The 72,089-nt window shown below is 41.4% G+C and overlaps 1 long non-coding RNA gene across 1 annotated transcript; it reads left to right on the forward strand.

Moving 5' to 3' along the window:
- Positions 1 to 5,863: 5,863 nt before the first annotated feature.
- LOC140704146 (uncharacterized) lies at positions 5,864 to 49,965 on the forward strand. Its single transcript, XR_012083272.2, has 2 exons — positions 5,864 to 6,117; positions 40,620 to 49,965. It is a non-coding gene; the product is annotated as an uncharacterized LOC140704146 (long non-coding RNA).
- The last annotated feature ends 22,124 nt before the right edge of the window (positions 49,966 to 72,089 follow it).

A 72,089-nucleotide genomic window follows, 5' to 3' on the forward strand; every position in this document is an offset into this window, starting at 1 on the left:
TTTTGGTATTCATTCAATGTGTTCAGCCACTGAGCTATGGTTTCTCCTATATCTTTCATAAAGAGAGATATTTGTGTGCACTTGCAAAAAGTAGTAACATTTAGAACCAAAATTTCCTCTAATTTATGGTCTTCATCCATTCTTGAACTAGCAGTCTGCCTAAAAACAAACCACTGAGAAATAAATCTAAGGTGAGAGGTACCAAACAGGCCCCATCTGCTTTTAGATTTTGCACAGTGTCCTCTCCTTCCCTCTGCTGCAGCAAGAGACTGATGTAATTAAGGACTGAGGAGAGGGCTTTACATCTGTTTTGCCCTACATCCTTTCCCACAGAAACACTATAAAAGGGCTTTGTGGTTGTTACAAACAATATGAATTCAAGTACTGTTGAGGGTCAATTGTCAAAAGCTGACCTAAAGAAATTTCCAGTCTATAAGAAGGGAGATTGTCCCGAAATTTTCTTTTCCCTTTATGAGAGAACGTGTACAGATTTTTCTATAAAGGAGTCAGAAAAAATGACAATTTTGAGATCATTAATTAGTGGAAGCCTGGCTGAGGTGTACGCTGAAATGCCTATTGAGTTAATAAAGGATTATTCTGAGTATAAAAAGATTGTATTTGCCCGTCATGGCATCAATGCTGAACAGCTTAGGCAAAGATTCAGATCACTCACCAAAAAACCAGATGAAACATTCACGCAGTTAGGAGCAAATTTAGCTAGATATTTGGATAAATGGTTGGCACAGGAGGGAGTGCAGACATTTCAAGAATTGAAAGATATTATAGGGCTAGAGCAGTTTTATTCTCTTCTACAGGGGGAATTAAAATTTCAAGTCAAGGAAAGGCAGCCTAAAAACTTGAAAGAAGCCACAGAGATTGCAGATTTTATAACACAGATCAGAAAACCAATATATTCTGAGGGGAAAAATGTGAGGAAGACAGGGGAAAATTATAATAGATTCTCTCAGGGACACGTTAGGAGCCAGCAGGGTGGAGGTAGCCATTTTGGAGGGAAGCCCTCAGAGCAGAAACAACAGAGAACTCAAAATTTGGAGGGAAAGGGAAAATTTGATGAGAAATACTCTTGGAACAGCAAAAAAATGTTACTACTGCCAAGAAAAAGGAGATTTGGTCTCAAATTGTGAAAAACTAAAACACAGGAAGGAAAATTTACCTCAGAATATGAGTGTAAACAAGCCAAAAGCTGTTTATTGTGTTCAGAAGGAACAGAGAACTCCCCCGCTGGAAGGGACCATTGCCATAGCAACACCAGCACAACTTGATACAACAGCTGAGTGCTGTGATGAAAGTATCCCTCTGGCTGAAATAAAACACTGTCTTCTGGTTAGAACAAATTCTCAACTTTTTGAGGCAGCTGGAGATAATATTGGGATTTTTGATCACAACTATTTAGCCCTAAGGGACACTTGCTCACAGGTGACCTTGTGTCATCCTGATATCATACCCCAGGAGTATATATTACCTCAGGAGAGTCTGACAATCAAAGGAATAGGGGAAGAGTTAATCGTTTTGCCAGTAGCTGAAGTTTTTGTGCGTTATAAAGGATGGCAGGGAAATTGGAGAGTGGGGATTTCTTCGCAACTGCCAGCCGCTGTTCTTGTGGGAACAGACTTGGCTGAACATGTTAAGAGGGTGTTAGTTCTTACACGTTCACAAGACCAAACAGAGACAGCTAAAGAAGTTACTGATGTTCAGGAGGTGAGAGAAAATGAGGGTAGACAAGAAGCAGAAGCAGTTACACTTGAGTGACCTAAAAGCAGTATATTTTCACAAGAACAAAAAGAAGATCTTACTTTAAAAAGTTGTTTTGAAAAAGTGACAGGAGTGCAGTTAACCCCTGAAACTCCAGAGAGGTTCCACATCAAGCAGGGAATATTATATAGAGAGACACTGATGAATATCTCAAAGGGGGAGATGGGATTCGAAGTCAGATAGTGGTGCCTGTAAAATATCGCCAGATGATCTTAGAAAGGGGGCACTCTGACATATTTGCTGCACAGTTAGGAGTAAACAAGACTAAGCAAAGGATCACACAAAACTTTTATTGGCCTGAGATAGGGAAGCAAATTAAAAACTTCTGCCAAAGATGCGATGTTTGCCAGAGACAGGGTAACAACTGTGACAGAACCAAAGCCAAGTTTTGCCCATTACCCGTGATCTCTACTCCATTTAAATGCATAGGTGTGGACATTGTAGGGCCATTGCCAAAGGTCACAAAGAGGGGGAACAGATTTATTCTCACTATTGTGGACCATGCCACTAGATATCCTGAGGCTATTCCCTTAAGTAACATAGAGACCAACACAGTAGCTGATGCCTTAGTAAGTTATATGTCTCGGATGGGCTTTGCTTCAGAAATAATAACAGATTTAGGAGCATCTTTTACTTCTAAGCTCATGAAACGATTATGGCAAATCTGTGGGATTAAACATTTAGAAACCACCGCCTATCATCCTCAGAGCAATGGGTTAACTGAAAAGTTTAATGGGACCCTAATGAGAATGATCAGAGCTTACTTGGCAGAAAATCCAAACAACTGGGATCAGAAATTGCAATCACTATTATTCGCTTATAGATCAGTGCTACAAGCCAGTACAGGTTTTAGCCCATTTGAACTTTTATTTGGGAGGAAAGTGAAGGGACCACTTGAGTTAATTAAACAGAATTGGGAACAGATCACAGAAGATGATCCACAAGATGTAGTTACCTACATAGACGCTAATGAATGACCTGAAAAGGAATTTAGATTTAGCTTCAGAAAATCTACATGCACAGAAAACTAGACAGAAAACCTGGTACGATAAAAAGGCGAGGGAAAGACAGTTTAGCCCTGGAGATGAGGTACTTTGGTTAAAACCTTTCAAAGGGAACAAGCTACAATTAAATTGGGCAGGACCATATATAACTACATTATTGAGGAAGAAGAACACCAAGGCAGGAGGGTAGTTCATGTTAATGCTCTGAAACCTTACTATAGGGAGGAACAGAGAGTTTTATTCGCGATGAAAGCTGCTGATAGGGAGGAACATGACTTGCCTTATTGGGAAGGTAGGGGTGAAGTTAGGTACAACCCAGAGGAGGTGAGAATCAGCCCTGCACTCACCCTAGATCAGCAGAGAAAACTGAAATCGCTAGTTACCAAATATTATAAGGTCTTTTCAAACAAGCCTGGGTTAGCTAAGGGAGTGATGCATAGGATCCATACTGGAGATGCACCCCCGCAGGCAGTAACCCCATACAGAGTAACAGGACCATATAAGGACAAGGTGTGCAAGGAGTTGGATGAAATGCTCAAGGAGAATATCATTGTACCATCTTCTAGCCCTTGGTCTGCTCCGATAATTCTGGTTGATAAGCCAGATGGAAGTGTTAGGTTCTGTGTTGACTATAGGAAACTAAACCTTGTGACCAAACCTGATGTGTACCCTATGCCCAGACTGGACAACCTGTTTGAAACTATAGGGGGTTGTCGATACATCTCTTCATTAGACCTAGTTAAGGGTTTTTGGCAGGTGAGGATTGATCCTAGAGATCAAGAGAAGACCGCTTTTTGTAGCCCTTTCGGTTTATTTGAGTTTCGAGTCCTCAGTTTCGGCCTAAGGAATTCGCCAGCCACGTTCCAAAGGCTGATGGACCAGACTTTACAAGGGCTCAGTGATTTTACAGTAGCCTACATAGATGACATAGGTATCTTCAGTAACACCTGGGAAGATCACCTAAGACACCTAGAAGTAGTACTGCAGAGGTTAAGTGCGGTAGGGCTAACTGTGAAAGCAAGCAAATGCCAGCTGGGTAGCCCAGAAATAAAGTATTTGGGTCATGTTGTAGGGGGAGGAGTAATCAAGCCCCTGGAAGCAAAGGTAGAGGCAGTACGTGATTGGCCTAGACCCAATACCAAGAAAAGAGTAAGATCATTTCTTGGTCTGATAGGCTACTGTAGGAAATTTATTCCTAGGTTCAGCGAGATGGCAGCGCCGCTGACCGAGCTGACGAGGAAGAAGACTGATGACCACATCCCATGGACCAGTGACTGCGAGGAGGCATTCCAGAAGTTGAAGGAGGCGCTAATCCACTATCCAGTGTTGCGTGCCCCAGACTTCGACCGAGAGTTTATCGTGTACACAGATGCATCCAACGCCGGGATAGGAGCTGTCTTGTGTCAAGCTGATGACAACGGAGACCAGCATCCAGTGTCCTACCTTAGTAAAAAGCTTCAGAAAGGAGAGAGACACTTAGCTACCGTGGAGAAAGAGTGTCTTGCCATTGTTTATGCGGTTCAGAAGTTATCGCCATACATCTGGGGGAGACATTTTATCCTTTGTACGGACCACTCCCCACTGAGGTGGTTAAAGACTATGAAAACCCACAATAGTAAACTGATGAGGTGGGCCTTGCTGTTACAGGATTTCGACTTCGAGGTTAAGGTAGTCAAAGGGACGATGAACTGTGTGGCTGACGCCTTATCCCGAAGACCAGAAGAGTGAAGACAACCAGATGGACTTTGTAAATTGGCTAAAGTGGTTTAACTGTTTATGAATATGGGTTTGTTGAAATGTTGTTCTGTATATGTATATGGAAATGAGTTATTGTGTGTAAGTATTTTTTTGATGAGCAGAACAATTTAAGTGTATGTTGAATATTGATGATAAGTATTTGAAATGGAAGAAATGCTGTAATGTGTTGTGATGTTCTAGAGTGAAAAGATGATTAATGTGGTAAGTATTTGGGTAATGTAATTTTATGGAAATGTGTTGACTCTACTCCTAGTTTGCTTCTCAGACATAAGGACACCAGTTTTGCATTGCTCTATTTTGAGCAACAGCAGAGATGTTAAAGAGAGGAAAAAAAATCCTTGTTACTCTTCTCAGTTGGAGATGAGGAATCTTGTGGACCCTCCAGTTTCTTTGTTGAGGCAACATGTAAAGTCAAGACATCCTAGCTTCCTGAGAACAAGAAATTTAGCAAGCATTCTTTACATCTCCAGTGATTACTCCAGGACTCCTGTGGCATGTGGGTGCCTTTACTGAACAGATTTTCTCTCTATTAATTTCCCACCCCACTGTGACGACATGGTTGCTCAGAGAAGGGACTCTGAAGGGGATCTGACTCAGTGGGCAGTTCTTTTTATTAAACATATGTGTTTCTTTGCAGTGAGGATTTGTCTACTTTTAAAACAGTCCTTGCTTTCATGCACTTAAGTCTTATGCTTTTACAGCCTGCTCCCCAGCTTCAATGTCTCTTGAGCACTAATGCCATACCATAGAACCCATTTATGAAGCTTTCAGTCAGAACTTTTAATTGGTTTAAGAAAATGTGACTATATAAATAGGTAGGCTCTAAACCAGATCCTTTTGGTGGCAATCAAAATCTTAACATCAGATTAGAGTGGCAAATCCATAGTGCTCTAAAATCTTATTGTGCTTATTTCTATACCAACACAGTTCAGATTTCTTATTAACTCTGGGGTCGTTATTTGTCCTTGTGATTCTCTTTGTACCATCTATATATTGTAAACTCTCTTTGAACAATAGTAGAAACCTATTCCAGCCTTCTAATAGACTCCAAAAAAAATCTTTGAATAACGCTCCCTACATCCAGACAGTGCTATCTTACACTTTGAGTCTTCCTTTTGGCCACCCTTCCCACCTACATTTTTTCCCCAGGAAAACACAAGAGTGGGGTTGCAGGCACACATCCAAAGCGAGCTGTCTGGACCCAGTACACAAGTATCAAGTAGCTGGGATGAGGGTAAGTTTTCTCTGGATCAGGCCAACACAAATGAAAGAGAGAAATCACTTGATGAGACACAGCTGGAGGAGGCACGTCAATGAGAATAAAAGGGCAGGACTATCTCTGAAGAAGAAGATGCAAGAGATGAGAATACTGGAAACTGTTTATCTTTACTTGGTTTGTTTGTTTGTTTGTTTGTTTGTTTGCTTGCTTGCTTGCTTGCTTGCTTGCTTGCTTGCTTGCTTGCTTGCTTGCTTGCTTGCTTGCTTGCTTGCTTGCTTGCTTGCTTGCAACAGGAGTCAGAGACTCCAGCCATGTGCTTGGACAAGGCTATGTTAACCTGGACACCATTACATCCCTGGAGAGGCAAGTGATAGACAGGACTGGTGGAGATGAGCTGTCAAGCCTGACTTCTTTTGTTCCTCTATACGAGTCTTTCCTAAGAGGGCTACTTCTTGGTTCTCTTCATCTCCAGAACCTGTACTCTCAGGAATTCTAGTGAAGGTAACTGAGTCCACAAGATGACAAGCCCAAGGGTTTAGAAACTGTAATTCTATGGGGAGAAAGGCAGGGTAAAGTGATGTTGTACTACAAGAAAAGAGTTTCTGGGTCAAGAAGCTAACTTGGAACCCATAGAGTTTTTGCTGGGGGACCACGGCCCCACAGGAACTGCAGGGGGGGCTGGTACAGTGCAGTGCAAGAAAAAAGTAAGTAGCAATTGCTAGGAAAAGAACTGAATTCTTGCTCTGTGTATTCCACAACCAGACTTCAAATAGGTTGGCACAGCTCTACTGTTGAACATCAGAGCGAGAAAGAGCTAGAAAAGGAGAACACCTACGAATCACAAATAGGTTTTTGGGTTTTTTATTTTGTTGTTGTTGTTTGAGGGGGTTTTTTGGCCCTTTAAAGAGGAAAAAACAATAAATGCAGATAGCAGTAGTCAGGAGAAGAAATGGGGCACGAACCTCTGTACAAACAGATGTTTGGTGGTTCTCAGCCCCAACTCTTGCACCCACTCCAAGGGAGCACTCAGAAGAGGCAGGGCAGGGAATCTGGGACAGTGTTGCTGAGTGGGCACCTGCTGGAGAAGGTAAGGCTGGGAACCACCTAACACTTGTTCATCCAAAGGACAAACCAGCAAGTAGTTTGTGCCCATCTCTAGTCAAGAGGTAGGCCTGCTTATAATTTTAAATGGCTTAATTTTATTTTGTATTTAGGCTGTAGAAGCACTTCTAAGAAACAGGTTTCCTCCTTAAAACAGGGGCTCTTGTTTACATTCTTCTCCTTTGCTTTTACCATTTGTCTCCTATAAATGATCAAAAATAAATTTGAAAGACACTTTTGTCAAGATCACATTGATTACAGCCAATGTAAATGCCCCCAGATAAAGACAGACAGTGAAGAAGAAATACTCTAAGGTATGGGGTAGCCCATCCTTCTTTCCGTCTTGCTACCCAGCTGGTCATGTAGCCCTTTCAGGAATGTGGACAGCAGAGTCAATTGGCTCTTGCTGTAAAAACATTGTTCATTTGCTACCTGTAAATAGAGAGCTTATGCCAGTACAAAGAGGGGAGAAAGAAGAGGGAAAATGAGACAAAAATATTTATTTACTTATTTATTAAAAATTATTTTATTTAAAATATTTTTATCTAACTTTTCTCCAAGGTGGCAAAGGATCACAAAACTTGTCTCTATCTTTGTTTCTCTTTCTCCTTCCATAACTCTCCCTTTGCAAGCTGTAAGCAGGAACCACTGGCTGATCCATTCCCCCCCCCCCCCCGGAATTATTCGTTTGCAAGGATTCATACTTGTAAAAAAAAAATAGCCCTGACAATTGTTTTATATTTGGGTGAGAAGTGGTTAACTGATGGGGGAAAAAAGGAGTCAGCTTCTGAGACTTTCTTCTGGCTTGGTATCTTTTTTTTTTTTTTTTGCCCTCAAAAAACCCCACACTTTTATAAACTGTAAAGAAGGAAAGGTGCAGTAATGGAGAAATATTTTGACTTTATTTATTTGTTTATTTATTTATCACAGAGAAAAAATGTCTTGGTTAGGGTGAAATGGAAACTAATTCAAATTACACCAGGATTCCCTGCTGTAATTTATCACAGCTGGTTAAATTTTAAAGTAAAAGCAAAACCCACATTATCTGGGAGTCTAACATTTAATTGTGTTTAAGTAAAGTAGATTACTGAATGGAAGCCACATTAAGATCTAATAACATTTGTGGAAAATGGCCTGTCTGGCTCTGCTTTTTATTTATTTATTTTACAAGTACATTGCAGAGAAAATATGCCTACAAGAAGAACATGTGGATGCCTGCAAATGTGACAAATATTTTTGCAGGGGACATTAATCAGATGAAATGTAAAAGGCATTTGCTTCTGGCCTTAAACTCTTTAGTCTGGAATGAATAACATTGGAAATCAGTCAGACTGTAGCCTTGAAGTGATATGGAGTGTGTGGAAATACATATCCTCTCAGCTAAAGGAATTGGTTTCCATGTTTATCATTCAGAACATCTGGATTAATGTGGTTTCTACTGAACTTTCTTGTGGAAACCTACCAATCATTGCAAAGTTGCTTTAAAATAATGAAGAAGATGAAGAACAGATTTCTCCAAATGCTCCTGGGTTTGGAGAACGTTAAGTACTACTCCTAAATGTTTAACAGAAAATCATTAATTTGGTTTTCTGAAATTATAATACTGGATACTTCAGCACATTTGCTTGTATTAAAATTTGATATGAATGGAAGTAATTTGCAATTGAAATTTAAAGAAAGGAATACTTCAGTAAGACAAAATATAATTTAAATAATTTTAAAAGAGATTTGTAAAAGAGATTGCTGCTTTTGCTGTTGTTGTTTTAGCAAAGATTGGCTGTGGGAACAGCTTTTGTCTTTTTTCAGGAGATTGGTGATCAGCATGTTTTTGTTGTTATAAGGGGGGAGATATTATCTGTCACTCTGGTTAATGGGTGTCATTAGCTGGTCTTTTTTGTGCAATGATCCCTGGCCCTTGTGGCTGGGTAGAGTTCATTGACCTTTTGCAGGTTGTATTTTTCAGTGTTGGAAGCCAGGTCTTGTTTAGTTTTAGGCCTTCTTCCTTTTTGTTGAAGTTCTGTTTATGCTTATGAATTACAATGGCTTCACTGTGCAGTCTAACATGCAGATTGTTGGTGTTGTCCAGTACTTCAGTATTCTGAAATAGAATTTCATGTCCAACTTTTTTAGGGCATGTTTAGCTACTGCCAATTTTTCCGGTTATTTTCGTCTGCAGTGTCTCTCATGTTCTTTGATTCTGGTGTGGATGCTGCGTTTTGTGGTTCCAATATATACCTGGCCCCAACTGCAAGGTATCCAGTATACTCCTGAAGTGGTGAGGGGGTCTCTTTTGTCCTTTGCTGACTGTAACATTTGTTGTATTTTTGTGGTGGGTCTGAATACTGTTTGTAGACTTTTTTTTTCAAAAGTTTCCCCATGCAGTCAATGAACTCTTTGATGTATGGTAGAAATAGTTTATTTGTGGGTGGCTGTTTTTCCTCTTCAGCTTGGTGGTGTTTTGTTGGTTTGATAGCTCTTTTGATTTCATTCTTGGAGGTAAGAGGAGGAAAGGCAATTCGAAATTAAACAATTAGAAATAAGGTGGAGCATAAAGTGGTTTTATGTTGCCTCACTCTGAAGAAAGCAGTATTGAGGAATAAGTACAATGTTCCTCTTGGAGCCTCCATTGGTTCTCCACACTATCCTACTTCATTTCTCCAATGAAGATGACAGAGTGTAGGAAACAAAGATGGCAGGCAGCCTCCTAAATTTCTCTTTCCTACGTAGCTTGTTGTTCAGAGGAAAGAGGATGAAGAACTCACATGTACTCTTGTCCTAGGCTTGGCTTTGGTGTGCTTTGAAATCTTTGAGTGACTGAGGCAAGGGACTCAGAATCTATCACTGAATCAGGGCTATGTGGGTTGAAGGCCAGGTTCATAGGTGCAGCCCTTGCTGGCAAGGTGAGATCCCTGGCAGGTGAATCTGAGCTGCTTGTGGATTTAACCTTTGATTTCATGGCAGGCACCAGCCATCCCTTCCTGTGCAACAGTTTCTGCCATTTCCCTGTGCACCAAATCTGTTTGTACAATCATTCCTCCTGATCTTGCAACCTTGATCCCATAGCCATAAAAATATTAGTCCCGTTCCCCTAGAAGTTAGTTAGTTTGTTTATATGCTGCCCATCTGGCATCCAAAGCCACTTTAGGCGGTATACAACAAATAACAAAAATTGTCTTGTCTTTCTCCTATTTGAGAATAGGATATGTATATAGAATATATCTATAGATATAGGATGTGGTGTCACATCTGGATAATTAAAATGGGAGAGAGCAGCTGTTATGAAAACCTAAACTATATCTCTGAAAAACAAACATAAAGCAGCATCTGCTTTAAAGCACAGAAAGGGAAGCCACGAGGCGCAGTGGTTAAACTGCTATACTGCAGCCAAAACTGTGCTCAATCCCAGGTAGCGTCTCAAGGTTGACTCAGCCTTCTATCCTTCCGAGGTCGGTAACATGAGTACCCAGCTTGCTGGGGGGGGGGGCAATGTGTAGTCGGCATAATTAACTTGTAAACCGCCCAGGGAGTGCTTGAAGCACTATGGAGTGGTATCTAAGCAGGACACTTTGCTTTATAAATCACATCCTTATATATGAAGTGGGACCGAAATTCATCTACAGAATAGTCCTTTATATACATACTCAGAGGTAGGTTCCATTGATTTCACTGGGGCTTACTTAAAGTAGGAAAATATTTCACTGCAGCCTTAATCAGGTATTTACCAGAATGAAAGTTTGCTTGTAGTGCCCAGCTACTACAGAATAAAAGGCTAGGAATAGATTTTCTCAGCTCCAGGGTTTTGCTCTGGAGTGGCATCTTAAATTGTTGTTGTTAATTTAAGAAGTTCAATTCCACATTAAAAAGATGTCTGTCTGGGCAGGCAGAGTGATGGCACTTCCATTCTTAAAAATTAAGATTCATGTTTGAAGATCGTCATGAAGCAACTATTCTATGCTGAGTGACACATGGTTTAATGCATTTTAGAGGCATGTGTGTGTGTGTGGAATTCCCTGTGATACTGATGAAGAAAAAGAGAGCTATGTACTGAATTAAAACCAAGGCTTATGACCATCAAGGAAATCCAAATATCCTGAGTGATAATAATCAGCCCAGCTGGTTGGATAGCTCAGTGAACTGAAGTACCTGACTATGAAGTCAGAGGTTGGGGACATGATTCTCCACTGTGCTTCCAGGAGGTGAGACAGCCTTGGACAAGCTATGAAGTCTCCGAGAGCCCCCCAGAGGAAGGCACTTGTAAAGCACTTCTGAGTAGGAAAGCTGGGCAAGCTGAGCTGGCTACAAGTTGGCAACAACTTGATCACATTTAATTAATTAACAGCCATCCTTGTTATTAAGCTGGTATTTCTCAGGTGGCATGGAAAAGGGGTTTAAACCCTTCAAAGTTTACCATAACACCAAGAAAGCTGCACTCAGCTCACCCAATAATTGTTCCATGGTGCTACCGCAACCTTCATAATATATAAAGCAAATTCATTAGACTCTACTGTCGTAAATAATCAGTGACTTTGGAACAGCAGTCAAGCCATCAATAGAGAAGTCAGAATGCTTCACCCATGAATTCAGAGCTCAGGTTTAAATACAGTATGGAACATCTAAGGAGAAAATAATAGTGGCTGGTCTGGTGAGGTACTAATATAAGAGCCAAATGATTAGTCACATCTCATCTTCTAATACTTTATAGAAAATCCTATCACAGAGTTTGTCTTTTGTGGCTTCGCCACCTTCAGTAGCTTTAAAGTTTAACACAATGGGCTCCGAATGAAAATTACAGGGGCCCACATGGTATTAATATTCAATCTGAATTGTGTTCTTTCTTTTAAAAAAATTAGGTGGAGAAGGTTTGTTTAGTTGTTGTTTAGTTGTTAAGACCTGTCTGACTCTTTGTGATGCCATGGACCAGAGCACGCCATCTGCAGTGATCATGGAGCTCAAGAAAGTAAAATCTTTCACTGCCTCCATATTTTCCCCTTCTATTTGCCGGGAAGTGATGGGACCAGTGGCCATGATCTTAGTTTTTTTTTTTATGTTGAGCTTCAGACCATTTTTTGTGCTCTCCCCTTTCACCCTCATTAAGAGTTTAGTTTAGTTTATTCAGTAGAAAGTATCCAACAAATGGAATACGATAAGGCCAAGAGTAATCTTAGGCAGCGTATTATTGAGACAGAAAGGCAGCAGGATCTTGGTATTGTTAGAAATAGGTTTACAGTTGACAACGTATTGCTCCCACTGAAACCGGCAAAATATCTCTACTTACCTCTAACACCTAAACAACGCAAAGCTCTTACTTTGGCCCGCTTCAATGCACTTCCGTCAGCAGTCCAGGAAGGGAAGTATAACAACATCCCTTACACTAAGCGTTTATGCCCCTGCAACTCTGGTGAGATTGAATCTATCTCCCACGTATTACTACATTGTGCTTTTTATTCTGATATTCGAGAAGTCCATGTTAACCCTTACATAAGGGCATTTCCTGGATGAACAGAGGCACACTACATACTGCTTTTGCTGACAGGGCGTTGCCCTGACAGATATACTGGGCTAAATTCAGATATGATGACAAAAGTAGCCAAATTCTGTGCTGCTGCAATTAAAACCCAGGAAGCAAAGGTTCCACCTAGAGCGCAGCTATAGAATCTGTAAATTGGTATATAAATTGGTAATGTTCACACGGGCTCTACGAGCTTCAAAGTAATTTTGGCATTCAATGTAAGCTGTAATAGGACATAGATAAGGCCTATGATAGGGAGTAGGAGATATTCACTAAGATGTTTGAATGTGGTTATATGTATATGGATGTTTTTAGTCCTTTGGTGTTTTAGTATTTTTAATGTTTTTAGATTGTTTTTATGTTCCCAAATTTAATAATGTATCTTAATTTTGCTGGTCAATGACCGTAATAAACATAAAACTAAACTAAAACATTAAGAGGTTCTTTAATTCTTCCTCACTTTCTGCCATCATAGTAATATCATCTGCATATCGGAGGTTGTTGATATTTCTTCCGGCAATCTTAATTCCGGTTTGGGATTCCTCCAGTCCTGCCTTTTGCATGATGTATTCTGCATATAAGTTAAATAAGCAGGGAGACAATATATAGCCTTGTCGTACTCCTTTCCCAGTTTTGAACCAATCAGTTGTTCCAGATCCAGTTCTAACTGTTGTTTCCTGTCCCACATATAGATTTCTCAGGAGGTAGATAAGGTGGTCAGGCACTCCTGTTTCTTTAAGGATTTGCCATAGTCTGCTGTGGTCCACAGTCAAAGGCTTTTGCATAGTCAATGAAGCAGAAGTAGATGTTTTTTTCTGGAATTCTCTGGCTTTCTCCATAATCCAGCACATGTTGGCAATTTGGTCTCTAGTTCCTTTGCCCCTTCAAAATCCAGATTGTATTTCTGGGAGTTCTCGGTCCACATACTGTTGAAGCCTACTGTGACAACCCCAGACCTACTGGAGTATGCCACCCTATAATTAAGCTGCCACCAACCATTCCCTATAAGGAGTCACACAGACCAGGAATGGATTTTAACAAACAAAAGAACAAGGTTTATTGAAAAGACAAACAGGGTAAATAAAAAGATCAGGTAAATAGGATAATGTAACGTGGCATAGTCCCAACCATATACATATAACAGTTTGGTTCACACAGAACACTTTAAAGTAAAGCACAGACCCTGAACCTATCAGTTCTGGCTACCTATATAGAAACCTGAACCTATCAGGTATGTACTAACTGACACACAGTTGTACTCAGTCTGACACACAGACTCCAACTCCTCACTCTCCACATCAGCTCCAAATATATATACAGTACAGCTCCTCCCCCTGATGTCCCGCCTTCCACTCCCCATAGGATGGAACTTTCCCTCCAAACCCATGACAGACAGGTACCATCAGTGCTGTATGTGACACCTCCCCTCTTTATAAGTTGTTTTGCGGGGGAAAAGCTAAAGTGCTTTTCTCCAAAAAAACAACCAGGATCAAAACACATAAACAGTTAAACATTATCACACAATACCATACTTACACTCTAGGTTAAACATAACACTTATGCATTTAAACATTAACATTTACCATACATTAAGTTACCTTTATTAATACAAACCAAGACTGATCAATAAACAGGTACAATTAACTTTTGGTCACCAAAATATACATAGTCCATATTTCTTCGCCGTCTTCACTCTTCGGGTCTTCTTGACAAGGCGTCAGCAACACAGTTCATTGACCCTCTGACCACCTTCACTTCAAAGTCATAATCTTGCAGGTTTAAAGCCCACCTCATAAGTTTACTATTGTGGGTTTTCATTGTCTTTAACCACTGCAGTGGTGAGTGGTCAGTGCACAGAATAAAATGTCTTCCCCAGATATAAGGTTTGGCCTTCTGAATCGCATATACTATGGCCAGGCACTCCTTTTCCACGGTTGCCAAATGTCTCTCACCTTTCTGGAGTTTCCTACTCAGGTAGGACACTGGATGCTGGTCACCATTTTCATCCTCCTGGCAAAGAACTGCTCCTACCCCACTGTTAGACGCATCGGTGTAGATGATGAACTTCCGGTCGAAGTCGGGAGCACGCAGCACTGGATAATTGATGAGCGCCTCCTTCAACCTCCGGAACGCCTCCTCACAGTCGCTGGTCCACGGGATGCGGTCATCAGTCTTCTTCCGCGTCAGATCGGTCAGCGGAGTCGCTATCTCGCTAAACCTCGGGATGAACTTTCTGTAGTAGCCCACCAACCCAAGAAATGATTTGACTTTTTTCTTGGTGTTGGGTCTGGGCCAATCACGAACGGCTTCTATTTTGGCCTCCAGGGGTTTGATCACTCCTCCCCCTACTATGTGACCCAAGTATTTTATTTCTGGGCTACCCAGCTGACACTTGCTTGCCTTTACCATTAGCCCTGCTGCACTTAACCTCTGCAGCACTATCTCCAGGTGTTTCAGGTGATCTTCCCAGGTATTACTGAAGATCCCTATATCGTCAATGTAGGCCACAGTAAAGTCACTGAGCCCTGCTAAGGTCTGGTCCATCAGCCTTTGGAATGTGGCTGGTGCATTTCTGAGACCAAAACTCAGGACTCTAAACTCATATAGACCGAAAGGGCTGCAAAATGCGGTCTTTTCCTGATCCCTGGGATCAATCCTTAATTGCCAGTATCCCTTTACTAGGTCCAACGATGAAATGAACCGACAACCCCCTATGGTTTCAATCAGGTTGTCCAGCCTGGGCATTGGGTAGGCATCAGGAGTGGTTACGCGGTTTAATTTCCTGTAATCTACACAAAACCTAATGCTCCCATCAGGCTTGTCCACCAGGACTATCGGAGAGGACCAAGGACTAGAAGAGGGGACGATTATGTTCTCCCTAAGCATCTCGTCCAGCTCCTTCCGCACCTTGTCCCTATAGGGTCCCGTTACTCGGTATGGGGATACTGCTTGCGGGGGTGCATCCCCTGTGTGGATCCGATGCATCACTCCCTTCACTATCCCCGGCTTATTTGAAAACACCTTTTGATATTTGGTGAGCAGCACTTTTAGTTCTTGCTGCTGGTCTTGGGTGAGTGCAGGACTGATCTTTACCTCATCTGGGTTGTATTTTACTTCCCCTCTACCCTCCCAGAAGGGTAATTCAGCTTCCTCACTCTCAGCTGCTTTTATTGCAAATAAAACCCTCTGTTCCCCTCTGTAGTAGGGTTTCAGGGCATTCACATGTACCACCCTCCGTGCTTGGTGTTCCTCCTGCTCTATAAGGTAGTTCAGGTCCGACATCTTGGAAATGACCCTATATGGTCCTGCCCATTTGAGCTGCAGTTTGTTCTCTTTGCAGGGCCTAAGCCAAAGCACTTCCTCCCCTGGGTTAAAGTGCCTCTCCCTGGCTTTCTGGTCATACCAGGTTTTCTGTCTGACCTTCTGAGCTTGCAGGTTTTCTGCTGCTAGCTCTAGGTTTCTCTTCAGGTCATTCATTAAAGAGTCTATATATGTCACAACATCTTGTGGGTCATCCTGGGTGATCTGTTCCCAATTTTGTTTGATTAGATCAAGTGGACCTTTCACCCTTCTCCCAAACAAAAGTTCAAACGGACTGAACCCGGTACTGGCTTGGGGCACTGATCGATAAGCAAACAAAAGGGATTGCAGCTTCTGGTCCCAATTGTTTGGATTCTCTGCCAAGTAAGCCCTAATCATACGCATCAGAGTCCCATTGAACTTCTCCGTTAACCCATTACTTTCAGGGTGATAGGCAGTGGTTTCCTTGTGTTTAATTCCACAGATTTGCCATAACCGTTTCATGAGCTTTGATGTAAACGATGTGCCCAAATCTGTGATTATTTCTGAGGCAAATCCCATCCTGGACATATACCCCACCAAGGCATCTGCCACTGTGTTAGTTTCGATGTTAGTCAAGGGAATGGCTTCAGGGTACCTCGTGGCATGGTCCACAATGGTGAGAATGAACCGGTTCCCCCTCTTTGTGGCCTTGGGCAAAGGTCCCACAATATCCACTCCTATACATTTGAACGGGGTGTCAATCACAGGCAAAGGGCACAACTTCGCTTTGGTCCTGTCACGGTTATTCCCCTGCCTCTGACACACATCACATTGTTTACAGAACTCCTTGATCTGCTTCCCTATTTCAGGCCAGTAAAAATTTTGTGTGATTCTCTGTTGTGTTTTGTTCACCCCTAAGTGCGCAGCAAACATGTCAGAGTGCCCCCTTTGTAAGATCATGGGGCGATACTTTTCAGGTACCACTAGCTGACTTCTGATCCCATCTCCCCCTTTTGAGATATTCATCAGGGTCTCTCTATATAAAATTCCCTTTCTCTCACGAAATCTCGCTGGGGTTTCAGGTGTTAACTGGGTGTCTGTCACCTTTTCAAAACACTTTCGGAGAGTGGCGTCTGCCTTTTGCTCTTGGCCAAATTTGCTGTCTGTGGTTAAGGTTTCCACCACAGCTTCGGAACTACCCTCATCTGCTTCCGCCTCGGGCCCTTCAGTACCCCCCTGAACTGTCCCTGTGGTGGCTTGTGAGCGTGTAATCACTAGCACCCGTTTCACATGTTCAGCCAGGTCATTTCCCACGAGCACGGCTGCTGGCAGAGTCGATGAAATCGCTAGCCGCCAAACTCCCCTCCAGCCTTGAAAGCTCACAGGTACCTCAGCTACTGGCAGTGAGATCACCTGTCCCTCAATCCCTGCCACCTTCAAGCTCTCATTTGGGATTATATACTTCCTAGGAATAATGTCTGGATGGCACAGGGTCACCTGGGAACAAGTATCCCTTAGCCCCCTATACTGATGGTCAAGTATTCCTACGTCCACCCCTGCGGTCTCAAACAATTGCGAATCTGTCCTCACTAGTAAGCAGCGCTTGACCTCCACAAGAGGACCATTTTCCTCAGCCTGATCAGCAGATGTAACTGTTCCAGAGTGAGTAGCCATGGCAACAGGCTCCCTCAGTGGCAAGGAGCTTGGCTCTGTCTGGACACAGAACACAGCTTTTGGCTTGGTTCCACTCAAATCATGAGGCAAATTTCCCTTTAGCTGCTTTAATTTCTCACACTCTGAGATTAGATGGCCCTTTCCTTGACAGAAATAACATTTTCTGCTGTACTTGGAGTCTTTCTCATCTGGTTTTGGTTTTCCCTCCAAAATCTGAGGTCTTTGTGGTTTCATGTCTGAGGGCTTCCCTTCAACATGGGCCCCTCCCCCTTGCTGGTTTTTCCCTGGTCCCTGAGAGTACCTGCTGTAGGTTTCTTTGGGCTTACCCACAGTTTTCCCCTCAGCACCTAAGGGCTTCCTTATTTGGGAAATAAAATCTGCGATCTCTGCCGCTTCTGCCACAGATTTAGGTTTCCTTTCCCTCACATGGAACTTTAGTTCCCCCTGCAGGACTGAATAAAATTGTTCCAGCGCTATCAGGTCTTTGAGCTGCTGGAAGGTCTCTGTCCCCTCCTGAGACAGCCATTTCTCTAGCAACCTCACCAGTTGGGCCCCCACTTGGGTAAAAGTCTGCTCTGGTTTTTTTGTGAGTGACCTGAATCTTTGCCTCAGCTGTTCCGCATTTATCCCATGTCGGGCAAACACCAGTTTTTTAAACTCAGCGAAGTCCTTCAGCAGTTCCACTGGCATCTCTGCATAGACTTCTGCCAGGCTGCCACTGATCAAAGATCGCATAATAGTCATCTTCTCAGTTTCCCTTACTGAGAAGTCCACAAACGCTCTTTCCACGAGGGAAAAGAACACCTCAGGGCAATCTCCCTTGTGGTACACAGGGAATTTCTTCAAGTCAGTTTTAGACAATTGGCCCACCTCAGAATCTCTATTGTTATTATTGTTCTGATTCATCATTTCCAATTTTCTTAACTCAAACGCCATTTTCTCTCTCTCCAATTCCATTTCAAATCGTCTGTTTCTCCCTTTCCCTTTCCTGTTTCTCTTCCTTTTCCCTTTCAAACGCCATTCTTTCTCTCTCTAATCTTTCCTCCATTTCCCTCACCCTCAGTTCATGCTGTTGGGCTAGGAGCATTTTTCTGAGTTCTGGGCTCTGTTCTCCCGTGCTCTCATCCTGCACTGAGCCAAATCCTTCCTCAGAACCTTGGTCTACCTGTGGATCTCTCACTTCACCCATTTCTGCCATTTGGCTTCGAGTCAAGGGCATAATCCCCCCAGAACAGGCTGCCTTCAAAAGTCAAGCCTCAAAATAAAACGACGACTTTTTTCCTTTTGCCTCAGAAACAGCCTTCTATAGATTGCTGCTGTTCCTTCAGCACTAACTTGCAACTGTTGCCAGGCAGAATTCACCCCCTCTGCTAGGCCTCTCAGCAGACAGGCTAGATCACTGTTACTTCACACAGCTTTGCCTCAGCCTTTTCCCGCCAAAACGGGTTGCCTCAGAGCTCCCTAATCTAGTCTCCCCAATCTGAGTTGGCACGTTCTTCCACTAGCGTACCTCCCCGTGAGGTAAGCCTAGAAGATTACCTACGCGCTCTCAGATTTTCCCTGACTAGACCCCCCTTGCTCTGGGCACACTTGCCAAGGCTTTGCTGGACCACTGGACAACTGGACCAGTCGTATCCCACACGCTGGACACCAATCAATGTGACAACCCCAGACCTACTGGAGTATGCCACCCTATAATTAAGCTGCCACCAACCATTCCCTATAAGGAGTCACACAGACCAGGAATGGATTTTAACAAACAAAAGAACAAGGTTTATTGAAAAGACAAACAGGGTAAATAAAAAGATCAGGTAAATAGGATAATGTAACGTGGCATAGTCCCAACCATATACATATAACAGTTTGGTTCACACAGAACACTTTAAAGTAAAGCACAGACCCTGAACCTATCAGTTCTGGCTACCTATATAGAAACCTGAACCTATCAGGTATGTACTAACTGACACACAGTTGTACTCAGTCTGACACACAGACTCCAACTCCTCACTCTCCACATCAGCTCCAAATATATATACAGTACAGCTCCTCCCCCTGATGTCCCGCCTTCCACTCCCCATAGGATGGAACTTTCCCTCCAAACCCATGACAGACAGGTACCATCAGTGCTGTATGTGACACCTACCTTGTAGGATTTTGAGCATAACCTTGCTAGAGTGTGAAATGAGTGGTACCCTACTGCAAAATCCTATAATTGCTTTGTAAATGGGGGGAAAAACCACAACCCTTGTTTTTCCAAGTAAAGTGGTTGGGGAATTATCAATACAGTCCAGAGAATTACATGATCTGCCTGAAAAAACACTAGAAACAACCAAAGCAAATGAAAATCCTTAAACCTGGTGAATTGTTTATTTTTTTTAAAGAAAAAAATAATTGGAATACAGTAGGGGACTTTTACATCAGATGACCCTTTAATCCCAGCCATATGGAAGTAAATTAGTCTCAGGGAGGATTTTAAATGTTAGAGAATAATAAGTAGTAGATAGGAGCTGTATGCTTGTATTGAACAAGAAGAACAATCCTGAAGAATTCCTTGCACCTGTACAGAAGGGTAGGTGAAACTGTCACCCAGAGCTGGTGCCAGTCCAGACCATAAAATGGCTGAGGATGCCCCTCCTGACCCTTGAGTTTTGTCTTCAGGAGCATAGGACATTCCAAATCTAGTCTTGGATAAAATACTAAGTCTGGATCAGGCATTTTATCCTGAAAGCTGGGAGGGCTTTATCTGTGATAAGGATATGGAGACACACAAAAACTCTGCTCCTTGTCCTACCTCTCTGTGGAAGTCACTCAGACTTTCATGTATTGTGAAAGTCTAAAGAGGTACTAGAAGTGCAATCTGAGAATTAATTAGAATGCATGTCCCTGCATCCCCACCACTGTTAAGATTCTTGCTGCTTTAGGTATATAATGCACAATTAGGCAAGATTTCTATATATCTTCCAAGAGAAAATTCTAAGTACTTCATCATGTTAAAAACTGTAGAATTTCTTTATGGTTCAATTAAGATTGAACCATAAAGTCAATGGTAGCCCAAGTCTTCTTACTATAAGTGGATGTAGAAGCACTATTTTCATTTCTCCCACCATAGGTACCACCTCCCTTTAACTCATTCTTCCCCCCATTGTTGCTATTACTGTCACCATCTTTTTTCACTACCTCACCCCCCCCCAACACATTCACACCCACTTCAATATCCTCCCATCCCTTGCAGCACCAACTCCATCTGGGGTATTGCCAGTCATATGTGGCAGCCAGCACATGTTTGCACTGGGTGGGTGCACCAAAACACCAGCTTTGTGCAGAGATGAGCTGAGTGCTTTGTACAGTTGGTCCCTCCCTATTTCACAGTTTGCAATCAGTTACACGAAAAAATAAGGACATAGGTTGTATGTGCTGGGAAATAGGGAAGTGAGGTAGGGTGGCAGGTGGAGTAGAGTTGAGAAAAGCAGGAACTGAGCATGAAATTAGAACATGAGGCAGGGAGAGAAGGGAGGAGAATTCATCACTTCTAGCATCTTAACATCTCAGCTGGCTGCCAGATGTGTTTAAAGTTGTATCAAACTGCTATAATTGTCCAGTGTAGATACTCCTCAAATAAAAAAGAGAAATATCCAATTCCCCTTAGCACCCTACACATGGTAATTGGCAAGAGAACAAATCGAACACGACTAAACAACAAAACTTCAGGGATTTCCTTCCTCATAGTCCTTTCCCACTTGGAAAGGCATTCAGAGATGACAGAAAGCACAGTGAGAAAGAGGCAGGGCAGGCTAAACAATCATAACCAAGAAAGGACTGCGGGAACACAGCTGCATCTAATACTTGAGTATTTATCGGGGTGGGGAGTGGAGGCTTTCTTCCTCCACACTTTACTTCACTGGGGAGTACATAGGATGGATAAAGCTTCCCACTCTTGCCTCAGATGAGAGAATAACAAGATGAGACATACGGAGAAATATATAAAGCTCCTGTCTACTGAGTCTGAGTCTTGGTCCATTTAGTCCAGTAATGTTGGCTCTGACTGGCAGCAACTCCTTAGGTATTCTAGCAAGATTCTTTCCTAGCCCTGCCTAGTTGAGAGAAGATGAGCTGAACCTAGGATGCTTTGCACACAAGGCATGTACTCTGTGACTCTACTACAGAACTGTTGATGTGCACCTGTAGTCGACATCCAAGCAAGGGAACTGGTGTCATTGTGCCAGTTCTTTCCCTGACTGGATAAAGTTTGTACCCAATGGAGTGAACAAGGAAGCCCTTGGATCATGAGCTTTCTAGACAAAGGAAAGCTTACACACTATGAACCTAAAGACCAAATGTTGTTCAGAGACAGAACATGCCTTTTGAGGTTATCTACCTTACTGTGGACTCATCTGCCCCCACAAAAAATAAGGTGCCCCACCTGTGTATAGTTGCATGGCTCTATACATGAGGTCTATTTTACCCTACCTTATATGGTTTCTTGTCCTTTTCCTTTTCTCCTGGTTTAAGGTCTGTTCCAGAAAGACGTAGACTGATGATTTCAAAGTTGTAGCCATGTTAGTCTGTGCAAGCATTTCAATAAGAAACACAAAACAAAAGCAATAAAAAGTTGTGGCACCTTAAAGATTAACTGCTATATTTTAATGGAAGCTTTCGTGGAACATGTCCGCTTTGTCAAACATATGAGTTAAAATACAGAGGCAACATGTTAAAACATTTATGCAAGGCTCTAGGATAAAGGCAAAGGGGTGTCTAGTTGCATTTTACACCTAGTAATTGTTTATGTCCCCTGTTTCACATTCAGTTCTTTTGAAGCCTAGTTATATAAACAGCAATAACGATTAAAGGAAACGAGAGGAACAAGAATAGCTTCATTCTAAAAAGGTGGGTCTGGTTGTTGTTCTTGAGTCATTTAGTAATTTCCAACTCTTCATGACCCCATAAACCAGAGCACTCCAGGCCCTCCTGTCTTCCACTGCCTCCCGGAGTTGGGTCAAATTCATGTTGGTAGCTTCGATGATGCTGTCCAACCATCTCATTCTCTGTCATCCCCTTTTCCTCTTGCCTTCACACTTTCCCAGCATCAGGGTCTTTTCCAGGGAGTCTTCTCTTCTCATGAGGTGGCCAAAGTATTGGAGCCTCAGCTTCAGGATCTGCCCTTCCAGTGAGCACACAGGTGTGATTTCCTTTAGAATGGATAGGTTAGTTCTCCCTGCAGTCCAGGGGACTCTCAACAGCCTCCTCCAGCACCACAGTTCAAAAGCATCAATTCTTCAGTGTTCATCTTTCTTTATGGTCCCGCTCTCACTTCCATACATCACTACAGGAAAACCATAGCTTTGACTATTCAGACTTTTGTTGGCAAGGTGATGTCTCTGCTTTTTAAGATGCTGTTGAGGTTTGTCATTGCTTTCTTCCCAAGAAACAGAAGTCTTTTAATTTTGTGGCTGCTGAAGGAAAATAACGGTAAATAACAACATAATTATTACATTTAGTAATGACTTTAAAAACCTTGGCTGATGTTTAATCTGTTGAGATGGGTGTCCAGCATCTTAGCTGTTTCCTTTTGGATTCCCATTCTGTATTTCTTTCTCCAGACTAGCAACTTTTATCTCTTGTGAAATGTGTCCTGGTAGATTGAAGTAATTTGAGAAAAGTTTCTGTGTATTGTGAGTTCTGATATTTGAGTTATGTCCTTAATCCACTTGCATAGAGATTGTTCTGTTTGTCTTGTATAGAATGCAGAGACATATTGCTGGCAAAAGATGGCATAGATAACTTTAGCAGAGGAACAAGTAAAAGTATCCTTGATGCTGTGTGTGACATTGTTGGGTCCTGTGATTATGCTGCCAGAGTAAATGTCAAGTCAGAGCTGGCATCTGGGTCTGTACCAGGGTATAATTCCCGTCATTTTATCAGTGTTTTGTAACTTGTTGTGTGTCAATTGTTGCTTGAAATGGTAGGGTTATCTGTAAGGAAGTATAGGCCTGCCACTGAGTATTTGGCAGAGTGAACTATTCTTGTCAAGGATGGATTGGAGATCATTTATGATGTGTGTTTGATTGGTGCTGTTTGTAAAGAGTCTTCCTCCTGGAGTCTGTGTTTTTAATTTGGTCAGGGTGGGGGAAGCATCTGTGTATGTGAGGTCCTTCAAAAGAAATGCAGTTAGTTCTGGCTATGAACTCAACATAATTGTTACCCAAAGTACTATCATTTTTAGCTACATTTGAAAGTACCTGCTTCAGAGAGATCTCAGGCTGCAGCCCTCTCTCCAATGTTTCAGATGACAAATTTCTTAATAGCCTTGTCTTTGCAGACAAGGTGGGTACAGTTAGTACAGTAAATGGGCCGGACGTGTCCCTGACCCTTCTCAGCAGAGCCATTATTCCTCCTCTTCTTCTGCATTTTGACACTCAGGAGGCAAAAGTAGTCTTGGAGGAAACAAAAGAGGGCATGGTCCTTATTTCCCAGCTTCTGAACTTTTCATTAGAGCATTTCAACTCAACTTTGATTAAACAATATTATGTGATTCTTATATATTATTATGGTCCAATATTTTGGGAATTTGAACATGGGTTAAAATCGACCGCTTTCATGCACGTTGCAGAAGAGTCAAACTTGAGCTTCTTTATGTAGGTTGCAGAAATTTTTTTTCAGCTGGAGAAGACGGAAATGAGTTCTGCACAGAGGATAATAGAATAATATGTTCAAAATAAATTGTCAGAGATTTAAAAGAACTTGTATAAACTGGAAGAAAAGAAGAACAAGGACAAAAAAGAAGATAAAAAAGTTTTTTTAAAGGGAAGATAATTGTGTATGGTTTATAGATTTTTTAAAAAAACACAGCTTCCACCCCACCACCACCCCCGCTGATAGGAACAGCTGAGTTGTCAAATTTGCCACTACAGGGAGAAGAATGAAATGAGTCAGAAGAATCAAATAACTAGCTATCAGAAAACAGGACTGTCTGGTATTGTCTGCTGGGCCCTTTCTTGTGATCCTGGAGGCTTATCCTTTCTATCTTCATTTTCAGACATTTGTTGGCCGTTTTATAGAAAACGGAAAGCAATAAAGCTAGGAGATGGCTGCATCACAAAAGAAAGGCTTAGCAATGGCTGTTTATACGAATAAACAAACAACCTGAACTTCTTTCTCCCTGACTGTTCTGAAGTCAGTATGAATGTCAATAATCTTTTTCAAAAACAAGTGATGCTGAAACAGAGTGATTGTACAGCCGTCCTGTTACAGTGCTAGACTGGGATGGGGAGACCATGGTGACCTTGGGCCAATCATCTTCCTTGGAGGAGCCAGAGAATGCAAGTAAACAAGCAGGGAGGGAGAGAAGAGATAGTTGAGGGCTTTTAACAGTTTATGATAAGTTATGTGTGATTTTGCACAATGTTCTTGTGTGCATACTTTCTACAGTATTAACATGGGAGGAGTGGTCAAAACATAGAAAGATTACCTTTTAATCAGAAATAGCAGTTTCTGGACACCGTGGCTTTTGTGGGTTGTAATCCCACAAAGTAACTTTTCCAAACCGTGGGGCTCTACAATTTCTGTTTTTTTGTGGCTGTGGAAGAGTATTGCTCTGTTCTTACGTCCTGGTTTTGATGAGCCATACGTTTTCAACTAGCAGGGAATTGTAGATCTGCCTTTTCACCAATGTACATTGAAGATAGTATGCTCATTTAGATCAGTGGAACTTGTGGAGAAGTTGAATCACCAAATCCCCATTGATTCAATAGTGCCTACGTTAGTGCAATTTATTGCACTAAGCAACAGGATTTGGGCAATGTCTGCATCTTTTTAACACAGCCAATCCATTGTTCAATGCTCACTGTGTTTTGTTTTCTCAAAGGGAAGCAACAGGATTTTGGCCAATCAGTCTGTTGTTTCTAAACCTTAAAGTACATACAGTATAACAGAAACAATCTTTCTCTTCCTCAGTTTGCATTATTTGCATTGAAGGTAGTTTTTGCAGTAAAGTATTATCTAAACAACTTTTTGAAAAAAATAATTATCTTTCTGGGGTTTTTTGCTGAGCAGTTTGTCCTTTCAGGAACCAAGGACAATAGCATAGCCATTCTTTCTCCCCACAAGCAAGAATGAAACAAGCAAAACAATTATATCCATACTTCAAGGTCAGGTTTTTATTGCCTTGCTTGGTTATGTTGCAGCTATGATGCAAGAAGAGGCTTCATCCTTGAGGAAAGAGTAACAAAGGCTGGGGAATCCACTATTTCTGTGTTTTACTATTTTCTGTTCACTATTTCTGGGTCATGCTGATGTATGCTGATGACACTCCACTCTACATCACCTTTTTTTCCATCTGCAGTGAATACCATTCTGTCTGTTGAGTGCTGCCTGGGGACCTTTCTGCAATGGATGCAGTCGAACGGACTGAGGTTGAATCCGGACAAGATGGAGGTCTTGTGGGTTGGCGCCCCTGATGTCAGTGGCTTTGTAAACTCCCTCTCTTTGAGGGGGGCAACTCTCACCATGGAGAGTCTGGGGGTTCATCTTGACTCAGCACTTACCAATGAGACTCAGGTAGTGTCTGTGGTTCGGTCTGCCTATTTACATCTTTGGCAGATCACCCAGCTGTGTCCCTATCTAGATGTGGGGCTCCTCACCACTCTGGTCCATGTGCTCGTAGTCTCAAGAATAGGCTGCTGTAATGCCCTTTACATGGGGCTTCCTTTGAGACTGATGCAGAAGCTTCAAATGGTCCAGAACATGACAGCCAGACTATTAACAGGGATGAAAAGATTCCATCATATTTTCCTCATCCTGATCACCTTACACTGGTTATCTATTCACTTCTTAATTGATTTCAAGGTGCTGACTATTATGTATAAAGCCCTAAATGGTTTGGTGTGTGTGTGTGTTTTACTCTTGTACTAAAATTGGGCCCCATCTTTTAATGTATTCATGTTTTATTTATTTATTTATTTACAATATTTTTTAGCTGCACCATTTACTATATCTGTATTTTTGTTTTATTTGAAATAAAAAAGAGGGTGCAAAGGGCCATTTTCTCTCCATGTATGCAATTTTTTTCCTTTTTATCAATGGCTGTACACATGAAGTTATTTTCTGCACAGGGTAGAAACGATGTTACTTATTTTAAAAATCATAACTCAAAACCTGTTTCCCTAAATATCCGAAATTTTATCACAGAGGAAGAACCGACTATCTTGTCCCACAGTACCAAATTTGGTGCTGATCTCATTTCCAGTTTTTATGTTGGAATATTTTGTTTGGACTCCCACCCTTGTTAGCATTACCTGGTAGAATGTGTTCGTTTTAAGTCACCCAGTTATAATAAAGAAGAAATTATTAACTCCACAAAGACTGTGTGTCAAGAGACAGGTAAAAGAGAGGTTGACCAGTTTTGGTTGCCCTGTAAAATTGAGGACTTGTGCCAGTGGAAAGGAGATGGAAAGGCTGTGTTTTAATTGGGGAGACAATCTGCAGCTAGATGTTACCTGGTGGGAAGCAATGCATCCAATGCCATGACATGCTTTTCTCTTGGTATGAAATAAGTGAAAACTGGCTTCAGCTGAACTGATGGGGGGAGGTAACAGCAAGGGAAAATAAGTTATTTTGAGAAAAGTTACCCCCTTCTGGAGGTTCAGAGTAACTGAGAATTTGATTGATGTAAATCCCTTGAAAGGACTGGAAGGTGGATGATGTGTATAAAAATGGCATAGAGTTTTTAGTTAATGTATTCTTGAAGGCTTTCATGGCCGGGATCTGATGGTTGTTGTGGGTTTTTCAGGCTCTTTGGCCATATTTTGAAGGTCATTCTTTCTAACGTTTCACCAGTCTACGTGGCCAGCATCTTCAGAGGACAGGAGTCAGAACTCTGTTGGTGCTCTGGTGCAGTTTGTTTCGATAGTTCAGTATTTATACTTGTGGGATCAGCTTTTGTCCTTTTCAGGAGATGGGTGATTGTGGTGATCGTGTTTTTTGTTGTGGGTGTATTGTTGTGATGAGAGGAAGAGATGATCTACACTGTGATTGGTGGGTGTCATTAGCTGGGCTTTTGTGTGCAGTGATCACCGGTCCTTGTAGCTGGGAAGAGTTTGTTGAGCTTTGAATAGAGGGTTTTGTTGGTAATAAGTCCAGTTCTTGCCTTCGGCATGTAATGGATCCTTTAACATTTGTGAATATTTTTGTTATTCAAATTAAAGTGTGCAACCTTGTGAGTTTTGGTATTCCTCAGAAAATCAGGGTGGTTCAGAATGTTGAGAAGAGACTGGACAGGAAGGTTTTCCCCAGCTATCAGCACACTGACTCCCTAGAGGTTATCCACATCAGGAATATCAGGGTAGGGTGGCTACCCTGATTTTCCACATAAAGACCACATAAAGCAAAGCAGCACATTTTCTTTGCTTTATGTGGTCCTCTCTGTTCTGACCATAATCTTGACACTGAGATTTGGGGCACTGTCTCATTATCTCTGTCAAAGAGTCAGAGATCGTAGTTGGGACCTGGGATTTAAAACTTGTGATGGTTTTTGCAAAATCTGACATTAGCATCCACACTAGCACTTGCTTCAGCGTTTAGCACATGCTGTCAGCTGTTGTAATACAGAACTGAAAGCCCACTTGACATTACATGTGAGTGACATTTATTCCCTTATTGTGATTCTGTCAACTTGATCACACATCTCATGGCCACGTAGAGACACAACACAGAGACAAAGAAGGGGAGGGAAGGTTTGTTCAGAAAGGGCACAGGCTGATTTTTTGTTAGGACTCTGGCATCTTTCAGGTGACTGTCTGGTCCTGTGTAGCCATACCTCAGCTCCTGTGTGAAGGAAATCTGCGAGATGCCTTTCCAGCAGCTATCTCATATATGCTGCTTCAGTGGCGGCAGCAGATGTAAAGCAAACACTTATGATTCTAGCTTTCTCAAATAAATTATATTTATTTGTTATGATGTTCAACTGGAATGGAATGATCCATTCCATTCAACTAGCTGGAATGATCAAAAACTCACTCACTCAAGGCCAATACAGGTAGCTGTGAATTCAGGTATACTATGTTCATCCTATATTTACCTCAGTAGAATTTCAGCATGATCTCCTTTCACCAGGAGTTGTTGCCCTACAGGAGCACAAATACCAGACACAGAGGGCTTTCCTGCTCTCTTTCAAGTGTGTCTGGGTCAAGGCCGTGATTATATTTCTATTACGTTACCCACATACCTAGAGGATCTCAAACCACCTCTGTTTATTGCAACCGAAAGCCTGTATTCATTTAAAGTTTGTGGGCCAATTACAAAATCTGGAAGAAAGAGAACCAGAAGCATTGGGAGATTAGTCAAGGAATCTATCAAGATATAAAGCAAGAGTCATTTTTATAGCTAAATCTGATATGTGTCTCTGATGCAAGCAGACAAATTTAAGGTTTTAAGGCACACATGATGTTCTAGTGGCATTAATCATCCCATTATGCCCTAAGCTCAGGGCGGTTCATTTCATGAAACCCAGGTGTGACATTTAGAACAAACACACCTTTTTTCTCCAGAGCTGCTGGGGTTCTGCCTCAACTCCTGGCATGATAAAACAGAGATGGATGATCATAAACAGAGTGCATTACTCATAGGAAACATGCCCTTAAAACTGGGTGGGCAAGAAGCTCTAAATTGGTTAAATTGAAAAACTCTCACTGAAGTTTGTCACCAGTAATAACAACTAACAGCATGATCTTAATGTGTCTACTCAGGAGTAATTCAGCAGGACTTACACTCATAGCCATTTGTTTCCGCTCCACACTTTCAAGCTTTTAGATTCTATTTTCTTTGGAACAGAAGCCTTTAAGCAGCACACTTTGCTTTGCTTTATTATTTGTCAATATTATAAATAAATGCCGCATGTCTAGACCAGTGGTTCTCAAACTTGGGTCTCCAGAAATTCTTGGACTGCAGCTCCCAGAAATCCTGGCCAGCACAGCATGTGGTTAAGGGTTCTGGGAAGTCCAAGAACATTGGGAGCCCCATTTTGAGAGCTACTGGTCTTGACAGGTCAGTGAGTTAGATATATGGCTATGGAGCCAGAGATTAGAAGTATAATCTGCCTCTTGTAGCCTTAGGCAAGCTCCACAGTCCCAGGGTGCTCCTGGAAGAAGAGAATGGTAAACCACTTCTGAATGTTTTATATTTAGAAAATGTATAAAAGGTACCTCGAGTCATAATTGACAACAACACATAATTATTAATTACAAATATATCATATTACACTGATACATGATGCTGTATAAATGAATAAATATATTAAAAGTTAATAATATAAATGTTTGTACTTACTATTTACTGGTTTTGTTGTGTGTGTTTTAAAAGCACATCAGACAACATATCCATCTTAGATGGTTGCCCACCTATTTCTCCCCAGACTTTTCCTCCCTCTTACTGTTTGGTAGCTCATCATACCTACAACTCCTTTTACACAAGACTGGTCATTTTTGCTTAAAACCATGTAAAACAGACAAGATGAAACACATAACAGATTAAGGATAGTGAAGGAGGAGGGGACAATTGGAAGGGTGGCATGAAAGGTAATCTTTCAGTTCTCACAGCCTCATATCTGTCTAAACAAATCACAAAACAGTTCTAGGAAAATGGTCCACGTATTTTGATAATTTTTGCCTGCCTCCTACTCTTATTTGGCCCCCTTTCCTTGGCCGGATCCACGTGGGTTCTTATGCCCAGTGTTCACTGTACCATATGTGGTGGAGAATATCTAGATCTATAGAATAATGCATTTATCTACTAAGTCTGCCCTTGAGGTCTGCAGTCTATACCAATTTTCAATGTACCGTTTTACTGGCAGGAGTCCTAGTAGTAGGGTAAGTGTTGAGAAGTCCAAATTGCTTCAACTACAAAGTAAACTTACAATTATCAAAAGAGGGACAATGACTTGGCATAAGGTTTAAATTAATGCTGATGCATGTGCTGTTGATTTCCAGGATCAACTACTGACTGGTGGCAGGTGTGGGTAAATTTGACCACAGCCCCTCAGTAATGGATCAATCGCACTGGCTACCTGTGCCATCCTGGGTCATCTTCAAGATTTTGGTGCTCACATATAAAGCCATTCACAGTTTGTGACCCCATCACATGGCACAGATTATACACCTGCACCACCAGATCCACTCAGGCAATGCTCCTCTGGGTGGTCACACCAAAGGAGATCAAGAAAACATCAACTAGAAGCTGATGGTGGCATCTATCCTCTGGAACAAACTCCAGGTTGAGCTATGTCTGGCCCCCTTTCTTCCCATATTTAAGAGGCTGCTGAAAATGATGCTCTTTTTATGTCAGCCTCCTATGATTTTCTTTGCCACTGCCGTGCTATTCTTTTATAAAGCACTATGCCCCCCAAAAGTTATTTTCCTAAATGATTGGGCACTAGAATCTGGTTGATGTCCATGTTGCTTTCCCAGGTTGATTTTCTATTCAATTACAGTATATTTAGTCAGCTTTTTATGTTTGTAGGAATCCAGTCCAATTGGGAAGCATTTAAGGCCCCTCCAAGATCAGCCTTAGGTCCGCTTAGGGTCTGACCAGACAGCAGGAAAGTACACATCTGATCAAACCAGAAAAGATCACTTTGCAGGAAGCAATCTTCCTCAAAGTGACCTATCTTTCTGTTGAGAAATTGTGCCAACCCAGCCCAGCCCCCCAAAGTAGCAGCCCTACCACTGGACTGAAAGGTCCAGCTTTGGCTCCAATCGGGGTCAGGCTGGAATGCTATTTTCTGTATGTCACGGGATCACTGAGAAATAGCTCACACTGGAACACTCCACGAGTGGTCCAAACTGTGAGCTATATGCCGGTGTGATCACACCCTTAGTCTGCAACTTTTCCTGTGGCGAGGGCTAACTCAGCCTTGGCACGGGGATATAAGAATCTTTATGCTTGTGGGAACATCTCCAGTGTTTGCATAAATGGGAGTGTCCCTGAAGTTTCTGGTACTGGGAGACATTTCAGATAAGCGTAGCCCATAGTCATAGTGTCTGAGTTGGAGAAAAGGCGTTTGAGAGGAGTTTCAGTTCTCTGAGGTGATTTGAAATAGTAACTCTTATTGATAAGTGGTGCTAGGGTGTTCATGCACATTTCAATCCGGTCATGCCACATTGTTGCCTTGCTTCCCCCCCCCATTTTTTATGCTGGGGTGTCCCATAGTGCAAGGTCTCCACAGGTGTAAGGGTCAAATCCCAACATTGATTCCAAGTTCTTCCACATTCCTCTACATCTGCAGGATTTAGAAATGTGGTTAGAACTCTGATACTGGTGCTATTTTGTTCAGTCAGGGTACTCTATCCCTGGCTTCCTGCTTCATGGGAGGAAAGCGATGACAAATCTAGACAGCATCTTAAAAAACAGACATCACCTTGCCGACAAAGGTCCGCATAGTCAAGGCTATGGTTTTTCCAGTAGCGATGTATGGAAGTGAGAGCTGGACCATGAAGAAGGCTGACCACCGAAGCATTGGTGCTTTTGCATTGTGGTGCTGGAGGAGACTCTTGAGAGTCCCCTAGACTGCAAGGAGAAACAAACCTATCGACTCTGAAGGAAATCAATCCTGAGTTCTCACTGGAAGGATCCTGAAGCTGAGGCTCCAATACTTTGGATATCTCATGAGAAGAGAAGACTCCCTGGAAAAGCCCCTGATGTTGGGGGGACGACACAGGACAACATGGCTGGACAGTGTCATCAAAGCTACCAACATGAATTTGACCAAACTCCGTGAGGCAGGGGAAGTGAGGAGGGCCTGGCGTGCTCTGGTCCATGGGGTCATGAAGAGTTGGACATGACTGAATGACTAAACAACAACAACCATCCATGGCATACTCCAAATATGCCACACTAATTAAACTTTCAGGAGATGTCCTTGTAATAAGAGAATAAAATACAATGATTATTGCAGTGGGCTGGATTGCTCTGTGAGTCAGGCATCTGCCTAAAGAGCTAGAGATTGGAAGTTTGATTCCTCACTGTGCATTCAAGGAAAAGGGCCAGCCTGTGTAGCCTTGGTCAAGCTGCACAGTCTTAGGATGCCCCCAGAAAAAGGAAATGGAAAACCACTTCTGAATGTGCTATACCTAGAAAGCCCTGAAAAGGGTTGCCATAAGTCAGAATTGACTTGACAGCACAGAATTCTCAGTATTATTGAAGTGAAGCAGACGATAATGACATTTCAGTTTAATTATATTTGGAATCTCTCTCTCTCTCTCTCTCTCTCTCTCTCTCTCACACACACACACACACACACACACACACACACACACACTCACACACACACACACACACACACACACACACACACACACACACACAGGGTCTAGCTTACCTGGAAGTAGAGTGATTTGTGTGACTGTGTGGTTATTTGTCTAAAAACATTACCATGAAGCACTGAGATCTACAGGGAAAGTCTCACTATCATTCTGTTATTCTCTGTCTCCACATTTTGTCTGTTTAAAATGTGTTTTTTTCTTTTTTTGGTGAAGCCACAGGAAGTCTTTTCCCATTAGGTTTCCCAATTTTGTCACTGTCACCAATATGTTTTGTGCCTGGTCATGTCCAAAGTTATCTGCTGAGTTATGTTTGTACTTCAGCCAGGAATGTCATACAGTGTGAAATGTGGCTGAGGAAGAATCAACAAAATGCTTGTATTGGGGGGAAAATGGTAAAGTACAGAAAATAGTAAGAACAATCTTCCTGTAATAAAGCAGAGGAGTGGGGACCCTAGCTGGCTATCCTAATGAAAGGCTTTGAAAAAAAATCAAATTAATTAGTATTTTCCATCATTATGCAAATCAGATTTTATATTAGCATTATCCTTCCATCTCTAGTTCCCAATCATTCCATTTGGCAGTGGCAAATTACGCAGAAATAAGCTAGACGGTATAAATATTGTCTTGCACCTTGGAAGTTAGGGTTTCAGACATCATAAAGAATAGGTAGATGTGGTAAAAAGATGCCAGGAGAGACTAAGGATGACCCAGCTGAAGTATTGTCTTACTGATTTCAGTTTCTTTCTTTTTATTGCAATTACATGGGTCATTATAGGCTGAAATTTCCAGGTCTAGAAAATAAATTTGGCAGCCTGAAATATCTGGCTGTATTACGGATTGAGCATCATTTTCCTGAGATATTTTTCTCTGGCTTCAAATGTATATCCTAATTTTGCACAGTCTGGTTTTCACTGCATGTTCAGAAGCCAATTATTACAGCCTTGGTTAGTCAAATATGATATGTTTCCAAGTTATATCTCCCACCGTAGCAGTGTGAATAATGCTCCTGTTTATTACAGATAAAATTCACTTCAGTTCTGTCTTTCTTTCTTTCTCACCTCTGTCTGAAAGGTGGAATTCCCATATTATTCTTTTTATCTAAGTAAACAATATGGTGTGGAAATTACTGAGTGATTTTTTCTAACATTCCTCAATCCTTGAGTAGGACAGCACCTTCTCCTTTGTAAATAATTATGGTTTCCTTAGAGATCTCGCTAAAACTGGTTGGGGGAAGTTGGTCTCCTCCATAAAGCAAGCCTAAGGTTATATGCTGCTCTTCTGTTTACTTTATTTATATGATAGATTAAAATCAATTCTTAAGTTGTTCAGCAAGACAAGTGTTTATAGGGGTGAAAATTGCACTCATTTCACATGCTAGCAAGGTTATGCTTAAAATCCTACAAGGCAGGCTTCAGCAGTATGTGGACTGAGAACTCCCAGAAGTACAAGCTGGATTTCGAAGGGGCAGAGGAACTAAAGACCAAATTGCTAACATGTGCTTGATTATGGAGAAAGCCAGAGAGTTCCAGAAAAATATCTACTTCTGCTTCATTGACTACGCAAAAGCCTTTGACTGTGTGGACCACAGCAAACTATGGCAAGTTCTTAAAGAAATGGGAGTGCCTCACCACCTTATCTATCTCCTGAGAAATCTATATGTGGGATTGGAAGCAACAATTAGAACTGGATATGGAACAACTGATTGGTTCAAAATTGGGAAAGGAGTACGACAAGGATGTATATTGTCTCCCTGCTTATTTAATATATGCAGAATACATCCATGATCACTGCAGATGGAGACAGCAGCCATGAAATTAAAAGCCTCCTGCTTCTTGGGAGGAAAGCGATGACAAACCTTGACAGCATCTTAAAAAGCCAAGACATCACCTTGCCGACAAAGGTCCGCATAGTCAAAGCTATGGTTTTTCCAGTAGTGATGTATGGAACTGAGAGCTGGACCATAAAGAAAGTAGAGAGCCGAAGAATTGATGCTTTTGAATTGTGGTCCTGGAGGAGACTCTTGAGAGTCCCCTTGACTGCAAGGAGAACAAACCTATCCATTCTGAAGGAAATCAACCCTGAGTGCTCACTGGAAGGACAAATCCTGAAGCTGAGGCTCCAATACTTTGGCCATCTCATGAGAAGAGAAGACTTGCTGGAAAAGACCTTGATGTTGGGAAAATGTGAAGGCAAGAGGAGAATGGGATGACAGAGGATAAGATGGTTGGACAGCATCATTGAAGCTACCAACATGACTTTGACCCAACTCCGGGAGGCAGTGGAAGATAGGAGGGCCTCGCGTGCTCTGGTCCATGGGGTCATGAAGAGTCAGACGCGACTTAACAACTAAACAACAAGAAAGCTTATTAAGCCTGACAGGACTTCCTTCTTCTAAATATAGGGCCAATTAGACTGGACTAATAACCGTGGGTAGTACTGCATTGCAAATCTGCTATTTGTAAATGTTGGCATTAAGAAAACATGTGGATATGGCAGTGCGACAGTGTGTTGCTGTTATAACCCAGCCCTAGGTGTTTTACCCCAGCTTTTGTACTACTGTTATTGATGGCTCAGAATGCTTCTTTCACGTGTCTTCTGCATTGGGGCTGACTCTTGCTCTTTTGCAAATACTTCATGTGGTTGCTTTCTTTTATCCAAATTTAGAATCTGTTTTCCTTCCCAGGTGTGGCTTTTCTGGTGGGCCTGGGAGTGAAGCAGCTGTCTGCCAAAGTTGGTGCTGTGAGCCTGAGGCGTTCCAGCCTTTCCTATGGCTTGAGATGGGAGAAGAAGCATCCGGTTGGCCTCAGTTACAACTGAGCTTCCAGCTCCCAATCAAACTAATAGGAGAACATAAATTATTGTCGAAAGCAGTGACTAACCTGCACCAGGTCCATTCAGTTTTTTATCACTTCGTAGGGCAGGTGTCATAAAATGCAATTTCTATTAAGTATAAAGATATTTAGTACTGTGAGGCACAAAGGAAGAAAAACATATCAAAATGCAATTGCATAGCTCCCTGGTGCCTGATGTCTGGGAGAGGGACAGCAGGGAAGTATACTAAATGAACAAGCATGCCATCTTCTTACCAGATTTGCTACCTCAGGCATAGGGATGGCTTCAAATGTTCAGGGGTCCAATTTTTGTATCTTCCTCCTAGCTAAGGAATGTTCCTCACAAATGGATGGTTGCTCTGCTTTTCTTTTTTCAGGACAGGTCCCTCAAATGATTACAACTTAATAATAATTAATTTCTACCTTCTATGTATTAATTAATTGTCAAGGTGATTTTCTTTATGTGCAAGGCAAGGGCCATGTATTTATTGTTTGTGTGTCCATTTTTGGGAGTGGACACAATCATTTGCTTGTGTTTGTTGGCAGGAACTAAAAAGAGGTTTCATTGTTCTCTTCAAAAAGACTCTGATGCATAGATAACTCATGATTGGCCTGCCCTCTGCCTCAATATATATATGTATGGAGGCTACGTAGCCTGGTCCATGAGCTGCCCTGCTTAGACCTGGCTGATATCCTTTCATCTGCTAACAAGAATATTCTGCTGGTTCACAATGGTACATACATCCTGTGGTCAAGAAACAAACCAGCCTGTCCCCACAATAAACCAAACAGTGAGACAAATGCATGAATGGTCCAGGCCTAACCCATGTTCAAAGAGAAAAATTACTCGTATCTTGGGTGAGAAGTCAGAGACTTTCAACTGCCCTGCAGAAATGGCTTAGATTATAGAGTGACTTTGTGTAAATTCGTGTGTATATTTATTGGCCCTTGATGTTTAATCACATGTATAAGTCAGTAAAGAACCATATGAGAACAATGATTATTTGCTTCTGACACATGCATTTAAATAAACAGGGCTCCAGTACATCCAATATATAATCTGAGGTTCGATATATAGCCTGCAAAGAGTTCAGTTCACAAACTCTGCAATGTTTTTGCCAAAGGCAACAGCAAAAGTAGAAAGTTTCTGACCTTATTTCCCACCCTTGGAAAAGTTATTCAGGCAAGGAATTTTCTGCTGATTAACAGCAAGCAAGAAAAAGTGAAGGAATGTAATTCAAAGATCACAGTAATTTGACATCATTACTTTCAATTTTTGTTGCCTTTTGAGATTAGGTGGAATGAGTATCTTTAAAACCTGAAGATCATTTAATAACTAACAATGTTAGATGATGTATTATTGCTTCACAAAATGCCACAATGATCCTATGCAGCAGAGTGAATCAACATTTTACAAGGCAATTCTAAAAAATGGGGGCAGCTCAAACAAAACATTATCATTGTTAATGTTAAACTTGGCACAAAAATCAACACTGAATTTTGCACAATGGGGACTTTATATATGCTAAATTTGGAGATGTTTGGAGGAACTGTTTTCGAGTTATGATTTTCTCAATGTAAAACTGTTTAACCCCTCCATTCAGAAATTGGTAACCCGAACTATCCCAGATTTTAAACTGCTCACATAATTTGAAAAGAATAATCTTGCTTATCTTGAAGGATATTTGTTGGCCTCACCCTCTTTTTTTAATTTGGAAAGAATACAGACAGTAAGAGCTGAAAATATTGGTCCTCAAAAAAGGCCTTTCTAATGGGAAGACTCCTTGGAAAAGACCTTGATGTTAGGAAAGTGTGACGGCAAGAGGAGAAGGGGACGACCGAGGATGAGATGGCTGGACAGTGTTTGCGAAGCAACCAACATGAAATTGACAGACCTCCGGGAGGCAGTGGAAGATAGGAGGGCCTGGCATGCTCTGGTCCATGGGGTCACAAAGAGCTGGACATGACTAAACAACAACAACAACAACGGGAGAAGCAATGATTTAGTTATAATATTGAGCATGTGTGGTACAGGCTTGCCTGCAAGAACTACACAACATGGTACATGGTATTGTAGCTAAAATCCACAGGTCAACTAAAGGTCATAACTATTATGGAAGAAATTTTAAAAAGTGTTTGCTTTAAAGAAAATAATGGGATGACAAACCTCTAGGAAGAGGGACATTCAGCCATGTATCTTTAGGGAATCATCATACACTGTATTCGCGAAGGCTTTCTTGGCCGGGATCTAATGGTTGTTGTGGGTTTTTTGGGCTCTTTGGCCATATTTTGAAGGTCATTCTTCCTAACGTTTCGCCAGTCTCTGTGGCCGGCATCTTCAGAGGACAGCACTCTGTGCTCTCTCTGGTGCCATCCTCTGAAGATGCCGGCCACAGAGACTGGCGAAACGTTAGGAAGAACAAACTTCAGAACACGACCAAAGAGCCCGAAAAACCCATAACAACCAATCATCATACAGGTCTGTGAGGTATATTCAGAGTGTTTCCCCATGCCTTAGAAAAACAAAAAGTTGTATTTTATTCTAGTTTCAGTAAACATTCCCTCAGGATTTTTGAGACCAGATAATTTCTTGACCTAAGATTTCAGGGGGAAAATCAGTTCCACATTTGAATTTTGAACCTGTCCATCAGGACCCGATTAGCTAACATTCAGCTAATTTTCAACTTCTTCTTAGCCAAATAGGAATATATATTTTTAAAAAATTAAAATACAGATTTCGTTTTGAAAAAGATATTTAAAACATTACATATTAAAGATGAGGAGCCTTTCAGATAAAGAAGAGGGAGCAACACTAATGGGTTCCTAACATGGTTGCATATGAGGGGATTCAAACCCAGACTTTAGAAACCCTCGGCTTTTTGTTTCAGCTTCTTCTATATCTGATTTTTCAAAATAGTATCTCAGATCAGGGCCTTGACTTCCCGCAGCATGTTTTTCCTCATTGCCCAAATTATTTTTGTTCCAAGTGAAGACTTTTCTATTCTCCCAAATAATGTAAACCCATTTTTAGTGCGCTTACATCTTATTGCCCTCCTGTTTTGCATAGGGATTCCCTTTGCTTTTCTATACTGTATTGTGTCCGTTCTTTGGTGCCAGATTTTATCTTGATTTTATTACATGCTGTCCATAGTCATTGTTTTGCTATTCCCATTTTATACTTTTAACAACTCAGACCTCAAAGGATGATCAAAAGTTCAATATATAAAACATTCCCAGACACATTTTCATTTTTTTTTCATCAAATCATTGATTCAAGCCAGATCTAGCCTAAACTAGCCCTGAGAGTTTATTTGCATTTTCTGCATGTTAATTTCATGAGGACTAAGATAAGAGTTTCCTCTCTCCACTTCCTTGCTTCATATCGAAGCCCAGTGGTGCTTTGCAACAAGGCCCTGAGACAAAGCATACAATTACAAAAATGTGCCTGATCACGGAACAAAGGAAGGCTAATTGCTTTAGAGAGAGAACAAAGGAGTTAACAGCAAAAGTCTGAGACAGCGGAGCCTACTGACAACGCCCTGAGAGATCTTTTATTCATTTAGCATGATTACATAGTGTGTTATGAGAGAAACAGAATCGTAACTAGGATTGGCTAAAATAGCCCTTTGATCTTATGCTCTATCTCTAAGCAAAAGGGCAGAAGACATGGTTACCCCGCCTGCTGGCAGCTGCCACTTCCTGCCAGGAGTGTATGCACGTCACTGGAATAGAATGCAGCTACAACCTTTAAGGAGACGTTTCCCACACAAAAAGACTCTGTTTACACAGCCAGCCAGTTTCTCTTTTCCTTGCGATTCAGTCTGTATCTGGCCATAACCTTTCTGCCTTTTAGAAATAACATTAGGTTTTTTTCTTAATAAGGACAATGAGGGAAAAATCTGTTTGGTATGTGCTGATAATCTCATATCTGGTCATATGAGATTATGTTTGTTTGTATTACAATGCACAGCTAAGAAGAGAAAGACTTCTCTTTTGGGTTTGCAGTTTAGTTTTCTGAGTATTAGTGGTTTTGTTTTGTTTTTTAAGGTAGGGCCATTTGTCTCCTAAGGCATTTCTTATTTCCTTTCTTCTCTATGCTTTTTCCTGTCAAAATATGCATTTGGTGTGTTCCTTGTTGCTTTGTATGACAGATAGATGGCATGTAAACTGCCCTCAATGAATTCTAAAGCCCTACACAATAACAAGTATAGCACAATAATACACTATTGTTATATAAGGACTATGACTTAGATTTTGTTTTATGTAAGAATGGGGATTTTTCTCCTAGTGTTCTGGGAATAGTGGGATGTAGTATATAATATCTCTAGAAAACAAACTGAGACTTTGTACAAAAAAAACACATGAAAAATAGAAGCAGTTGTAGAGGATTTTTATTCCTGAGGTGAACAGAGACTGCTCTCCACATCACATTCTAATTAGGGCTGCTTCAGTTTGGAGACCAATTTGTTGATTAAGACACCGTTTTGATTCTGATTCGGTCCACTGAGGTCCGATAATACCTGATTTGGATTCCACCTATGAACCAAAATTTGGAAAACTAAGTATTTGGGTCTCCTACTGATTTGCATTGGGAAATCAAAAGGTGGTGGTGGTTTTTAAGAAGTACAAGACTCAGAGCACATAGCCCCACCAAAAATGCAAAGAGGTGAATCCAGTTGTTGTGCTAGCTATTTTTAGGCTCTTTATTCTAGGGGAAATGACTTTTTTAAAAATACCAGTCATGTGGTCCAGTCATGCCAACTTTCATGCTGCTTATTTTCTGTACTGTAGAGTAGATGTATATTGCACTGCTTTTGGAGTAGGGTGCACTGACACTAGGGATGGAAAGATAACATGCTAAATCCCTCATTCGCCTCAGTTTAAGCTGTTGATACAACAAGACATCTTGACGAATTCTAAAGCCCACAAAATCCCTTACCACCAGCTCAGAGTGAGACAAAGGGCACTTCCTCTCTTTCCCTGGGGCTCTGTCTTTTGCTTAAAATGTCTTGACTGTTCCTTCCCCTTGAGAAGCAAGTGCATGCACACATCCAGACAGAGAGAGAGAGCAGGGAGAGAAGGATCATCCCTTTAATTTACATTATTTAAGTTTTTTAAAATGATTATTATACATAACAGCAGATCTTTTTAAACTTGCAGGAATGCTGTGGAGGTCAGATGGAAGAGAACTTCATGGATGCTGCAGATGCAAGCCAATGTATGTTGAACTGTTTAAAGAATTAGTTGTGCGTGAGCATGACATGGAGAAAACCATCATTTTAATCAGAACATTGTGTGCTTCCAAATGTGCTAACAGCTCAAGAAATATTCCCTTCTATATATCCAACTGTTTACACATCCACATCCTTTCATTTGTATCTTTGAACATCCTTCCCCTCCACTTTCACACTAGCAAACAGCAACACACACACAATTGCACAATACTGGAGAAATGGCATTACATTGCTGCCAAATAGTGATATGCCACTTCAACCCATGCTGTGCTGAGGAGGGCAAATGAAGACTTTTCCTTAGCCAGCAATTTGGATTCCTACGGATTCAGCTTTTCTGTATTTTAGATGCCAGAACACTCTCAGAAACTGGTGAAAGGTTAGAAACAAGGAGTCAAATTCCAAAGCACGGTCCAATCTGTTTTCATAAAAAGATGACAACAGACAAGAATTTTCACAATGCACTACTTCTGTTAATCAAATTCCTGGTTAAAATAGATATAACTCTAGGAGTGTTTCTTTTTCTTTCTACCTTCTCCATCTTCTTAGTTTTCTTTAGTGATTGTTTTCCACTTACACAAAAAGCTTATGGAAGACTGAGAGCCAATTATGCTTAATTTACCCTGAACCCCCAGTACAGTGACCTTTGCACCTGCCCAGTTGGAGTGCTGCCACATTACAGTTAATTGTCCAGTTTGTTGATCCATAGTAGGAAAGAAGTCAGAGTAATGCCAGTTTAGAGAATGTTAATTGAACACATCCCCTCCCCAAGGGGCAATCATCAGCGATCATTCCAACAAAGATTCAGTCACCATTCTAATGGGAAACACATTCAAATTAGTAAATTATTGCTTGTATTTTCCCAAGTTATACCTAGTCACTGAGATTTCCTAGCCCATCTGGAAACGGAACTTTTGTACATAACAGCATGACAGGAATCAAGGCTCACTAATCTTCGTGGGGCTTACAATTGGTTAGGCGTTCATTAGTAATGTGTGTATCCCATTAAAAGTCATCAGAAAGTGAGAAACAGGTTGAGTTTCCAGATTCCCCCCCCCCCTCAATTATTCCCTATCATATTCACTAAGTTGTAGGATGAAGAAAGCAGGATGAATTACTAACATGATGCAATGTTATACGGCCATATCTAGTGTGGAGGAACTGGGGCTTTACCTCAAGAACACCAAAACCTAGCAAACACTGAAATTCAGATGTGAATCTACTGATAACTATTGAGCAAATAAACACCAACACCTCCAAACCCTATTAACCCTTCCCTTTTCTTGAAAGCACAAATTTGAATTTTCCCCCCAGATGGGACAAAGACATTCCCCCTTTTCTTTTTCTTGGGGTGGCTCATGGCCATGTGTCAGGATGGAGTGGGTGGAACATTTGCCCAAGATACTAAAATGCTAATTACTGCTCCTGAAATATATATATTTTAGTACAGAAGCCAGAGGAAGCTTCTCTGTGATTTTCATGTCTTTAGGTGCCTGGGGGAGGGACTTTTCTGGGGGACCCTCCATGTGGGTGTATAACTTGGACACCCAAAGCCTAAACTTCATTGAACTTGCAGAGCTTGTACAGGAGAGTCAGGAGAAGCTTCCCTGCAAATTTGGTGCAACATAAATCCATGATTTGTCAACCTTGATGAATCTCAAATCAAAATGAATCACCATTTTTCTGATTCGTGCCCATCTCTAGTGAGGAAATTTTCCCACTGTCCCCAAGTCTTTCTTTCTTTATTCAATTTATACCCCACCCATCTAGACCGAAGTCTACTCTGGGTGGCTAACAATAAGATACAGAAGTAAAAGCAATATAATAAAATACAAACAACAGTGGCAATATAATTCAAAATGATAATTCTTCTTACATCCACCCATTTTGTGACACCTGGATTTGTATCATATCTGAAGACTTTCCCCTTATTTAAAAGCTTGCTATAAGATGAACTGCCATGACAGGTCTCTTTCCTTTACTGATATTACCCATGTACCTCTTCCCAGAGAGTAGAATCAAAGAATGAAATGGGAGGAGGAGGTTTCTATATTATTTCATCTAGTATTTGTACCTTTGAAAAAAAAATAAATCTTAGGTAACATAAAATAGGCTATAAAGAGTACAGTTGAATATCGTTTATGTCCCAAACCTGTATAGTAACATAAAATGCAAATTAATCTTTGCATATTAGTTCTGTGCCTTGTATCTTGAATTAAACCAGATGCTGGAACATTTTCCAGCTAAGATAGCCATGCTATCTTGATGATTGTTAATTACATGGGTACTACAGCATTGAATGTCAAACATTTCACATGCCAAATATGTGTGCAAAAACTGTCAAACTGGTGAGAGAGTAAATGCTATAAAATACCCTTTTTCTGTTCTTCAAAAATAATGCCAGTATTACTCATGATTCAACATAATAAGTCCTTTATGTGTGAGAATCTAGCCTTTTACACTCATAGAGAGAGAATGCTTTTGTGTTCCTTTAACCTTCTTAATAGGATTGTGATTGCCCAATTTTCCAAGTGTAGGAGGACATATTGCAAAACATGCAAGTGATGAACTTATTGGCATAACTACAGTTTAACAGTATTCCAGTTTGCTTTCAGCTCCATTTTAAAATATTACTGCTACTAGAATACTGTCCCAGTCTTTTGGTATTTTGCTATCCATTAAGCATTTATTGGAGTTTCACTTCTGTAGAACTGCTGGATAGCTCAGTGATTTAGATTTCTGGCCAGAGTTTGGGAGTAGGGTTCCTTCCAGCTTTGCAATTCTAAGATTATTATCCTTTATCAATTTTGCTATGATTCCATCATCCTGAGTCAAGTAGCTGGGCAATGGAATAATGGGACACATCAGTGGGGACTGACCTTAGATCACAAGAAGGAATGGAGGAAGTCTGTAAACTAGATGGATATATATTATGCAAATTAGGAACATTAATTGTTGCATTGTTTTTCTATCATTATGTTTCAGTTTTGGCATTATTCACATGATAATCACTAATCTGAGAGTGTTAATACAGTATAATAGTTACAGTGCTGGACTAGGAACAAGGTGTAGCGGGCCACTCTCAAGCCTCTAGCAATACAGGCCTCCAAGAGTGCTCACTACTATTCTTGACTTGCTGCCACCAACCTATCCTTAGTACTCACAAAGGACAAGTTTTTCTTTCAAACAAATAAAGTGTTTATTGATTTGTACAAAATAAAAAGGGTGAATCACAGGTAATAAATCAAATTGTTAATCACGTTTCTCAATTACTAGATCACACAGACTTTTCCCTCACTGACTATCTCTCTCAAATCTATCTCACTCTCTCAATCAACTTCTCTCATCTTTTCAAACTCTCCAAAACTCCCCCTTTCACACATCACATACACCTTATATAATCCAGCTCCTCCCCCTTCTGCATCACCCTCCGTCCTCTCATTGGCTGAGGTTCCCCTGCCCGGCTGTGACGGACAGGTGAGAGCAGAGCTGTATGCCACACAAGGAGACCCAGATTCAAATTCCAGCTTAATCACAAAGCTTACTTGATATCCTTGGACCAGCCAATGACTGGAACTATTTAAAGAAGCCATGCATTTTGCCGGCTCATTCATATAAAGTGGGAGGGAGAGACATTAGGACATGTTTTACAGGGGTAATATCCTAGTGACATTCTCATGAATTTGTCGCAACCCCTCACCCCATCCACAAAAAACCTAAGAATACAACATAAATTCCAGTCATTTAACACAGTGGTTCTTAACCTTTGTTACTCAGGTGTTTTTGAACTGCAACTCCCAGAAACCCCAGCCAGCAGAGCTGATGGTGAAGGCTTCTGAGAGTTGCAGTCCAAAAACACCTGAGTAACAAAGGTTAAGAACCAGTGATAACACACTGTTAAATTTGCAGAAAAATATTCAGGGAAGGATGAAGATAAATTGCAGAAAGCAGAGGTGGAAAAATGTGGTGTCCAGTAGGAGAGAGAATCATAAATGAAGCAGAGAGGAGCAGCTGCCAATCCTTCTCCTCAGTCTGCTGCCCACTTCCCAGAGAGCAATTTGTTTGCACACAAACTGGATCAGCCAGTATTCACACATGGCTGCAAGAATCTGGATATACTTTATATCCAGATGTCTGGGGGATGAGACTTCATTTGGTTAGCAGCAGGGTTTTTGTTCAAGCTCAGGGGAAGAAGGCAGGCTGCTGGGTGCAAGGTTCTTCCCATGGGAAGGACACTGAAATGGAAGAGGAAGGATGCATCAAAGCTGAATTTCAAGCAGGGGTGGGTTTTCTACCTATTCCTTAATCCTAGGTGAGCATTTGGCTCTCAAGGAGAAGGGCACTAGTTTAAAGTCCAACCAGACTGAACTGAGAGCACCTGAATGTTCCTCATACTTCTAGCTAGTGAATAAAAGGTCTCAGTTCCTCATCTTTGCCTGTGAGGACAAGATAAATAATATTTACATTCCTCCTCTGAAGCCACATGGAGTGGTGGTGAGTGTAATGAAGGCCAAAAAGTGGTGAGGCAGCTGAGGGGCAGAGATGTCCACCTGTTCCATTTACTTGTATGTAACTGGGTCCAACTTCTTGTGATTCCACTTATAACTCTGTACCAAACCAGTCTTCAATAAGCTTGTATAATGAGACACCCATCAACATGTCATGAATAAACCCCAAAACATTGAGGTGCCCCATCCTCCTAGAGGGACAAGAGAAAGGTATGATAGGAAGTGACATTAAAAGTCAAAGGAAGGAGAGTACAGGTCAGAACAAGTAAAGGGCAATCTAAGAAATCCGAAGAGGTCCTTTCTCTTCCTCTTTCTCCCCCTTTCATGTGAAGCCATGTTTTATTTTGAGTGTATGCTGAGCTGTATCTAATTACTTCCAATGAACTGTAGCCTTGTTTGTCCTCTCTCAGGGATGGACAAAGTACAGCAGTTCAGATGTTTCTGGACTGCAACTGTGAGCATCCCTCAGCATTGGCCATGTTAGGTGGAGCTGATGGGAGTTGCAGTCCAAATACAAGTCACACTTTGCCCACCCCTGCACTTTGTAACATATAGCACTGGTAATTGTGCCTGTCTTTCACATCTTCTTTTGGCCTAGTAATTAAATATTTCCTAAAACCATATATATCATCATGTGCTGTGCCCTGAGGAGACTCACAGTACTCTATTTATTCCTCGTCCAGGGAAGGGGATATGGCACTGATTAGACTGGCCACATTTTAGAAACATTCTTTTAAGGAGCTACACAGAGTCATTACCTTTAAGAATAGGTGTGTGAGAGAATGAAAGATAGACAGCTTACCCTCTTGTATGAGCTTTGATTAGATATGTCAAAGTAATCTTTCTTTTGCTTCCCCCTTCATTGCTCTTTTCTATTTTCTTTTCATTTTTAATGTCTGTTTTTGGTCTTTATATACAGGACCGTGTGTGTGTGTGGGTGAGCACAGAGTTCCCCCCTCCCAATCCAGAAAACATACAAATGCATACAAATATTTGCAGAAATCCAAGGACAAATTGGTTCAGACGACTTCCAGACCAGTCCCAAATGTTTGGATACAAATTGGATCAGACAGTACTCACACATGCTACAAAGAGCCCTGTGAAGATTCTTATGGAAGCCCCATGTCTTTGCACTTCTTATCCGAAATGTCCAATAGGGGCATTTGGGAGAACAGCAGCCCGGGTCTGTCCTTTTCATTGGCTGTTTCCCCAACCAATGAAAAGAAAAGATCTTCCATTTCCTTGTTCTCTCCCATAAGTCAGCCTTTTCTCTTTTCCCAACCTGGTGAAATCTCTCTCAACCTGGTGGCTATGGGTCCCCTCCCCCCTCCTTGGGCTAGGTGTTCTAGTCCAGTAAATGGCCAGCTGCCTAGATTAGGAATCACACATTCCTAGCCATGTATCTAAGTAAATCCTGGTAACTTTTTATTTTATTTTAAGCTCTGTCTCTGCCTGGTTTCTGGCTCCAGAGACTATAGAAAACAAAGTGGGTTAAATGCCTACTGGAAACATTGCTGTGCTCCTCTGATGCTGAGAGAGATCCCATAACAAGGCTCTCCCCCAAATAAGCAATAAAACAATCAATCTCCCCAAAAAAAGCCTATTTAGAGACTGCTACATTACAAACAGTGAAACAGTTAAAATGATGGAAGTGAACTAATTTGGGTTTAATAAGGAATACTGAAATGTTTTAGGTGAAGAGCTTGAAATGAAAGTACTGTAACTCCCTCTTTCTTGAAACCATCCTGCCAATTTTTCCTTGCCCAGAGTTCAGTACTTCTCAACAAGGCCAGCCCTGCCGTTTGACAAAGTGAGGAAAGCATGTCAGTCAGCAAATACTGTAGAACAGCAAAGGCATCACCTACTCCATCATTCCACCTCATCTCTTCAAGACACCCCCTTGGGGGAAGAGAACTATGCATCACATTGTCTGTCCTAATCTTCTAAGCTGGCCTGTAGTGAACAATGCTTTCTCTTTTGTAGTAAAATCAAGCTATCATTCTAGTCCAGTCTTGAACTCCTGCTGTAGAGAGCAACATCACATCATCCTGTCTCTTGCAATGACCAGAATAATGCTTAGGGGCAGCCCTGCCTCCCATTCCCCTAAGGTTTCCTTTATATTGTCGCCTTGTGCTCACATTTTGTCTCTCACATTTCCAATGTAATACACATGAATCCACCACACATTTTAAATGCCTCCTATACTGTAATTTATGTAACAACACTCTTGAAATGCCTCTCAAGTACTTTAGAACTTTAACTGAATTGCAGTGCACCTGCCAGATGATTATGGTACTTGCTCCATGTGTCTATTTATACATAATTGGGGGAGGGGAATTAACCTACTTCTAAACATGGCCATAATGTGCAGAAGTGGATGACACACAAAACAAAAACTGTATTTCAGCAGTGTGTTAGGCTTTCCTGCAATATTTTCCAAGCAGCCTACCATTTTAAGCAATTTTAAGCCCCTCTCTATGGTGTGACAGTGAAAACTACCACACTGAACCCAGTGAGGCAATTAGAAGGTGTTACCAATGCAGCAAAATTGATATGGTTACCATGGAAACAGAGTTCTTGGAGATTTTTAAAAAAGTTTTCACCCTTAGTTTTTGACATTCTGAAGTCTGGATAAGTATTTTGGAAAGGGAATCAGCACAAACAGGTAATTAGGTAGAAGGCATGCTGAGAAGGTAAACAGGAAATAATACTGAATGCAGGCAGCAACTTCTCACATATCAAAGTGATCATGAAAGTGATCACCCCACATAACTGTAAGGTATCAATACACAAACAACACATCAGGACTGGGGCTGCTGGATCCTGCCACTTTTCCAAGAGAGTTTCTTGTGTCTGGCAAAAAAATTGGAGTAGTATTCATACAGGGGAAACATCATTCGAGTCTCCAAATAAAAGCCAAAACCTGTGCTTTATGGATGTGGGATAGTATTGTGCTCCTGTACCCACAAGCCCAATATTGCTACACAATATTAAGCCCACATTGCCAGCAGGAAAAAGGATGCCATGTTTTACATAGCAAAGACTAGCCTGAATGTTGACAATACTAATGTTGTTAACACTAAAATCAAGATGATCTATGGGATACTCTCTTGTGCTCACTACCATTCATAAAGTGATACCAAGCAAAAGAAAGTCTCTGAAGCTGACTCCTTTTTTCATCAGTTCATCACTTCTTACCAAAAAAACACAGCAGTTATCAGGTGTGAATGGTAGCATCTGTGCAAAATTTAGTGCTGATCCAGTTTCAAAATTATAATTTGGGAGGTGGTTGTTTCAAATTGCCTTTTAGAATGTTGATTTGCTCTGCCACACAGTAACATATGTAACATTACGTAACTATAGTGTGTGTTTCTTCTGATGTGAAAGGTCTTTCAAGAATCTAAGCACCATCTATACAGAGACAGCTGCTTGCTTAACCTGTTGATTATGTTCTAGACTGGGGCAGACAGTCTGTGCTGTCCAGACTTCTGAGGCTACTGGTCCCATCAATCTCAGCTATCTTAGCTGATAGTCCAAGATCATGGGGGCTGTAGTTTGACACAACTGTGGTCTCTAGGTTGCATAGTTCTGTTGCTTAGTTTGATCCCAAGACTATGCTTCTGGCTTGGGGTGGGGGGAGGTTGAGAGTCTTCTATTGAGGTCCATCAGCCGCCCCTTCTTGTGATCTTTGCTTATGATTCCTGGATATGTATGTATGAGTGTGTGTGTTTTAAATATAACTTCTGTGGGTGAATTTCTTTTGGTCCTTTTTACTATTGAAGCTACTAATTTTCAGATAACTGAAAAGACTTAATAGTTATGCTGAGATCACTCTAGAGTTATTTTATCTGTTCCATATGAGATCTGAAAGCATGGTAGTAGACAGTTAGCTGTAATTATGCATCCCTCTTCCAGAACATTTTATGTGGTGCCCCACAGAGTTCTATCCTGCCCTTTCTGTTCTTGCAAAATAATGTTCGCTGCTTGTTGACATATTGCAGAGAAAGGCTGGATTTGTCACAAAAATCACAAATGCTTGCTAATGTGTGTACCTACACATTACTGTTTAATTTTTTAATAGAAACTGAAGAGGAAAATCATCTAGTTAATCTGTAGGAACATTATTCAGGCTCCTGCACAGTATGACTCTTACAATGGGCATTTGTGGTACATCAGAAGAGACAAGAGCAAACAAGCAATGTAAAATGAAAATGTGCCTAGTGAGGTGTGAAAGTGAGGCAAAGGGCACTTCAGATTAGTGGATTCGTTTACAGGGTTTATTAAAGTTTTTGAACAGGATAAATAAATCTTCATCAGGAATGTTGACCTGGAATAATGAACTGCAACATTCTAAAGGGAGCAAATCAATCCTATTATGTTATTGAATTCACAATATAAATGGCACGTTGAATTCACAATATAAATGGCACGTCTGAGTTGTAAAGAGGAGAAATTGTGGTCAGTTTACATTTAGTGGACTTTTCACATATCAAAAAATGCAGTGAGGCAGAGAAAAAATGTATTAATACAAATAAGAATGTGTTTGTCTAAGTGATTTAAACATTATCCACTATACCACCAAAATACCTTACAATGGAATTAAATAATAAAACTTTTTAAAAAATCCTCATATTCCCAGCAATATAAATTGTCTCATGAATAAAACAGGCTTGCCTGGCAACCAAAAGATTGTAGTGTGGATCAGTCTACAAACTTTGCAGGTTGTAGAGATACTAAGTGGAATTTTTTTTTTCAAGAATGTATTCTACAGCCAGGGGGCCTCTGTTGAGGAAACCCTCCTCTTTACTGTTACATAGCATACTTTTCAAAAGAAGGTACTGGAACATTATCTTCATAGACGGGCAAATGAGTGGAAGGAGAAAGCAGTCTTTGGGATATACAGGTCTAAAATCATTAATTAAAAGTTTTAAACTTTCAGTTGGGCCTGTAAGCAAGCAGGCCGAGCACCAGATGGTTCAGAAAAGGTGAAGGCTAAGAGTAAAACTCCTCATGATGTTCTCTTTGGTTGGCTCTTCTCCCAGAAAGCACAGTGGGGAACCAGACTCCCAACTTCTGGCTCTGCAGCCAAGTATCCTGTCTGTCTGTCCGTCCGTCCATATCGGGTCTTATATTAATTTTTGTTCCAAAAAAGCATTAGGGCTTATTTTCAAGGAATGTTTTAATTTTTCATGTACAGCAATCTACGTTTATTCAAATACAATCATGCCATCTTCTTCTGGTTGCTAAACAAAGGTGGAGGGCAGGGGCTTATTTGGGGGGGGGTATATATTATATGCATCCTGAAAAATCATACTAGGGCTAATTTTCAGGTTAGGTCTTATTTTCGGGAAAACAGGATATCTAGCTAGCTAGCTATTTAACTAACTATCTAACAGTTCGTTAGCCCTTCCATTACCCAAAAGTAACAAGATGGGGGGGGGAACCCATAAGAACAAAAATATGCCATGATGAAGAAGAAAAACAAAGTGCTTTTGTATACTGCCCCATAGTGCTTAACAGTCTCTCTGGACACTTTGCAATTTAATTGCGCAGGCTACACATTGCCCCCCGCCCCAAGTGGGTACTCAATTTACCAACCTCATAAAGATGGAAGATTGAGGACCACATCTCCTTTTATGAGCCTGCTCAAGTGTTAAGAACATTGGGAAGGCCCTTCTCTTGGACCTGCCTCCTTCACAGATGCACTTGTTGGGGACATAGGAGAGGGCCTTCTCTGTTGCTGCTCCCACACTTTGGAATTCCCTCTGGCAGGAGGCTAGGCTGGCTTCATCTTTATTGCCCTCTGCAAGCAGGTGGAAACTTTTCAGATGAGCTTTCCATGAGAGACTGGCTGCCTGAGTGGGTTTTTAAATGGATTGTTCACCTTACTGCTTTGACGGTGTTTTGGTCTTTGTGAGCCTGGCCCTGACCCCCTTGCTGGGGAAAATGGGCTTTCTGCCTCCTTAGGAATAAGAGCCTGCTTTCCAACCTGCAGCACACCTGTGGACTGGGTGACACCCTTGGGGCACCTGGTTGTGTCTGGAGGCTTGGAAATTTAAGGCGGACTGGGAAGAGAATGGAGAGAGTGACACCTGAGAGGACACACAAGATTGGGAAGCACTGGTAGCACAGGAGGAGCTGGCACATCAAAAGCACTCTGTGGAAGGTTGGGAGAAGATCCACCGCCAAGATCCAATAGTGGGCAATGGGAAATGTTCATGGGTGTTCACTAAAGCTGCCCAGAGGAGGCAGCTTAAGTGCAGAGGGACAAGGCCAGGCATTGGGAAGAGAAGCATTGTGCAAGGCATTGCTGAGGCCACCTCCAGCAGAAACATCAGGGCTACTCCATCCCAATCCACAAGGGTGGCTAAGAGTCTCCCGTGAGTCAATCATCTGGGTCTTCCCCTCCATGTGCTCTTCCTATGGTGCACCACTCTCGAGAGTCCACATGAGTTACAGTGGACTTTAGATGCAAACCCAGGAGAGGTACTGGTAACCCAGTTCTGTAGCACTAGACAAGGCTTACACCAGGAGAAGGGTTGCACACAACCTTGTTGCAGGGACAAGTGCAGGCTTGCTTTCAACATCCCTGATGTGGAACTCCTTGCATTGCATACTTGTGGGACACACTAGACACCATGGGAGACACAGGGCTCCAGACTTACCCACAGTTGCAACTGGAAAAGTTCCCATGAGGGGTAACTAATTGTTTGGGAGAAGATTAAACTCACTGGCACCCATTTAAAGTGATTGATGTTTAATTGCCCAGAGTGGCTATAGTTTTGTTTTTGTCAATAAAGAGAACATCTGTGGTGAAACTTTGACTGGCGCATCCATGGAAGGGAGGCCAAGGTCCACTCACATTGTTCTTTTTGGGGTTTTTTTAAAGTATTTTATTTGTTTGATCCTTTTTGTATTTGTGTGCTCAACATTGTTGATCTAAATGCTGTCTTTTGATGATGTAAGCCACCTTGCGTCATTTTTAAGGAGAAAAGTGGGATAAAAATATTTTAAATCGATAGACAGGCAGGCAGGCAGGCAGGCAGGTAGGTAGGTAGATCACTTACTTGTTGCCATCTAGCACATTGCCTGGGGAATCTAGGGAGTAGCCTGCTACAGAGGATAGGGTGGGGTGGGGCGAAAGAACAGAACAATTGGACTGAGGGGTACAGGAGAAACTTGTGTGAAGCCACAGCTGACACATCTTTTATGATCATTGCCCCAGCTATAACCTGCCAAATAATTTTACTGTTATCTTTCAAGTGAAGCAATATGCTACCGATATTTTTAAGGACCCTGGCACTATCTGGAAGACCATCACAGCGGTATTACTCACCATGAGTTTGATTTATATTTTGATGGCAAAACATCTATTGGCCCAATAAAAGTAATTGATCTTAAAAGCATGTCATTTGTCACTGTCATTCCTTTGGCAATGGCACCACCAAGTATAAAGAATAGCATTGTGGTGCTTGTTGTTTTTAAAAGTGCAGAGTTGTGCCTCTTGAAAGGCTAATGGCATAATTCATGGCAAAATAAGTTACGCAAAACCTTAACAGCAACATTTAGAATAATAGTCATTAATTACAGGGAAAAAATCAGAAGCTCTGTACTGCATTAGGTTTGACGTATGCAAATCCTGTTAGCTGTGACTGCTACTGGAAAGAAGAAATACAAGACATCTACATTCTGCAGACTATTGTTTTCAAATGACATGACCTCGTATTAGTCCTATGAATGTTTGTTACAGTGCTTTGCAAAACCAAGGTCTAAATGAAATCAGACTGTTATCATGCAAATACATGCTTAAGTGTTTGTTTCCACTGATGATAAAAACAGAGCATATGCCTTTATGCTTCTCCAGAACAAGGTCTGGAAACTTGTTTGCATGCCATTTCCTCTTGTTCAAGGCATAAGCTCTTCTGGAATATAAATGCCAGGAATTTAAGAACTAAGAAATATGCTGGGGAATGTCCTCAGGTGACTCAGTATCCCAATATGACCCTGTTGTTTTTTCTGCCAGAAGACAAAACATTACCTATATGGTAAACCTGGCACAAGCTCTCTGTTTCAAATCAAGAATACATAACTAGGAGCATTTGAACTGTTATCATCAGGGAGACAACAGACATGAAGTTAGAACTTATGGGGAAATTAGTTTTCTTCAAAAGAATATATAGCAAATAAATTATTTCATAAAAGCTTCTGGGGGGAAGGGGGGAGAGGAGAAAATATTTATCACTTAGAGGCGGTCTACATTAGGGATGTAAATCTTAAATTGTTCCTGCAGGTTAGAACAAAACATTTCAAAAGTTTCTTACTTGCTGGATAAGACTTTGAGAGGTTTTGTGCATCAATTATATTTGGATCATCATCACCATCATCATCACCATCATCATCACCATCATCATCATCATCATCATCATCATCATTATTATTATTATTATTATTATTATTATTATTATTATTATTATTATTATTATTATTATTATTATTGGAGTCACAGAAGTGGTTTTCCTGCATAGCTTCTTGTATTTTGCACAAGAATACATTACAGTTTGCAAGGCACATTGTATTTTGCACAGGATACCCTATCTTGTGCAAAATCTCTGTTTTTAATGCAAATTGCAAGTGTTTCATGGAAATCTCTCTTTTTTGTGTGAATTGTGCTGCTGAATATAAAAATTACCAATCTTCCTTCCTTCCTTCTTTGTAGGAGCAATATATATATATCAGTGGCTGCTCCTTTTTTCAATAGGGTACCTAGATTTATTGAGACACATTTTTCTAATTGATAACAAGGAAGCTTTGCACATTTGCTATATTCTTAATTTGTACACACATCTGAGAGCACAGCTTTCTGGCACCTCTTTTTTATTGCATATCAACAATGATCATTTAATCAGGTGCTTAATAAGAGGTGCCATGGTCACATCTATGACTTCTGAAGTGTGAATATTGTTAAACACTAACATATGTAGGCTGAATTTAGTATTGCAATGATGCACAGGAGCATTCACATACTGTACTCAGTATTGTTCTATCTCTAGCAATACTTACACAACTGGCAATCAAGTGGGTTCTGGGATTCAGCCCTATTCTAAAAGTAGGTCTTACCTATTCCAAAGCTGAACTATGGAGTCTCGCCCTCTGATGTTTGTGGAATTGGGAAGGGGTGTGCAGAAGAATGTGCCTTCCATCTTTATGGTGGCTGGAGGTATGGGGTGGGACTACATTGTGCATTGCTGGGCTATATTAGGTTGGATGTTGCATTTGTGAGGCCAGGGTGCTTTTGCTTCCTTAATCGTTGAATGCATTGGTTGCATAATTCCTTAATGAATTTATTGCATTTACAGTCCAAGCCTTCATCCAAAATCAGAGCAGTATATTTACATCACAATAAACTTGTGAACTGCGACATGCTAAGAGTGCAACTTATCCATGGCTGCCCAGCAGTTATTGTAGCTGAGTGTACATTAGGTAGGGAGTTGTCCACCCCTAACACAAGGAAGGGAGGGAGGGAGGGAGGGAGGAAGGGGTGAGTGGAGGGTGTAAGAACATAATTAGTATGTTAATAATTAGTACATAATAAGCTTGTTAAATTGTTAGTCACTGATGTGTCACCACTCTCTGCTGCTTTTGTAGCAAGTAACATAGCTACCCATCTGGGAAATAGTTATTTGTTTTTAATGACTGAAGCCATGATAAAATTCACAATTCAGGCATATAAATTTGCTTTGCTAGGGAAGATGCGATGTTCCTTCTCTGAGCAACATTCAAGACAATTTGATCTAATAGCAGCACTGGATGTCCGATAAGGCTGAAGGACTGCTATAGATCTCCTTTGGTCTGAGACATTTTTGTTTTGGGGGACCATGGGTCTTGTTATTCTGTTGTAGAATTCCTCTCACCTCATTCTGAGTGGAGATATCTTTTGGTCACCTGGTCTCTTCACCTTTCCTGCTTTAAAAGTCCTGGGATGGCCCAGTGATGCTTTATACCAGGGGTTCCCTGCAGCCCAGTGTCAGCCCATGGGCTTCCCCAGACTAGGCTGTGGAGATGGATCTCTGTCCCCTGCACACACAGTGGGCGTGTCACATGAGCGCGCATGTGCATGAGTGCAACACACCTACCTGCGAGCATGGGGATGCCCCCACCCACCCGTGCATAGAGCCCCCCAACTGGTCCATGGTTCCAAAAACAGTTGGGGACCGCTGCTTTATAGTACATGAGTTCTTCTGACAGCTACAAGAGAGACAGGGGTAGAGAATGTACGCCATGATGGCCTGAATGAAGGTAAAGTGGAGAGGGTCACATTCCTTCCACAAAAGATTCATAACCTAAATCTTCTGTGGAAAAAGCAAAAAAGCAAAAGCAAAGTCTGCTGCTTATATACTGCCCCATAGCACTTAAAGCACTCTCCAAGTGGTTTATAAGTTAATCAGGCAGGCTACACAATGCCCCGGCACACACAAACTGTGTAGTCATTTTACCGACCTCGAAAGGATAGAAGGCTGAGTCAACCTTGAGCCAGCTATTTGGGATTGAACCCCAGGTCATGAGCACAGTTTTGGTTGCAGTACAGCAGTTTAACCACTGTGCCATGAGGCGTCATGAGGAACAAATTAGGTAGTGGGAAAGGAATGGGAATGATGCTGATATCTATTAAAGGATAATTCCGGTTCACTTTACTGGATGAGTCTATCCATGGATTTTGCAATTTCACCCCCAGGAGACGTGGCATATTTGAGCTGAAGTGAAGAAATGATTACAGGTCAGCCTCAAATGCAGTGCCCTGCCTTGGAGAATGACTATTTGTGCTTGTGTTACTGGAAGTACTTCTAAGAATAACCATAAAGTGCTTGCAAAGGCTTATCCTATTTTTCTTTTCTCGGGCATTGGCATACTTCCATTCTAGTTTGAAGTTTCTGCTGGCAATATTTAAATGCAAAGAAGGTGAACAAAGTGCTGCCACAGAGTTGGAGGTGGGGGCAGGTAACAAAAAGCGAAACCACTGTTGCATCCAAGTTAAATTATTTTCAAGTTCTTTGGGCCGTGCACAACTCAGTTGCAGTGCAGTTTGAAATGGGTTACAGTTTCATTAGTGTGACGAGACGCACAGATGCAGATGAAGCATGTACAAGAAAGAGTGGCCCCTTCAAGTATTTGTCAGGGCTTGAAGCCTCCCAAATAGGTTCATCCTGCTTTTGTTTAGCAAGCCTTTTTGTGAACAAATTGTCACCGAGAGATACCAGCATGGTGTGTGAAGATCTATTTTCAGAAGAATGGCAGACTCATGCAATTTTCATGGCACTTTTCTTTATGCTGTTGTCCCTATTTCTCACTTACTCTCTTCCTTTCACCTCTCTCCCATCCCTTTCCCTGTTTTTTTTCTCTCTCTGTCCTTCTCTTCCTCATTTTAACACAGCCATTTTCATTAGGTTCATGGAATTGCCCCCAAACCCCTTCAGCGTTGTTTTTCAGCTAATGAAATGTGGATTAGTTGTCCACTCCTTAGTGTTGGGGATAGCCATTTATTCAATTTGTCTCAGCACTAGAGTTACTGCACTGCCACTGCTGCGTCACTATTATAATGATTCCCAGACTGTATAATGGGGAACACAAGGCTGTTGTGTCAAAACAGGAACACGTTAATTGAATAAGAACTCCTATGAATGGAAAAGATTTCCCCCCCCCCCCAGAGGAGAATATTAAGGTGCCTTTTAGGCAGGCAAAGCTTGTGTTCCAGTCATAGTACAGTATTATATGCTCTGAATAGCTGCAGAGTCTCATTTCCTATTGCTTGGTTAGAGCTTCAAAGTTTCTTGATGCTGCCTCTAACATGGCCACTGAGTCATGCTCAGTTTGGGGAGATGCAGTTCAAAGGTAACTTTCCCAAGCTCTGGACATAGCAGAGGCTTCATACTATCCTTCTCTCAGGTAGCAAAATGCTTCAATCTGATCATTCTGTGAGTCACAACAAAAGTCAGCTATTGAACCAGCGCTCTGCAGTCTCATTGAGCTTGACCTTCACTTTGAGGCATTTTGCTTTAGTTCTGGAACTATTTAAGGTTCTTGCCTCCAAAGCTCCACAGATAAAAATGGAAAGGAGAAGATAAGGTAAAGGGAAAGGTTCCCCTTGACAATTTGTCCAGTCATGTCCAGCTCTAGGACACGGTGCTCATCCCCGTTTCCAAACTGTACGAGCGTTTGTCCATAGACAGAGTCTGTGGTCACATGGCCAGTGGGGCTAGGCATGGAACGCTATTACCTTCCCACCGAGGTGGTACCTATTTATCTACTTGCATTTTACATGCTTTCGAACTGCTAGGTTGGCAGGAGCTGGGACAAGCGACGGGAGCTCACGCCGTCACATGGATTCAAACTGCTGACCTTTTGACTTTGCAGCCCAAAGGCTTTGCGGTTTAACCCACAGCACCACCAGAAGATACTGGCATATATAATAATATCACCAGCATGAAACAGGAATTAATATTGCCAGGTGAGCAGCATCCCATTCGCTGGTATTCACAACAAAAACCTGAGCCAGAGGGTGAGTTCTTGCCATGGCACTGAAGTGAGACCTTCTGATGTCACAGAGGCAGGACAGGCATAGATTTGGGGACTGCTTCTGGGCCAGCTGATTGTGCAAATGAGCACAAGGGGAATCCAAGTACATGGATCTAGGAGACTGGCCTACTTATGAGCTCATTTATGGCAAAAAATCCAGCTAACAAAGTAATGTGGTAATCCAGATATGGGGAGCATTTTCAGTGGCCAGGATGGTAAGGCAGTAAAATCTGCCCAGCACCTGCTGTAGGTGCAGCCATTCCTGATGAAACCTGCATACTATGTAGCCTCGCGCACAGATGACATGTGGGAAGTTCTTTTAGGCCCTATACTGCTGCTGAGTTGTATGAGTACCACAACAGCAGTCCTTAGGGTGTTTTTCCCCTTAAGCCCCTTACTAGAGTAGTCATGATTTATGGAGCAAGAAAGCTCACAAGTCATGATACTGTCAGTCCACTTCTTGCTTTGCTGCAAATGCCTTGAGGGCCAATGTATATGCTCCACGTATCCACCTCTCACCTCGCCACCTTCCCTGACTGTTGGTTTCTGTCCACTGGTGTTGTGCAAGTACAAAACATGTACACACGTGGGCACATGCAGCAGTTGGCAAAGATGGATGCTCAGGATTTAAAGCCACCACCCCCTCACAAAAATCAAGCTTGGTCTTCCTCCAATTTCACTCACCTGGATAAGAAGAGCAGTTCTAAGATTTGACCCAATTTCTTGAGACCAGGCAACCATAACAGAAGCAACGAGAGAGGGCTCCCTTCCCTCCCCCTTTTGCTTACAGAGCCCACGTGCCTCTTCCAAATTATCTGGACACAAAGGCAAAAATAACTGTGACCCAGGAAATCCTCAGACAGTGCTTCCAACTTAAATTAAAAATTCACAGCAGCTATGTTTGCCTCTGTGTTAAATGGGTCAGTGCTGCTAAAGTAGGTGATGTTTAACTCTTCCATCCATTTTCCTGATCAAAGCCTACCGGACAATCATCATTCCTGCTGGGTGAGGAGAGTGGGAAGTGAGCTAGGTACATGTATTGTTCTTGTATTTCTCTCTCAGATGGACTAATGGAAGCTTCAAAGATGTTAGATTCTTATTGAGAAAACTGGGATAAAAGGTGGAAACAAGGCTTCAATAATGCATGAAAGAAAGCCAGAGCTCTCCGTTGCTTCCAGATGGGACTGTGGATATCTTCCTCATTGCAGCTTTGATATATAACCATATATATTAGGATTTGGTAATTACATAGAGATAGCCATTGTAATGTCCACAAGGAATTGTGGAAAGATTGTCATTTACTGAAGGCATAAGAGCACACTCCTTCCCTAACTTTTAGCAAAGGTATGTTAAAAACAATAAAATGCTTAGACTCCTTCCTGAAGGAAGATCAAAAGAACTTACTGAGAAAGACAGTTCAAAGAGATAAACAATTTAGACTACCCATTTGGTAGCCCTTTGTGTGTTTCTTATATAGCTATATACTCTCTTTGCTTTTGTAGAGTGTTCTTCAGCTCTCTCTATGGGCCCAGTATTGAATAAATGCTTTCTTGCAATACACCTCTTTGCAAATTCTTAACAGAAAAGTTCTCCACAGGACAAGTATGAAGATTTGATCACAGACTTGTTTGGGGCTTCAGCTTGAGTGATTGCCAAACAAATCTATTGAGGTGTCTGAACCAGATGGACAGAGCTGTGGACCTCCTTACCTTATCATGGACTTTCCCTCAATTAAGGTTGGCAGGGGATGGCAATCAGGAGGTTTTGTTTGTTTGTTTGTTTGATTGATTGACTCAGGTTGTCTTTTTGCAGGTTACTGATGCTTGAGTGCCATTGCTCTGCTTTAGTAAATCCCTGCTATCTCAATTTTCTATATAATACAGTTGTAAAAACCCCTCTCCATTTCAATTTCATTGCTATTTCAATCTATCCTTTGTTTGAATCAAGTTGTGAGACTTTGCCTTTCCTTCCTTCCTTCCTTCCTTCCTTCCTTCCGTCCGTCCGTCCGTCCGTCCGTCCGTCCGTCCGTCCGTCCGTCCGTCCGTCCGTCCGTCCGTCCGTCCTTCCTTCCTTCCTTCCTTCCTTCCTTCCTTCCTTCCTTCCTTCCTTCCTTCCTTCCTTCCTTCCTTCCTACCAACCAACCAACCAACCAACCAACCAACCAACCAACCAACCAACCAACCAACCAACCAACCAACCAACCAACCAACCAACCAACCAACCAATTTGCTGTAAATACAACAATGGCATTGTCCCAGCCACAGTACTGTGAAATCTTATCCAATCTCTTGCAGCAACACTACCTATATTTTATCCACTGATGTGGAATGGTTAAGGAGAGCTTTGCAGCTATGGGAAGATGGGAGTGTTGTGTAAACCAATTGAAGGTTCAGAAGGTGAGCAGACCGTGAAAGGTGCTTACAGTAGAAATCCACATCTACCACACCTATTGAATCAGAGCCCTCTCTCTTCTTTTTGGATGCATTGTCATCATTTATGGATGAATGAGACATTTAGTACATTTTCAGACACCACCACAATAGGATATTACTTTCATCTCTTCCTGGCCATTTCAGCAGCCTTTGCTTTCATCAGATTTCCTTACCCTGCAACAAAAAATGGTTTTCCCTAGCAATCAAAAGTAACTGCATGCGCTTGGAAGCATTCTTGAGCCATCCTTCACCTCTTCAATGGCTTATGGTCCCAAACTCTCTCCACTCCACACACACAGAGACACCCAGTGGATTTCTGACCATTTCTTTGTTTCCTTGCTTCGTCAGTATTTTGGGTAGTCGGATGCCCCAGATGCCCCCGCCTGTTTGCACTACAGCATTAAAATCAATTGATAGCTAAGAATTTCACTGATCCTTTTAAAAAATGCCAGCTTGTGATAAAGGGCTTTGCTCCTCCTGTCTTTTCATTTGACTTAGCCTGGCAGTGCATTGGAGAAATCACTTTTTCTAGCACGGATTAAATGAAGCTCCCTTCAAAATGTGCCAGTGTTGCTTGCTGCACATTTTGAAGCTTTGCCTGTTAACCTCATTGTTATTGTGTTAAATCTTTTTAAAAAAGGAGGGGGGACTATTTCACTGTTCAGTCTTCTGACCTCTCCTGAGCAGACTTTTCCTTTTTCCTTTTGCTAATATGATATGAGGTGTGTGTTTGATTCTGCCAATCAGCTCTGTATTTGCATTGGATGATAGAAACTGCCATCTCAGTTGATTACAGTATCTTTGTAAAATCCTCACACATCACACACCTGCACTGTAGACTCACAGAAAGGCCTTTATTTCTACGTTGGCAGTCATAGAAGTAGTATACTGTAGTGCTTTGAGACCAGGAATGAAACTCACTCAAGCCAGTCTCAGAAAAGAAATTCCAGGGCTCATAACAGTGTGCTGAAATAAAACAAAAACAACAGATGTGGAAGGCAGGTTGCCGGCAGGTGCATCCTATATGTCCTGTGTGCTACCTGGTAGGAAGGATGGGTCTTGGTAGCTAAATGAAGATCTCTTGGGCTGCCAAAATCTCCACAAGGTTTTTAAAATTAGACCCACATAACATAATGGAGCTTTCATAGCAACAGTTTCAAATGGTAGAGCAGAGAAACTGGATGATAGACTTTTTTTTAAGCTGACCTGACCATGAATGATGTTCTACTTTATATTCCTTCTTCACTAAGAATATCAGAGAATGGGGTAATTTGTGGTCCAGTGTTGCCTCCGCAAGCTTCTTCTCCTGCCCTCACAAAAGAACTGAAGGGGGAAGGACAAAGATGCAGCCACTGTAAAATCAGTCAGGGAATCCAAAGACAATTCCCCAAGAGCAGTGACAAAGAATGCTCTCTATCCTCACAACAGGACAGCCCTTCATTTCCACCTTTCAATCCCTTCTTGCTTTCCTTACTCCAGTGGAACTGTTCATTCCTATGGGAAACAAGAAAGAACTCAGACAACATTGAAATATTCAGAAAATAATTAACATCTTCTTTCAAAGGTTTACATCTGGGCAGTCTAGATATTTAAATATTATTCCCAGTTGGGTTAAGGCCACCTACATAAACAAAGCAGAAGCTTGTGAATGATACTAAATTTATTACACACACAGAGAGAGAGAGAGAGAGAGAGAGAGAGAGAGAGAGAGAGAGAGATTCAACATACTTCATAAGGAAGGTTGAAACTTACACAGACCCATCCCCACCATATGCTTAGGTTGATGTTGAGAAAAGTGCAACTGAACAGCAGAAACTGGTGGGCCATCTACTGCTGGGAAAACAGCCTTTTTCATATGTTCCTAAATGCCACAAGATCAATAATTGCATCCAAGATATATTTGGACTACAACTCCCAGAGGCCTTCACTACTAGCTGTACTGGCCAGGATTTCTGGGAGTTGTAGGCCAAGAACATCTGGGGACCCAAGACTAGGAAGAACTGGACTAGAGCCAATTGAATGCATGAGCACTTATATATCTTGGCAGAAACTCTGACTTGTATTGTAGGGATCAAACTGGCCATTGTCTTTCCTGAAGCCTGTATTATAAATAGAACATTTTTCCAGGACAGAATTTCCATCTTGGAGTTGCAACACATTCTTCACTCAGGACCAGTGTTGTATCTGATGTCAGATGAAGCTCTACCAAATTAGGATATTTGAAGCTAAGACTGATCCCTGAACACACATGCCTCATGATCAATAGTAATGACGTGCAAATGTCACTAACTGTGCTTGCTTACAGCTTACCTCCGAGGAACCCACACGTTGCCAAGCTCCAAATGCTGAAATTGGCATGTCCGGAACCAACAAAGATATCTCATTTCGTCTTGGGCTGCACTGCCTTAGGAAACATCTGACTCTTACTGAATTGTTAAGAGGTGGAATATGCCAGTACAGCAAGCTTTATTTCTCCATCAGCCTGCACAGGACTCTAGCATACTTTTTCCTTTCTCTTTCTCTTCCTCTTTTCTTTAATTATCTGTCTGTGAAGCAGACATAGACCGCAAAATTACTACAAACTTCCCTTAGGAGATAGTTTTTGTTCCAGTACCTCCCCCGCTGCCAGAATGCTGACAAAAGAACTGCTAGGAGTAAATGAAGCACGGGGACCTCTTTGTTGCCCAGTGTCGTACTTGTACTAGGCCGGTATGGCTTGCTCAGCCTATTCTCCAGACAAGCTTTGGCAAGCAGTGAAGCAGAGGGAGTAGCAGAAGGGAAGGAGGGAGGGAGAGAGAGAGAGAGAGAGAGAGAGAATGGATAGATGGAGTCACCTGGGCAGCCTAGCAGAAAGACAGAGCATGGAGGGTTGGCACAAAAGAGTGGCAGTTGCAACCCTAACAAGTTTGAACCCTGGGGCAACCAACCCTCTGCCCCCCCATGCTACACCATTGAAATCTAATTGGCTCTGGCTTTCCCAGTAAGTTTCATGGAAGAGTGAGGGTTTTTACCCAGTCTGAGTACAGAGTCCAGTATTTTGAAGTGGTGGAGCATACTGGATTTATTTTTAAAAAAATCTAAGAAGCTTTATTCAACATATCTTTTCATGGTCTAGTGTCCACTTCATGCATCAGATGAAGTAGGCTGCAACTCCAGGAATCTTGGATAAAATGAAGCTTGTTAATCTTCAGGGTGTCAGAAGACTATTGCTTTTTATTTTTATGCAATAGCATTAACAGCCTCAAAAGCATACACATCCCTCACTTACTTGTCTTAATAATTTTTGAACTACTTCTTAGAAAAAACCCAAACTCATCAAAAGTTGGGTGAGTTTGAAGAAAACACATCAGTAGTTTTCATCAAAAATTGGCAGGAATATGTGATTTGCCTTTGTAAAAGTTGGAGAAAAGGACATCCATGTGCTCATTTTCAGCATTTTTTTAACTTACTATGGCTCCTGCAATCTTTCTCAGGTCACTCTGAAACTGAGGATACTTGTTGACCTTAAACAAGTAGGCTATGGAAGCCTAATTTCATATTATTGGCTCAGAAGGCACCATTTGTATAAGCAATAAAATCCTAAGTTTTAAAATAGTGCAACCTTGTATTTCCAGGAATTTTTTGGCAACTCACTTTTCTGCACCTTGAGTTACAATGAGACACAATTTGTCTATATGTCATGTCATCTCCGCCAGATATACAAGCTCTATGCCCAGAATGCTATCATATTATAAACCAGAATTGCCCATGTGCTCAGCCTAGCAAACAGTGTGTGCTTGACAAAACATGAATGACAAGTTGCTGCTTGTGACACACCTGCAACTTATGATCCCATCAACCAAGACAAACAGAACCTGTCATCTTGTACTGTGTCCTGTTAGATCACTGAGAACTTAAATGAAAAAATTTCAGGAATGATCTATTGAGTGCTGATAATAGGGCTATCAAACACAGGATACCCTTTATTTAGTGGGTCATGAGTCGTCCAGATGTCTGGGGCAGATGGACTCAAGAATTTCTTACAAAGAAGTTCTTCAAAACAAGCAAGATTGCTATTTTGAGCAATAAAACAATTGCTAAAAGCCATCTTCAAATTCCTATATGTTATTAACCAAATTGCCTAGCTTTAAAGCATTCAAAGTACTCCATCATCAACAACTCTTACTTCCCTAGCAACTACAGCACATTAGGCTTTAAATCCAGGTCCTGTTTTCCTATGTGATCTCTGTGTATACATTCCTGTCACTTGGCAGTCATAAATCTACTCGATTCCAAGAATATACATCTACATAAAACCTGACAGCTTGTCACCAAGACCATCCAGGCCTCTTTTTATCACATTGCTTCAGACAACCGACTTTGCCTATCTGACCTTGACTTTTTGTGCTTGTGCTTAGGAAAGCTTTAGAAAAAGTGCAGCAGCTGGCTGTTATATATATAAAATGCTTCTTTATATATAAAGAAGCATGAAATGGAGGGAAAAAACATGAATTTCCATGGCAGTGTTGTCAGAGCCGTTTAAGCAGGTTATATGGTTGACCTGAAGTTGAGCGTTATCATCAGGCATCTGACAATGAACGAGATGCATAGTGTAACTGTTATTAGTTCCACTGCTTATATATATAAATATGTCTATTCATATATATGAAATAGCTCCCCAACAGTGCTGCTAGGCTAATAAGCAGAAACTGAGAAAGAGGGCATGGACAGAAATATTCCCTCCATAACCCTCAGGTGCAGGGAATTAGAAATATACGTGGTGGCCTGGAGTTTGGCACAAGGTGTATGCAATCTGGAAAGAATGGAGGCAAGGCTGTTGAATTAAATATGAACATTATTTGGGGAGTGGAGAGGACATGGTTAAAGGGAGACACAATTCCATTCATGTCATTCTGATAGGCTTATGTTCAGCCACTGTGTGAAGAGAACATGAGAATAAAGAAGCCTTTGGTCTATCCGCCATGGGTTTTCCTATGAAAGTATTAAGTGTTCTCCTAGTTAATTAAGAACTGCAAACTTCCCAGTGTCTGGAATAAACTGTACCAAGCCTTTAAGAAATGGGTGGGTAGATCGATGTCTATGGAAGATAAAATGTTGGCTCTGGAAGAAATGCTGGCATGCAGTAATTAGGTTCTCTTCCAAGTTGTAATTTGACATTGCAAACATTGTGACATTTCGTGGAAAGAAAAATTTTAAACTTTGAATTGGAGAGGGGAAGAAACTGTCTGCATTTCTATCGGAACAGAGGAAACATTTTTGTTTTTAATTGAATTGTCTGGCTGAGCTGAGAACAATCCCACAAACATCTGCAGGCAGTATGCATTTAGCAAAGAGAAATTCAATGTACAAGAGAAAGGGGAGTGGCCGCTGTGAGATTTGGATCTCACAGAATATTTGGATGACATTTGTTTTCCCAAATATCCATGATGCAAACCTGAATTTGAATCAAATACCTGGCAAGTGATGGTGAGAGTAGCACTAACAGAAGACGAAGACTTGCCTCTCTCTCTTCCCTCTCTTTCATTGACTAAAAACACTGGGTGGTAACGCCTTAGGGCTGAAGCCAGTTCCCAATGGCTATGGTTGCCATATTTGATACCTGACTGGTTTCTAGTCACCCCCCTCCACCCTGAAGCTTGTGTGGTTTTCAAACCCCCTCAGGGTGTATGCATTCAAAACTACACAGTAAAGAGAGAATAGATGGCAAGTCATCCCCTGCTCCCTTTTCTGGCAGATACGTGAGTCAACCCTGAATAAGAAATAGATGAGAAATCAAGTAGCATCCCACACATATGGTCTGCTTACATGCTTCCCACATTGTGCGTTGGCTTCAGCATCTTTCGTTCGTGTGCATTACGGTTAGAAAAGACTGTGTGTTTCTTATGTAGACCCAGGGCCTTCATTCATTATGTCATCCCCTTATCAGAAGCCAACAACCAGGACCAGTTTTCTTTCAAAGTGGCCTCAGATCTCTTCTCTTTCCCCACCCAGCTGCTGTTCTACCCCAAATTATACCCTGCCTTCAAATAGGTTTAAGATAGCAACATCCACACATTTTCATCTAGCTGCTAACATGCCTATCACCTCCCTACTTCAGCGCCTACTTGACAGCAGCTTTTATAAATGAAACCAGGCCCAAAATGTCACTGAGCACATTGAAGATAACTGCTGAGAACAGTCTGGTGAAAGGTGATTGCTCTCCTTGTTTCTGAATCAATTGACCACAAGTAATTCAACAGCAGCCAAGGACAGACGAGGGTCATTGTGGCATCAGCTGGTTTGTCCAGCCACAAAACTAGCAAAAGTTTAATTTTGTTCCAATTGCAAATGTGTGTGTGTGGGGGGGGGATGTTATTGGCAGCCCTCACTAAACAGTCGACTAATCTGTTTTTCCTGTCAGGATGTCTTTCTTAATTCAACTCACTGAGAAAGAAAGCAGCCTTTTGAAAAATTAAAACAAAAGGGCTAGAATCAACAGTTTTCAGCAGTGGACCTCTGAAAATCTACTCTTTTCAAGTAGCTTACATCAAAGATAAATCGTATTTCTTTTACTTATGATCCTAAAGTGTCTTTCAAATGGGTCACCATCCTCAGAAAAGCTGCCTATGGGTCCTATTAAAATTTCTTTCCATAGAAGGTAGATTCTGTTCATTTGGTTGGTTGGTTGGTTGTGGTTGTGTGTTGTCAAGTCACCTCAAGGCAACCCTATGAATGAGCAATCTCCAAAATATCCTGTCTGCAGCCACCCTGTTCAGCTCAAGACCATGTTTTTTTTTTTTTTTTAAGGAAGTCAGTCTGTTTCATATTTGGTCTTCCTCTTTCCCTGCTGCCTTCCACCTTTCACCTTACAATCCTGTTGTCTCATGATGTGTCCAAAGGAAGCCTCAGTTTCAGCATTTTTGCCTCCAAAGATAGCTCAGGCTTCATTTTCTCTATGACCCACTTGTTTATCTGGCAATCCAGGATATCCACAAAGCTCTCCTCCATCACCACATTTCAAACAAATCTTTTTTTTTCATGTTAGCTTTCGCAGCCATACATGGTGATTGGAAATACAAGGGGTGGATGGTCTTGGTCCCCAGTGATACATCCTTACACTTGATTATCTTTTCTAGTTCCTTCATTGCTGTCCTTCCTAGTCTCCATCATTTGATTTCTTGGCTGCAGTCTTCATTTGGATTGATGACTGAAGCAAGGTATACAACGTCTCTATTTCAGTTTCTTCATTGTCAGTGTTAAAATTGAGTAGTTCTTCTGTCATCATGACTTTTGTCTTCTTAACATTCAGCTGTAATCCTGCTTTGGCACTTTTTTCTTTCAATTTCCCTAACAGTTTTTGCTTGCTCTGTCTATATTTCATTGTTTGGTAACGCACATTGTTCGGTAACATAAGGAAATATGGAACCAAGCCGCCTAGAGTGGTCTATTGACTAGATAGGCGGGATATAAATAAAATAAAATAAAATAAAATAAAATAAAATAAAATAAAATAAAATAAATAGATAGATAGATAGATAGATAGATAGATAGATAGATAGATAGATAGATAGATAGATAGATAGATAGATAGATAGATAGATAGATAGATAGATAGATAGATAGATAGATAGATAAATAAATAAATAAATAAATAAATAAATAAATAAATAAATAAATAAATAAATAAATAAATAAATAAATAACTAACTAACTAACTAACTAACTAACTAACTAACTAACTAACTAACTAACCAGCAATGAAACTATGGTGGCAGGGCACTTCCCAAACAGGGAAAACTCATCCCCTAACTCTTTGAGTATTTCTTTTCTGGATTATCATTCCTATTATAGGTCATTTCTTTTAAAAAGTTGATTCAGATACAATAATTTAAAACAAGCTCCTTCTCCTCCTTTCTTACCAGAAGAAGGACATCATCACAGTTATTTTGCCTTTGAATGTGGCAACTCTAAAAAGTGCTGAAAAAAGAGATAAATTTATCATCATTCTTTAGCCAGATGGCTGGCCCATGATATTTTACTGCCCAAGGCTGAGCAGAAAATTTCTCCCTCAATCAAAGTGAATAGTACCAAAAGCCAGCCAAGTTGTTTTCCCAGACAGAAAATTCCTCATGCTATTCTTTCCCTCCCTAGCTATATAAAGACAAAGTAAATAACTAACAACTTGGCGCTATTTCATGAACCTACCACTACTATGCCTAATAGTAGAGTTGGCCCTGACTGTGATGCAAAATACACAAGGGTGCTTTTTTGCTTCTCAGGGTTTGTTGTGGGTCGGCCTTGTGGTTTTTGATTGTTTGTTTGTTTTTGCTTTTTTGTATTTTATATTTTTCCCTGTGCTTCTTTTCTTCTAATTCTGTTATCACATTTACCTTCTAAACTATCACACGAAAGCTATTGTTTAAATAAAACCATATACAATAAATGGCAAGAAATGCCATGCAATATATTTTTTCCTGTTCCACTAAAGACACAAAGCTGCTCTCTTTTCACAAATAAGCACAATGTATTAATTTTTCCAGAAGCCATGTGTGAAAAAACAATAATTTTTCTCATTGGCATTACTTCCATTAATCTGAAAGCCATTCCTTTAGAGACTGGGGAGGGAGGGCGTTTTTCAGTTTGTCAGATGCTTTTGCATGTGTTAATTGCTTGTTCTGGGTTGTTTTTAAACTGTTTGGGGTGCCAAAATGAAAGATAACTAGCTTTGTAAATTTCAGTTTGTACAGAGGATCTCTCCCCCCCCCCCCGCCCCATGTACTTCAGTTGTAATAACAGGAACCCGGGTAGGTGGGGCTCGTCAGCCTTGGAAGGCAGCCCCTCTAGGAGAAGGAAAACTCCAATTTCAAACCTCCACTGCCTTGTGGCTATATCCACTCATGGAAAAGGCTTCAGGAGTTAACCTCGAGGCAAAATCCGGAGCTGGAGTCCCGAAGGCAGCTCGTGTCGTTCTGCCAACTCCTGCGACATTGCTGGAACCAGTTGTATTGGCTCTTTCCTTTCCATTGGACCATTTCAGCAATGTGGAGAGGGGGGATCTGCTGCTTGGGTAACAGCCTATCCTCCATATTACCTTACCCGGGCTTCATGCTCTGGAGAGGACACTCCTCGATTCAGAGCATGTTACCATAGTCTCTCGAGACTGAAGGATGCCTATGCTAATAACAGGAAACAGCTATATATATTTTAAATATAGCTTTTATATATGAGGTAAGACATTGCAGGTATTCAATTGGATTCAAAAAAGGAAGAGGCACTAGAAATCATATTGCAAACATGTTGGCCACCAAACCATAGATACAGAACAACATTTTATAGAATTTACAGTAAAGTATTTGAGTGTATAGATCATGAAAAGCTATGGATCATTTTAAAAGAAATGGGAATACCACAGCATTTTATTATTCTCATGTAAAATGTATATTCTAGACAAGAGAAAAGACTGAATGCATCACTATATTCTCTTCCCCATCCTTTCTTTTGTAGCAGGTGGCAGGTGGACACCTAACAACAGAATGGCCTTTCTGAAGAGAGGGGGAGTGGGGTAAAGGGCACAGAATTATAACCTGTATTCATGAAAACTGGACGGAGCCAAACTGCAGCAGATCCGACATAATGCCCAGAGGGACCAACAGAGCTACAGGCTGCAACAGTAGCCTAGTGCAGCACTGTGCTGCCTGCAAGATAGTACAGACTAAAAATAGGCTTCTGAAGAAGAGTCTGCCTGTTCTAGCAACAGGTCCCCAGGCTACCCACCCACTGAGCTCTGGAGGTCTGATAACTTGCCACAAACCATTAAGTAGACCTGCTGCTAACTGGCGTCCAGCCCGACCATCATCAGGAGCCAGTGACTAGGAAAAAAGGGCCTCCAAAAAGCCAGGAATAGCTCTTTATAGACCCCTATGCCTCCATGTAAGCAACACAATCTTATTATCATGCTTCTGTGCCCCACCTCTTTGCCAGTTCAGTGTAGGGCCAGGGTAACAGATTGCCATTGCATGTGCCTTTACTTATCTCCAGATCTTCCATTCCAGCATGCTTGGTTTGTGACTCGTCCTTGGAAAGTAAACATGGGCCTAATTTGCAAGTCTGATTGACAAAGCACATGTCTCCAAACCAATGTGGGAGGGGAAATGGGGTGATCACAAAAGAGACTCTTTTTCCTCCGTGCATGATTGGTCCCTTAGAGTCAAAGTAACATAACAGATGGATTCAATTCTGTGCATGTGGCATCAGACCTTTATACATGATTTTCAGATTAATGTATTCATCCAAGTATGAGCTTGCTGATATCTGTCATAGGAGAGGACGACAGCATTCTAGAGCAAGACGTTGCCAGCCGCCATCACAGACAAATCAGAGATGTTACACCCTAAAATCTGCATATTTGTCCTAATTTTGCTGCCCTCAAATTTACTGCCTCCGGTTGGATCTTATAAGCACTCTGGTTTACTGAAGAAATGAAGGAACTGAAAGCTTTGGCATTTTTAAAACTCTTTTTCAGGTATATTTCTTGTTGCAAGATCATAGCGGTTTTCCCTTCCTTTGTGAGAATGAAGAGAAATACAGCTAAGCATACTTGGGAAGATGAAGGAGGATGTGTAATTTTCCTGAGATAAAAGGAAGAGGGCAGGGAGGAGGCAGGGATGGAGGAAAATAATGAGGGACGAGATAAACTACAGAAAGTCACCTCAGAGATGAAAGATCTGAACATACCTATTAGGGATGCATATAATCTTCAGACAATGGGGCAAAACCAGACTGAATCAGGAACACTTATGGGATTATGGGGTGACTGCAGGGTTGAGCAAAGAACCAGTGGTTGCCCACAAGGCAGTACAACATGTCTACAGTTTCTTTATGTTCCATCCATCATTTACGGGATGAAAATATTTTTAAGCAAAAGTGGCCAGTGATTTGCACTGAGGGAATGGATATTCAAAAGATGGAGCTCCTGATGTCAGAGGAGAAGGTGAGTGACAGATGAACCTCTGGATAAAGCCAACAATCTCCCCAGGACACTTCAACCACTTGGGCACTAGGGGGGGTATAGACTGAGGTACTATGCAGTACATATATCCCTTCTGGCTGCTACACTTCATCTCTGTATGGTGTGAAGTAAAGATGAGCAGGGACCAGAAAAAAATAACAGATTGGGTTGGGCTATGGCTACCCACAAACCATGAACCAACCCCAAACCCTGGGGGGGGGGGGAATGGACTGGCTTGCAATTTGTGTGTGTGTGTGTGTGTGTGTGTTTTGGAGTTCATTTCTGGGAGGGGAGGGGAACAGTCACCTCCTTTACCTTCTGCTTCCCCTTCCTCTCCCTCCTCAGTTGCCACCATCTTCAGATGATAGACCAGCACATGCACAGAGACAGCAGCCCAGCTTCTGAGGTCCAGGCCTGCTGTCTCTGAAAATGGCAGTGGTGGAGGAGGAAGAAGAGGAGGGGATGGCAGGAGCAGACAGGGAAGTCTGAGGTGGGGTGGGGGAAGCAAAATAAAGAGCCAGGTTAAAAAAATGGTTCGTTTTTTTTTTTTCAGGCTTGTAGTCTGTTTTTTTCAGGGTTGTTCATGCTCATCTCTAGTGTGAAGTGAAAGGCTTGCATCTTCATTGCTAACCAGTGCAGTCATGGCCTGCTTAATGATTAGCCCGTATAACGATGAATCCGCTTCACAACGATGTTTTTGCGATCGCAAAATGATGTTTTAATGGGGTTTTTTTTCGCTTTGCGACAATCAGTTCCCTGCTTGGGCAACCGATTCTTCACATTACGACAATCAAAACAGCTGATCATCGGGTTTTCAAAATGGCCGCCAGCTGCTCAAAATGGCTCCCTGCTGTTTTTAGGAGGTGCAAGACAAGTGCCCGAAAATGATTTTTAATGCGTTT

The sequence above is a fragment of the Pogona vitticeps genome, chromosome 2 (genome assembly GCF_051106095.1).
Source record: "Pogona vitticeps strain Pit_001003342236 chromosome 2, PviZW2.1, whole genome shotgun sequence".
NCBI classification, from domain to species: Eukaryota; Metazoa; Chordata; class Lepidosauria; order Squamata; family Agamidae; genus Pogona; species Pogona vitticeps.